The 70,966-nt window shown below is 46.2% G+C and overlaps 1 protein-coding gene, 1 long non-coding RNA gene and 1 pseudogene across 5 annotated transcripts; all 3 read right to left on the bottom strand.

Moving 5' to 3' along the window:
- Positions 1 to 2,443: 2,443 nt before the first annotated feature.
- On the bottom strand, positions 2,444 to 11,835 carry LOC125104518 (uncharacterized; annotated as a pseudogene).
- Positions 11,836 to 27,998: 16,163 nt separating this feature from the next.
- LOC125104700 (uncharacterized) lies at positions 27,999 to 29,339 on the bottom strand. Of its 2 annotated transcripts, none has more exons than XR_007128703.1 (3): positions 29,263 to 29,325; positions 28,573 to 29,142; positions 27,999 to 28,399 (listed from the first exon to the last, which is right to left on the bottom strand). It is a non-coding gene; the product is annotated as an uncharacterized LOC125104700 (long non-coding RNA). The 2 variants fall into 2 exon arrangements; XR_007128702.1 differs by having other exon boundaries at positions 28,006 to 28,399; positions 28,573 to 28,686; positions 29,263 to 29,339.
- Positions 29,340 to 29,361: 22 nt separating this feature from the next.
- LOC125104699 (uncharacterized) lies at positions 29,362 to 65,725 on the bottom strand. Of its 3 annotated transcripts, XM_047737459.1 has the most exons (6): positions 64,337 to 65,725; positions 63,632 to 63,705; positions 51,898 to 52,084; positions 46,915 to 47,015; positions 45,367 to 45,521; positions 29,362 to 31,268 (listed from the first exon to the last, which is right to left on the bottom strand). In XM_047737459.1, the coding sequence occupies exons 1-6, from the start codon at positions 64,389 to 64,391 to the stop codon at positions 31,208 to 31,210; spliced, it is 633 nt and encodes a 210-aa protein (XP_047593415.1). In that variant the 5' UTR covers positions 64,392 to 65,725; the 3' UTR covers positions 29,362 to 31,207. The 3 variants fall into 3 exon arrangements, 1 of the variants encoding a protein (XP_047593415.1); XR_007128700.1 differs by lacking the exons at positions 45,367 to 45,521; positions 46,915 to 47,015; positions 51,898 to 52,084; positions 63,632 to 63,705; positions 64,337 to 65,725 and adding exons at positions 37,563 to 37,651; positions 46,414 to 46,604; XR_007128701.1 differs by lacking the exons at positions 45,367 to 45,521; positions 46,915 to 47,015; positions 51,898 to 52,084; positions 63,632 to 63,705; positions 64,337 to 65,725 and adding an exon at positions 46,414 to 46,604.
- Positions 65,726 to 70,966: the final 5,241 nt, after the last annotated feature.

The following is a 70,966-nucleotide window of genomic DNA, read 5'->3' as shown; positions in this document are numbered from 1 at the left end:
GAGCATGTGAATAGTGATTGAGAGTTTCCTTTTAAGCCTTTTTTGTGTGGTTGACATTAAGCTATTTCTGTTTGTCTTTTATGGTTTGGTTGATTAAATCTTTTCTTCTCTCTCTCTCTTTAAAAAAAAAAAAAGAAAGAAAGAAAAGAGTCCATGGGCCAGAATATCCTTCCCAGAGGACATCTAGACATCTAGACCTCTTTAGGGAGCAGGAAGCCATGACTGTCCCGGGCTGCTCCTGAGATGGTCACACATTCTCACTGCCTTCCTAGGCTTCTTTTGCTGGGGAACTGCTCCTCCCTTGGCAAATGTGGACCAGTGGGGCTGTCAGTCACAGTACCCACTCCCCGCACCCACCAGATATGAGCCCCAATGGGTCTCCCATTCACTCTGACAGCTAGTGATTGTGTGTGGAGGACAGCTGTCCTCCACGTCACCTGTGAGGTCATGCTCTGTTTCAATCCAGTGTTGGCTCCCTGAGAGTTAGGCCGTGCAAACCTGTACAACCATCACCTGGGGACATAAATATGGACTCTGGAGCCAGACTGCCAGGGTTCAAATTCCAGTTCTGCCAAGTGGTATCTCCATGGCCTTAGGAAGACCACTTATCTGTGGTCCCTTTGTGATGGAGAGTAATTGAACTGTCCATAGGCTTTGTTGAAAAATAAAGATTAAGGTAACATTTGTGACCTACTGAAAACAGTGACAAGTTACTTACATATTGTATTGAAAAAGAAAACATCCTGCCATTCTAAGGCCTATGACCCAAGAGAAGCTGGCATCCTTTCCTGGGATTGATTTTCAGAAGTGGAAATGGAAGCTCGCTCTCTCTCTCTCTCTCTCTCTTTTTTTTTCCTATGGGGGTTTCTAAATCGGGGCTTCTAATGGCTATAGTCCTCACCACATCTCTGCTGAAAGAGAATGAGGGCAACACGCAAAGACCAGCCGAGACCAGCAAATGGGAGAGCTGAGAGTACCTGGCAGATTGCATGGCCTTTTCTGTGAGTCCTGCACTCTCTCCCTCTACTCTGTAGTCGCCCAGATACTCCTCCAGCTGCAGGAGCCAGCCAATGCCTCTCTTCATTTTTGTCTAAGTCATTCGGGCTTATTTTCTGTCTCTCGAGACTAGAACAGTCTTGGCTCTTCAGCTGCCTGGGATCGGGACCCTCAAATTCAAATGCCAGTAGGAACCAGTAGATCCAGTGCGGAAAATCACTTCCGATGGCTAATTGTGTATAGAGAAGTCTGTTCCACTATTAAAAAAAAAACAAAAAACAAAACACACACACACACACACAGCAGTGCAAGGTCAACGGCACCTGGCCCGGTGTGAGGGCTGTGGGGGGTGTCCAGAACTGTCAGACATGGGCTCTGTCTACACAGTTCGTTCTGCCTTGAGAGTCTTGGTGGACCGTATCTTCCGATTATTTGATCCTCCAGAAGAAGACATAAATCTATAATGCTTCCAAACTGTAAATCCTGGATTGGATTGAATTTCTGACAATATCATGTGACGAATGTGTCCCCAGGATTCCAGTTACTTCCCCTAGCTGGTCCCATGCCAGGGTTTCCCCCTGGGGTGGATGACCTGGGGAGTCTAGATAGAACCAGAGTCCTGGGACTCTAACATTCTGGATTCCCTTGCTCTAGCCACATATCAAAGCTGGCCTCTATACAGAGGGACTGCCCCCCCCCACACACACACACCAGTGTCCCAAGCTTCTTTCTTAGGCTTCTTCCCTGCAGGCTAGATTTGCATTTATGTTTGAGGGAGGGGGGGGAGTGCTGACAGAGGGGGCCTACAGCCCCAACTAAACCCACAGCACTTGGATGTTCCAGTTTTGCTTGGGTTTCCAGGGCCTACCGTGGGAACATTAATGGCCACCCAGGCAAATAACAGAGTGAGAAGCTTTTCTGGAAGTTTCTGAGGGCAGAGCTGTGGTGGCAGCTGTCCAAGTCTATGCTTCTGTCTAGCTAAATCCCCACCCCTTTTCTGAGGAAGCCTGGTGCTTCAGAGAGCAAGGGGAACCAGCTACCTGCCCGTGGGAACAGCAAGTAGGGGTCTGGGGCTCTCCTTGGAAAGCTCTCCTCCTGCTCCCTTCTAGAAAGTAGGAGAAGTCTCTTGTACGCTCTAGTTCTTAGTGCACATGGAAACAGTGGAGAGATCGGTCTCTGAGAAATACTCCAGGAGTTTTGGAGATAAGCGTTGTTTCTATGTGAATGAAAAGAGATCCTCCGATCCCTTTCTGAAATGAGATGAGCGATGAAGCAGAGGGGATCGGCAGTAAATGCCCCCTTCCCAATCTGGGGAGCAAGAAGACGGAGTCCAGAAGGGCTGTCTTGGGGACAGCCTACAGGGACTTCCCTTCAGGGCCCCGCAACAGCTCTAACCCAGGCACACACATTTGGACTCGATTCACCAGAGAAAGGCCAAATATCTGGGATGGTCTTTTTATCAAGCTAAAGAGTTTCTGGGGTTCTAAAGGAAATTTGCAAATGCCGAGCCCAGAAGAGGGAGCTTAAGGCTTTGTCTGGAAGCCTCTTAAGATTTTGCCCTAAATTAGAATCCACAAGGACTGCCTGGGCTGCAGCGTGGTTTCCTGCTCCCTTTTCCCAGCTTGATTTGTCTCAGTCCCTCGTGGACAGCCTGACCTCCGCGGCTGCTCGAAGAACACTGCTGCACTGAACTGGAGTAAGACGCACTGGAGACGAACGTATTCTCCATCTGTTCATTCAATAAGTGCTTCTGTGCCCAGGTGCTGTCAGAGTGGTTTTCTGGTGGTGGTGGTGGGGGGCTCCTGGAGCGATGCCACTCCGCACAGCCCTGGATTTGTGGTCCTGTTTAACTGGGGCAGGACTGCTGAATGCTGGCAAGCTAGAAAACTGAAGACAAGCCCAAGGGATACAACATCTTGTTGCTGCTGAGGACCCAGCTTCACGTGGGATGCAGGCACGAGTCAGGAAAGTCAAACCTATCTCCTGCCATGATTTTAAGGCTTCTGATGAGCTGGCCAGCGATCTAGAATCTCCATTCCTTGACATCGGCAATTCCGGCAATATTCCTCTGTTCTTCGTCACGGTCCTCCTTCCCCAGGGGCTCAGCCTGCTTTCTCCTTGAACTTCACACCTAATTCCCTCAGCACTGCCTTCTGCTCTCCCAGCTCTCCCTGCTTTTTGAGACTGTACCGACCCCTATTTCGGGTCCTTTTTTTTTTCTCCCCTTTAACTCCACCCAACATGAGTGAGAGGACAGCCGGATCATGGGAACAGTGCCCTGCAGCACGCTCAGTTCTATGCACCCATCTCCTGCCCCCACACATACCAGGGAACCTCACTCACAGATCCCTGGTTGCCAGCTTCAACTGAGTCCTCAGATTCTTTAAAATGACTGGTGACACGTGGAAGAAGGGACCTGGATGGGGATGAAAAGATGAGAGGTGGAGTGGTGGGAGTGGGTGAGCTCAGCCATACATTGGGGTGTGTATGTCGGGGGGAAATTGTGGCCAGCAATGACCGTGCTACAGAAGGGTCAGACAGTGACCTCTGAGGAAAGGCTGTTGGATGAACCGTCAGGTCACTGATGACCTTTGGGTAGCTGAGAGCCTCGGAGCGCAGGTGGGAGATGAAGCTGTAGACCCAAGAGGTTCCTGTAAGGGAATTGGGCTGGAAAGGGAGGGCAGTCCTTAACAGTGGGAATGCAAGCGCAGCTGAGAGTGTTAGAGAGCTATGTACCTGGATGGTGTGAGCTTGGGAATGTCACTGAACAACTCGAAGCCTCTGTTTCCTTCTCTCTAAATGGAGGAGGCATCACCTGCTTCTTTGGATGAGTCAGTGGCATGGAAATCTCTGTGCCCCTGATGCATAATATGTACCCAAATCCTTATCTTCCTCATAGTGGCAGGCTGGTGGGAAGAAGCCAGGGGAGAAGGGAAAATTAAAGATTCTGGAAGGGTAGTAATTGGCGGTGTGTGTCCTAGAGGTGGGAGACAGGAGAGGACGAAGGGAACCTCCTAAGGGAGGAGGGACTATTCTTCTGAGGCAGGAGGAAATGAAAGGATGCAGAAAGATGCAAATCCTATATGTTGAGGCGAAGGGGCCGGAAGGCCCAGACGTCCGCGTCAGAAAGGGTCTACTATGATCTGAGAATGACGTCGCCCTTCTCAGCCTTCAGTTCTCTGGGCTCCCTCTGCCATCGGACCAATTAACTATTTGAAGAAAGTTATGTCCATAAATTGTTTTTATAGACTGAACGTCAGTGGCTTCTCATGTGGTGTGGTTTCTACACTCCCATCCTCCTAAGGGATCCTGGCCAGGATGTTAAAGTGTGGACCCAGAGCTAAGCCTCAACATTTCAGATATGGCCTGCCCCATGACAAGCCCAGGGGGTTCCACCTCCCTCTCTAGACACTTGTGACTCTGCCAACACAGGCAAAGGTTTGGGTTTCCAGCTGCGAATTCAGCTCTTGGTTCACTCTGACCTTGCAGTCAACGGAAACCTTTACGTCAATTTCACATACAAGAGCGTCAAGGCGGGCTTCCCTCTTGTTCCTTTTTAAAATCTTTTTTCTTTTAATCACGAAGTACAAAACTCTCCTTTTATTCCTTTAAATTTTATCTTCACTGTGACCCATCCTTCTAGACTTTCAGATTCAGTTCCCCTGCCTCAGAGGAGGAAGTTACATTTCAGACCTGTCAGGTGACCGCCCCATCCACACAAAGAGTCTTTGTTGCTTCCAGCCAGGCGTCTCTGACTACCCTGGGGACAGCCCAGGGCTGCACAGAGAGCCTCCCAGGTTTGAATGCCTGCAAGGACGCGCAGGGAAGGTGGTTGCTGCACTGGGCCAGAGATGTATAGGATTTCTTTGGAGAAGCGGGCCCCACCCTGAGAATTAGAGACATGACTTTCAGAAAAGGTTCTGAGCAACATCTACTGTCCAGTCCAAAATCACTGCTGGGAAATGAAACTAAGTGCACAGAAGGTTGATACAGATGCGGACCCTTCCTGATAGAAAATGGGGGTAAGATTTCCAGATGGCACCTGTTGGTGCTCAATATACATCGAATGAATATAGAATGGAGGAGTCACCGAATGAAAGTAACACAAAGGTGGGTGATTTTGAAGCCCCCGTTGATCTAGGCCATTGTAAACTTGGTGCAGTGGGGAGGACGGTGGCCCCTGGGGTAGGGATAGATAGCAGCTGCCCAAGGCACAGGGTGTTCAGAGATCACAGCTGCCCTCAGATTTTTGATCTCCCAGGTCTTCTGTCCTGTTTTACTCTCCCCTGGGTATTTAACCCTGCCCTCTGTCCCTCCTCCGTTGTTTTTCCTGGGAGGAGCTTGTGTAAAGATGAATTCAAAACCAAACAGCCAGTTTGAAAGGAACAGCCCTTTTACTCCCCCGTAGTCCCAAGGAAGATTTAATTAAAACCAGTTCTCGGGAAACTCCACGTGATTCCGATATCACTGCTCCCATCAGCACAGTGGGCAAGGGAGAGGGGAAGCTGGGAAGAAACAAATGTGGTAGCTTTCCCCTTGGAGGGGGGTAAACTGAGGCAGAAGCTCAGCTAGGATGTGGGAGGTGATGGGAAAAAAATAGAAGGCTGCTGCTTCCAAGGCCCGTGTTCCGCCTGTGACTCCCCCAGCCCCAGCCCAGGTGACCTACCCTGACTCCTTAGCATTTCCTCCAGGAGCAGACATGGGAATTCAGAAACTAGCCTCCTCAAAGACACAAGGATGAACACAGGAAACAGGACCTCCAGCTTTGCTGGATCATTTTTTGCTTTGTTTTGATAATTGACATGAAATAAACAGCCTTTTGAAACAACAGCTTGTTAGACTTGTAAACTCCTTGGGGGCAAGGATGGTGTCTTTTTCATCTCTGTGACCCTCCACCGCCCTTAGATCAATCCCTTATACATAGTAGATGTGTAATAAATATTTCATAAAATAAGTGATAATAAGTGCTTTTTCTCCCCCAGAATACTCAGGCCCACATTCCACTGATATTTACTGAGCTCCCACCAAGTGCCAACCGACATTCTAAGAGCTTTGCAAATGTTAAGCGGTGAGTGGGGAGGCTGGGGTCCTTCCCTGAAGACTGTTCGTCGCATGGTTGTGCATGGACTTGTGCGTGTCCAATGGCCTGAAATGTGCATGGACTTGTGCATGTCCAAATCTCTAGTTCTCGGGAGCTGTAAGAGGAGCTCTGGGATCAAACCACCTTGCACAGAATCCCACAGCTCACTTATTCCTAAGTGGACCCTTCCCATCAAATGGTAGCAAAATCTACCAAGAAATACACCCCACTTCTATTTTTTTCCCTAAGAAAGCTGCTGCTTTCTGATCTCAGCTGAGACAGGGTCAAGTAGGGACAGGGCTCTTTGCCTGCTCTTCCGCTTCCTGGGGCTCTAATGCCATTGTAAGTCTGGCCAGCACTGATGAACTGAGATGGGATTGGAGGCCTTACTCCCTGAGAGCAGTGACCCCTGAATATCAAAGACTGGTAATGATGGGGAAGGTTTCCCCAGGTGGTCCTAGGTCATTCTCTTAGGGCCCCCAAGTCTCCATTTTCTCTTGCTTTTTAAAGAGAAAAAGCAGAACCTTCCAACATGGAGCTGGCATACAGAGTAAAAGGTGCCTTCCCAGCCTCCCTTGCTGGTTCCATCTTTAAGCCTGCACAGTGATGGAAATGGAAGCGGTGTGAGGGATGGGAGGGGGAGGGACCGTGGGGAAAGGAGTAGCAGAATGCAGATGCCCCTGCTGGGGATGGGGAGAAGGTGAGAGAGGGAGATACTGGGTTTGGACAACTTCATGAAGCCTGTGTCCAGATTTCATTCACACAAGAAAGAAACAGATTTCTGTCTTGTTGAAACCATTTAGGGCTGGATGGTGCAGCTGTCAAAAGGAGACTCTCATTCTCTGGCACCTGGCTAGGCCATGGGGCTGCTTGTCCCACCGATGGTCTAAAGGATTCTGTAAGTGGAACACTTGCCCCAAGAATTGTTTTCCAAGTCGTGGGCGGGGGATCCAGGTCACGAGACTGGTGGAGATCTGCTTGGACTGGGCATGGGGGTTCAGAATAGTTTCCGGAGGGATTCTCAAGGAAAGGGTCCCTGAGGAGAAAAATCTTGCTCTGGTCTACAGATTCTGCAGGACCAGAGCAAGTCTCTCAGCCTCCTTTCCAAGGGTGTTTCCAGAAGCACAGTAGAGACGGGTAAGAGGGAGGGAGGGGAATGGTTTCAATAAGTAACGAGAAAACACGCAGGGGGCTCGGGGGCCTACACAGGGTCAGTGGGTTTCTTTCTTGGTTCTCTCCACCCAAGCAACAGCAAGATGGCCACGAGCAGCCTTAGGACCCCTCGTTTAGGCTCAGCAAGCCCTGCAGAAACCCAGAACCGCCTTCCCAAGAGTCCTGAAAATGACTCCTCTTTGAGGGACGTAGGCCTGAGTCTGTCTCTGAATGCACTGCTGATGGGCAGGTGGATAGATGGGACCTGGCCAGGACCAGATCACGTGTCGGTCCTGAGACAGTGGTGGGGGGGTGCTCATCAGGGCCTCCTGCACAGTGAGCAGGCAAGGGCCAGCACCCCGAGAAAAATCGGGACAGTGCAGAGCAACCAAAACAAAGCGTTTAAGTCTGTTACATCCAGGGACACGTGGCTTTCATAAATCCTGCCTAGGAGGCAAACCTGGCTTACTAATTTCAGTGTTCTTCATTAGACAAACACATGGGAGAGACCCAGGAAGGGAGACTACAAGGGGAAGGGAAAGATGGAGCCTGTACAGATAGGAATTCTTGGTTCTCCAAGCTAAAAGCAAGAAGGGGTAAGAAAGGGAAGTACTAAGGGAGTGGCCATTAGCTGAACTGTGGGATGGGACCTCAGCACTAACTGTGTAGAGGCATGTCTTCTGAAATCGTAATTCGCTTATTTGAAATCACGACTCACTCTCTCCAAACACAAGAGCTGGATGCAGAGAGCTGGGGAAGGGGAACTAGGAGCCTGCACTGGGTGGGCCCAAGGGGAACCCCAGCTCCCTGCAGATCCAGCCCAGTAAGCTGTGCGGTAGATCTCACGGCACTCAGTGGGGTGAGAGCATGCTTTCAACCCCCGCCCCCCACCCCCAAAAAAGGACAAGAAGCCTCAGGGAAATGCCTTGGTGCTTGATGATGGTCTCAAGGAAGATACCAGACCTCACAGCTGGGAGTGTCCTGTCTGGGTCTGCAAGTTGCTCCAGTTCACATTTACAGATACAAGAACCAGAAAGGCCTTATCTGTCCCCTTCCCCGCAATGATTCCCAGAGATCCAACTAGTGAGCTCATGGGCTCATTGCACGCCCCCCCATTCCCCGTCACTGTCACCTTAAAGAGCAGGCGTTTGTGCGTGTACTGCGGAGGAGGAAGCTGAGACTGTGACCTGCAGTGTGGGGTCTCTTCATCACCAGGGCCACCCTTCCCCCAGTAAAAAATGCCCAAACCTGCCGTCACATCCCCGGCACTGTGTTGTTCCTTGCAGAAGAGTGGGAAACGGCCAGAGCAGCAGCACCAAGGTCCCTGCAAAATTCTGCAGCCCTGAGAGCAGGTCCTGTGGCCTCCGCTGTCTGCCTAGGGCCAGGGCAAGCCTCCGGTGCCCACTCCCGGAAAGAGCACCTCTTTTTCCCTTCCCCGTGCCACCGTGGGTGCCTGGACCCCTGTGGTTCAAAACTGGATTGGGAATTGTTTTTTGCACTCTGGTGCTAAGAACTGAGGATCAGGACCTTGAGTTTATAGCACAACCTTTTCTTACACCATTTCCTAAAATTTGTAAAGATTACAGTCAGCTCCCAGAAAAATCACGACTGGGAACTTCTCTAGTCCAACCTGGAGCAGACATGATGCTTTTCATGGAATAAACCAAAAATAATCCTCATTTTGAAAATTCAAGACCAGAAGTCTCTCCCCATTTAAACTTTACAGACTAATAGAATCTGGGCCGCAGGGTTAAACATAACAAATGACATACAGTAACAAATGTTAAAATAGTATAATGCAAAAGCATCAGAAGAAGCAGCAGAAATGTTCTGAGGCCTCGGTTTAATTAATCCAAGTTGAACATATGGCTTTAGTTACATGTGATTCCAGACCAGAGGCACGAAATCCAGCGTTCCTGTGAGAGCCAAAGGAAAAGTTGCCAATGCAGGCCATGGTGCAAGGGGGTGCTCCTCCCCACCCCCACCTCGAGGGTGCATGGAGCACCCACCTTCTCTCTTCACTCCTGCATCGACCCCAGTCCCTTAACCCTGTCCTTGCAAGACTGTGATCTTTTTCGAAGTGTGTTGTCTTACTCATTTTGGAGTCAGTGATGTGCTTGTGGAGAGAATGAATGAATGCTCAAACCTAAATGAATGGTGGGAGGCAGAAGGGAAGGACAGCTTTAACTAAGTAAACTTGCTGTTTCCTAGAAAATTCTTGACGTCCCTGGGCAGAGCTTGCTGAACAAAAGGTAATAAAGATTCTTGTGCTATTATTTAAGTTATTAGAAAAGGTGAGAGGATGAATCAAGGTCTTTCAACTGGAAGGAACAGAGACTGATTAGGTTCCCTCCAGCATTGTGGGGTTGATTTGAAGGCCACACACAGATAAGAAGGTAAGAGCCCTTGACCAAAGGAAAGGTCTAATGGCAACCCAGGACAAGCTCACTTCCTGGGAGGAACAGGAACAACAGAACCTACATGGAGCCTGACAGTGTCCTAGATGTAGGTCAGGAACCAAGAGGTCTTTCAAGATCAAACACAGCTTTCAAACACAGACACTTCAGCTCCTGGCCAGATGAGCACAGTCTCCATCCACCTTTGGCCTTGAGGCTCTGCCACTGCTCTTCTTGCTGCTTATTTAAGCTGCTGCTTCAGGACCCCAAATGCCTGCCTTATCTGGTTCCTTTACCACCAAGGGTTCCTTCTAGGATCTCCTTGTCAAGTTTGCCAAGACAGAGGATCTCATGAGTGTAGTTGGGCAGAGCTCCCACTGGCCCACCAACCAGTAAGTAGGCTGCTTGAACCAGGTGCCCAGCCCAATGTGGTGAGGTCCCAGGCATGGCTCTGGGCATGGGCAGAGGTTTTCTGTAGGGGCTGAGAGCAGAGCAGGTGTCTTGCAGGCCATTGCCCTCAGCCTCTGATCACAGACATGTTGTGATTAAACTGAGGCAGGAGGGGACCACATTACTTGGAGTAGTGTGTTGTTTGAACACTCTTGACAGTCCTAGTGTGTTTCTGACAATCACAGAGAGGTCTTTGACTCTGCAGAGTTGGTGAGCATGCATCCCAGGTTCCCTTGATGTCATGCATACCCTCCACTTGGGTCAGAAAATCAGCAATGGGTGTTGAGTATGAATTCCAACTGATGGTGGATTGGGGGGACGATAGAGGAGGAGGAACATGAAGCCTTGACAAGAGGTGATGAGTAAGTGCCTATGATTTAATTACTCCATTAATAAGAGAATCTGCAGGGTAACAAAGCTGGTTTAAAATAGGATAGGAGAACAGAGATGTTGTGCACTCAAAGGGATGCTGAAGGCTGCAAAGTTTGATACAAAACTGGTTCATGTCCTACAGGGCAACAAAACTATAACCTTTGGGGTTATTTTTTCTACCAGATAGAAATCATTTGCATCTCTACTGAACAGAAAAGTCATTTACATTTTAAATTTCTACACAGTGTCATCTAATTTTACAGAGTTATGCATGCCTGAACTCCAATTAATAGTAAATATTAAGTCAAAATTACCTTCCCCTGGAGAGCCAGAAGACCCCCAGGTGAGCTTAAGACATTGTTTTACTATGGAAAGGGCTTTGTTTGCCCTCCCTCCCCTGCTGCCAAGTTTTAAAAATTCTTCTTAACAGAGAAAAATCAACCACATTTTGCTTCAGTGTGTTAAAGAAGAGAAAACAATAGTACATGTGGGCAACCTAACGTCCAGGGAGTGGGGCAGGACGGTTCTCTACCTGGCTTGGCTGCTCACCAGCAGCGAGACTTCACTTCTGATCTCCCTGGACCTCAGTGTCCCCATCCATGAAATGGGGCTATGGAACGGCGCATCTGGCACCACGTCGGCCTAAAAGTCATTTTCAAAATAAAAAATTGCACCACTCCCCTCCTCCCCCGCCCCCTTACCATACTAATCCTGAGAGAGAAAGAGGAAGGGGAAACTGCACAGAAGCCGTTCACGCGCAAACCTTTGGGGCTGGGAGAGGAGCGTTCTGACTGCTCCAGGAAACCCCAGCCTCACCGTGAGCAGCCGGCCGGCTTCAGCCCAGGGAGGGACACGGGCTGACGGACCGCCGTTCCACCTCTGGGTCGGCAGGCAGGGGGTCGATGGCCCGCGGGTCCCGCCCGGCCGGTGCCGGCTCCTCCCCGCAGGGACGCGGCGCGTCTGTCCCCCGCCCCCGCGACCACCTGCCGCCTCGCGGGCGCCCCGCCAGACTCTCGCTGGGCGACTGTGTCAGTGAGCCACCCCTGTTTTGGTAAACACACACTCTGCAGTTTCAGGCAACACTTGCCGGTTACCATGGGCGTTTTCTCTTTTGACAGAAGCAGGGGCTCGGGGAATCCCTTGATTTGGAGCTGCGGGCTGTGGATGTGGGTGTCTCCGCTGCTTTACCCCAGAAGGATGGAGTCGGGGCGGGGGGAGGCTGTGCCGCCATTCTCACGGTCTTCGGTCTCCTGACCTTGGCTGAGCACCGGGTGTGTTCACCCAGGCTTGAGCCAGGAGGCATCCTTTTCCAGGTGCGAGGACTTCCAGGTAGTTGAGCGCCTTGCTCCTCGCCCTCCAAGGACCACCTGAACACAATCCTTTTGTCATCTCGAGAGTGGATGGAACCCTGGAGCCCTGGCTTCTGGGAGCCTCTGTCCCGGCCAACTCAGACCAGACTCCCTGAAGGCCCGGAAGGAACCATGCAGGCCTCCCATCGAGAGGAAGCTAGGAATCTGAAGACCAAGGAGATAACAAGGAGGTGCTTTGGACCTGCAGACAGTTTAGAGAAACTGCTGAGCACTTGTCCAACCACTGCTTCTTGGTGGAGGAGGGGAGCACTGAAGGCCTTTGGGGGCAGGATGATTCTTCTAGGCCTACTGAGGACAGGCTGGGCCCCAATGCAGGGGGTCTTGGCACCCTTAGCTCCCCATGCAGCAAATGCCCATAGCACCTCCCCATCTTTGGGAAAGCTCCAAATGCCACCACCTATATCCAAATACTCCTGAGATCCAGGTGTCTCTTTAGGTTGAAGCCACTGCTGGATCCTTTCCTAAAATACATAACCAAAAATATGAATTAGTTCCTTGAGATGTAGCTGTTGGGATGTGAAGAGTTTCATAGTCAACATTATGCGGGGTTGGGGAAATGGTAGGTTAAAAAGGGGGAACAGAATTTCCTTATGACGGGACTTCTCAGAACCTTTAATTCAGAAATGAGTGTTCTGAATGATCAAAATTCCCCAATCTAACGGACAATGGAATTCTTTCTCTTTGGGACTCACATTGAGGGGCCCACCTTGGATAACTCTTGGCTACACTGTAACCCCCAGAACACTCAGGGGTGATCTCTGTATCTTCCACCACGTGCAGCAGAGGGGCGAGCCCTCAGAAGGCCCTCATGTTTTTTTACTAAAGTGAACTCTGGCAAACCAGAGTGTGTGAAGCTAGCAGGAAGGAGGCCAGAGGACCCGGAAACCACAGTGAAGATGACCTCACAAAGAAACCAGTGTGGTGGGGCTCCTGGAGGGCTCATGGGGAAGCGCCCTGCTTCTGAGGGGGAGCAGGCTGACAGGCGCCTTGGTCTTGCATCGTTCGGGGAAGTGAAAATAGCTCCGGTGGTTGGGAGAGAAGCATGTGTGGATGAAATTATTCAAATTCTGACAGATGGATTGGAGGTCTCCTCTCCTGCTGGTCTGGCAGCCTCTGTGTAGAAAGCCTTGCCTGGGAGATGGCTCCTGGCAGCTCTGGGGAGAGGCTGAAAATGTAAGCCCAGGCAGATAGAATGGCAGGGAGGCACGGTAAAGCGACAGCCACCAGGTGCTCAGGAGGGAAGTTGGAGGCCAGAATGTTCCCGGAGCTGAGATAGGAGCAGGACCATCCTGTTGTGCAAAGAACAGAGCAGTGTGTTTGGGTCGGAAGGATCAGGTTTCTCAGAATGGAAGCGTGACCTGTGCACACTGAGCTTCAGGCTTTGCTCCAAGGTTAGGGGGACAAAAACCTGCTTCTTCCCCTCCAGGAGGATGCCACCCAAACACACTCAGTCCTCCCAGGGCCGGGGCAAGGGGCCAGGGCCAAGGGGATCAGCCGCTTCCTGTGAGGAACTGGGTGAGCAGCCTGGTGACTCTCAGGCTCCCTGCACCTCACCCACACCCTCCCCGGCTTGTAAATCAGGTTTTGCTCTTCAAGGGTGCTCCGTGCTAGTGAAACTTATCTCTGAGCAGTTAGTTATAAGCCGTCAGTTCTTAAAATTTTCCAGTTTAACTGGACTGGTCGGTGCCTGGGAGCCCAGTGTTCAAGATCCCAGCTGCAAAGGAAGAAAAGAAAAGGAAGGTGGTCCCCACTTCCCAGGGCTGCTGGTCTCTGTGGGTCCTGCCTCAGTCTTCGGGACAACCCAGAGTGGTTCCTCCCCACCCCCAAGCCTGGCTAGCTTTTTTGCTCACGGGTCACAGTCCAGCTTATTAAACTTGGATGACAGTAAACCAATGACTAACTGGATAATTAAAGCCACAAGTCAGGAGGCCTGGGTGGATCCCTCCTCCAGAATCTCCAGTGGCCTGTTCCACAGGCAGACGCTGCTCGCCACGCGTCCTCCCCACAACCAGGAAAGCTTCTGTGAATTTTAAAACCCTCTGCGCGACCTCCACTACTTCTTGCGATCACTTCTCCATTTATCCATTGCTTCATGCCCCCAGGCCACCGTCCCTGTCCCCCCCAAGGAAGGAGGAAATCGAACCCCACTCCCCCACACTGCTGCGTGGACAGGAACAAGACAAAAGATTTCCAACTAAAACCAAAGTTACTCAGCTGAGCTTCCTGCCCGGCTGGGCTGACGTGCTAGAGGACACAAGATCCCTCCCCCACCCGGTTCTTTCTCTTCCCTGCAGCTTCTCGGCTTCAGTCACTTGAGAGCCTCCCCCCCCCCCACTTTCCTAGGAGGGTGGAGGACACCTTCAAAGCAGGCAAGCCCGCAGGGAGAGCACCCTGGGTTGCTTCAAAGACCATCTCCAACAAGTCTGAAGTTCTTAGTGAATGCCTTGCCCCCGTTTCTGGAACATGAAGCCCTACTGAAGTTTCCAATGTCCCCAAAAGCATTTCTGTGCTTCCTCCTCTAATCTAGTGCCCCTGGACCTCCCCTTGAGGGGGGGGGGCGCTTACACCTCTCTAGTGCCTCTGCGTTACCCCCCACCCCCCCACCCCCACAGCTCTGGCTGTCCCTGCTCCCTCCTATCTCTCCACCAGTCTGTCCTTCATCCCTGTCCTCAGCAGCAGCCAGCTGCCACTAGGAGACTCAGGTGGAGGAAAGGCTGCAAGTGGGGGGATGGGGTGGGCGATCTGATTTTTGTGTGCTATTCCACAGTAGAGGTTTGTGGTTATTTTAATTAAAAATATATTAATGCTTCCTCCACGTGTCTGAGGACTTTTGATTCTGAGAAAGTAGAGACCATGTACAGCCCATGGCTCCATGCTGCTTGCCCTGCTTTGGTAGGCTGTTTCTTACCCCTGCTTATAAGGACCCTAATGGGAGTGGAAGAGTCATTTGGATTTCGTACTTGTTAGCAAGAACGTCTTTCACAAAACTCTAAAACTTGTGAGGGCAGGTACTTTCTGACATTGAATTTCATGGTCTTGCAATAGTGCCTAGACAATAGTTAAGTGTTCTCAGGCAATTTGTGTTTGTTGCATTACTATCACTACCTAAAAGAAGAAATTAAAGTCACTCTCTGTTCTCAAGATGCTCTGTGTGTTTAGGCTTGTTAAAAAAGAAGCAACAGGGAAAAAAAAAAGAAAAGAAAAGAAACAACAGAGGGGCCCCTGGGTGGCTCAGTTGGTTAAGCGTCCGACTTGATTTCGGCTCAAGTCACGATCTCAGCATTGTGAGATAGAGCCCTGGGTCTCAGCGTTGTGAGATAGAGCCCTGGTTGGGCTCTGTGCTGAGCAGGGAGTCTGCTTGAGATTCTCCTCTCCCTCTGCTCCTCCTCCTGCTCCCCCCAAAATAGATAAGCAAATCTTTAAAAAAAAAAAGGGGGGGGGGACGCAGACCCAAAATGGAGACACCTATGTTAAGCCCAGCCCCAAACTTAGCACCTAACCTTACTGCAGTTCCAGCCTTACCCAGGAGTGGATTTTAAACCAATCAGTCTGCAATTTCCTGATCAGCACTAGTGAGGACCTCTGCCAAGACCCCTGCCCTCACCCCTAAGGGAAAGTGACCTTGCCTGAATTGATCCTTTCTTTTCTTTCACTAATAACTTCTTTGTCCCGTCCCTTTCCTGCCTATAAAACCCTTCCAGGTCACACAACTCCTCAGAGTACCCCTGTATTTGTTACAGGGACGCTGCCCGATTCATGAATTGGTAACTAAAGCCGCTTAGATCTTTAAATTTCCTTAGCTGAACTTTGGTTCTTTAACAGGCTGCTTGTGTGTTGACAGATTGCACGCATATCCTCTCCATCTCAAATCACCAGGAACTGATGCTACCAAAATTCGTGTCTCATCTGTCCTCTTATCTGTGTCTAGCAGATGAACACAGAGCCAACCAGCAGACCTGCAGACTGATGAGGAAGGCATTGGGGTCCAAGAAATCTGACAGAGTTCCAAAGAGAGATGGGCGTCCTGTGAAACGGGCCCCAAACCTCAGTCCTGCCCTGGATGTCACCGTCTGCCTCAGGCCTCACTGAGGGGCCTTGAAGATGCTCAGCTGGGAGCCTCTGCTGGGGCTGGGTTTCCTGGCCCGCATGGCCGGAGGGCGGTGGAGGAAGTGCTGTGGGGAGCTGAGTGAGGCAGAAGGCCATGTGCAGGGCGCACACCCACGGGGTGGGGGTGGGGGGGCACTGCTGGGAGCTGGCTGAGGACAAAGGAAGCTGAGGTGTGGACCTCCCCTGCTGCAGAGGGGGCTTTCTTGTCCCCCTGATCTTCCAAACGCTCTCCAATTAAAAAATACCGACTGTGCCTAACTCTGAGGGCAGGCCCTCACTTGTGTGGGTGTCCTACTAGAGTTCTTTGCTCCCCAGGGAGAAACAGAAGCTACACACATCACCATTCCTTTCAGGATTGAATTATTGCTGTTTAAAAAGTCAAAGGGAAAAAGTAAGGTTGGTCATTGTATTAACAGAGAAATTTTCAATAAGAATAGTGTGATTTCTCACCAGTTGCTGGTGACCAGTTTTCCAGAAGGGACTGACACACTTGTGAGGCAGTTATTACAAGTAATGACAACCACCAATTTAGTGAAGGGTCCATGGCTTGTTTATTTTTAAATATTGAAACCCTTCGGGTTATACATGGATCACTTACTTGAAATAATACCAAATAGTGGCCTTATGGTGACAGAATTCGACCACTTCCGGACAATTCAGGAGCATTATATTTTATGTCACTCTTCTAGAGTGTAGAAATTACTCTGAAGTAAACTCTAAGAAAACCTTCCCTGGTGTTCCTTGAGTTTGCTGATCCCAAGAAGGGGATAGGGACAGGATCCCCTGGGATACAGTCTGAGCAATGAGGTAAAGCCCTGTCCCCCAGGCCATCTGGTGCCAACAATCCAGGGCCCCAGGCCTCGAGGCTGCCTGTTGGTCATAATGAGCCATCTGTCTGCCTGGCGGGGAGAAGCCCATGGGAGCAGGTGTCTTGGGGCATTGTGACATGACCACTGACCTTTGCCAAGGAGCATGTTTGGTTTTATCCAGAACAGCTCAGTCTGGTGGTGAGAATGTACCGTCTTCATCCATCTTCGTGTTGCCCCTGGATTGTTCTGGGACCTCCTCCTGCCCATTTCCCTCCCCGTGCAGAAGCATGGATGGGGTGGGGGGGCGACGGCAAGGGGGTGGGGGGAAGATGTCTTTATCTTGTTGCCCTTGCATGTGTCCTGACCAATCACAGGGCTTCTAGGGGATTTCTTTGTTTTTTAAATACATGTGCCATTTAAGTAAAAAGAGAGTCTAATATGCCATGTAGCTTTAGGAAGAGTCCTTTAGCTATTCCTTGTTTCCAAACAAAATGCTACCTCCAAGATTCCCCTATATAGAAATTCTAGAGCCATTGCTCAGCCTCTGTGATATATTGTCATGAGTAAGTTGTTTTTGATAGAGCACCAAAGTACCCAAATGATTTACCTCTTAAAAATAAGTTGATGGCTCAAGGTTGTCCATGTCATATGGTACTCCCCTGTGCCTTGGGTCTGTTTTCTGGCATGGGAACAGAGACAATGTTACACCTGCATACTGTCCAAGGAATGGGCTGTTATTGGGGTTTACTGGGAGCAAGGGCAGATGGAGGGGAAGGAGAGGTGGGGATGACAGACCCAAAGCCCTGTAGTGGGATGTTACACTGCCACAGAGAAAGGGGATTTCTAGAACGTTAGAAAGCCAGGGTCTTCTTTCCCTCCAACAATGGAAATTGCCAAGTAGGAGTTGGATTTAGCTCTGAAGACTTGAGAAGCTCTGGGTGTGTGTGTAGGGGGCGGGGGGGGTGGTGGGTGGCTCAGCTCATTTGGGAGCAGAGTATTAGAGCACACTTAGATCAGTCCCTGAAGCCAGGCTCTCTCCTCAGAGTCTCAACCTGTGGTTAAATGGTGGGATTTGCTTGGTCTGAGGAATTTTCTAAACTAAATGTCTCAGCATTTTGTAATTAGTAGAATTCAGGTAAAATGGAGAACTTTGACTTTTTCAAGAATCAGGAGCAAGGGGAGTCCAGCCCCATTGGCCAAGATGCACCCTCTCCACCCCTCCCCCACCCCACAAACACACCCGGGCAGCCCCCATCCTGCTTGGGTACCTTGGAGGCATGAGGGGCCACAGAGAAGCTCCCACATGGACCCCCCGCCTCCCCTATTCTCTCTGTCACCCAGAGGGTGTCTAGACACACATTTCCTGGATCAAATTCAGGCCTGAGAGCCATGATTTATTCCTGCCTCAGCCTCCACTCCTCCCACATCACCACACAGACACACAGAAACCTCCTGCCCATTTACTAAAGCCAAAGAATGTCAGGATTAATCCATAATTGAAACTTTTGAAAGAGCTAAAAGCAGCTTGAGCCTTAGCATTCCACAGCTCCTCATTGAAACAAGGATTTTTGTAACTCTAGGGCAGCTGGAGACACATGACTGATTTCAAAAGCTCGCATGAAGGATCCCAGCCTCAAGGATACAAGGCAGGCCTGCTGGGATGCTTGATGTCTTTGTCTCAGGACAGGTGTGTTGGGTGTTCGAGACTACAGCCCAATGGCGAGAAGGCCCCAGGCCCTCCGGAGCAAGGCAAAGAATGGTCACGGTCAGGGTGAAAGCACTGTGGACCCCTGGCAAGCCTGAGTTGCAGGCTCCAGCACCCACTTGGCCCTGAAACAGGCAGAGACCTTGAGCCCCAGCACACACGGCCACCCTCCCCCATGCACCACCCCCACCAGACGTTCTGCTATGTTGGCTGTTCTCTGGGATTTCACACTGACTTTCTCATGGGGGTTCATAGATAAGGGCTGCCAGCTCTGGCCTGGACTGTGTGGAATTGTGTGGAACGTGCTCAAAGGGGCTTTGGAGTCAGACAACATTGGAGCTGGGACATTTCAGACAGCATCTGGCCAGGCTTCCCAATGGTAACTGCTCTAGAATCACCGAGAACACTTCAGAATACAGGCTTCCGGGCTTCAGATCGCCACCCACTGCCCCTCCCCTGACATGACCCTGTGCAGTCATGAGCTGTCAGGCTTGGGAAATACTGATGTCATCTAATCCCTTCCCTTCCATTTCTGATGTAAGATCTGAGGTACAGTAACTTTTCCAAGGTCACACAGCTGGTTTGGGAGCACTGGGGTCCGAGTACAGGTCTCCTGAATATGATCCATGGCCTGTTCTATAATACATCACCTCCTGGACATGCCCACAGAGGGACCTGCACACTACCCCCAGAGATTTTGAATGTGGAAGAGGGTAAGAAGCATGGCCTTCGTGCCTTTAACCCCAGATAGTTTCCCCAATATTGGCTTCCGTTGTGGTTGATGACCCAGATGCCTCAGTCTCAAGTCATTTGAGCAGGAGTTTCTGCTTCTAGCTCTATAATTACCACAGTTTCACTTGTCCTTTGAGAGGTGAGGGAAAGAACTGTACATATGTATGTGGACTGCTCTGTGCCTCAGTTTACCTCTCTTTAAAATGGAGAGAATGACCCAGCACCCTTGCGTCTGCTTCTTTGGAGCCCTGCAGGACAGTTGAATGGCCACACAAAGGCATTTTGTGATCTCCACCAGGCAGAGGTAGAAGCTTTCTGTACCCACACCGAACTATTCTTAAAGTCAAGGCTGGTCTTGCCACATATTTAAAAATTCTGATGTCAAAATACCATTGTGGCTTCTCTGGCTACCCTGCATGCCCTCCAGGAAGGGCTGTCTGTCTTCTCTTCGTTTCTGGAGGGCTGTTGAAATATTTCCTGTGGGTAATTGTAGGAGGAGCCCCAGTTTTGAAGGACTGGACAAGATAAAAAATTCAATACTATGACTAGTAGCTAGTACAGAGTCCTTATCAAAGGCCAGGCATTCTGCCAAACATTTTACACACATTATCTCACTTAATCCTCAACTACAGCCCTTATGAATGAAGTGTGACGAGTATTCCCATTTCACAGAAGTGGAAAATGAGGCTTAGAAAGGTTAAAGAACTTGCCCAAGATCACCAACTTGCTGTATGAGGGAGCCGGGATTCAAACCCACATCCTACCGTCCCCAGGGGTGAAGCTCTGATAAAGGGGGCTGTTATCACAGAGCTCTGTCTTCATGAGCTTGACTGGTCATATCCTGCTGCCTGGTAGTTCCCAGTGTGACATTACAGCCTGCTGTAGCTCAGGCCAAGGACAGCCCGGGCACCGCCGTCCTGGCTCTCAGCTGAGAGGCTCACAGCTCCCATCAGATCAGGGACTGCCTGACCCAGCCTGACCAAATTAGAGCAAGTAATGGGTGTGACATAATTTGACATGTACATTGTTAATTGAACCCCATGGGAGATGATTTTAAATAGAGACAAATACCATACTGTGAACTATTTGGGTTATGAAGCCCTTATTCTCTGACAATTGTGGGGGGGTGGGGGAGGGGAGAATTGTGTCATGATAAACTGAAAACTCCTGAGCTTGTCCAGGGTCAGGAGAGCAGCAAGCTATCTGGACTGGGAAAAATCCTTCCTGGACGTTTCAGGGATCTATGCTCCCTTCCTAGCATTTTACCCCCAAAATGCTCCCAAGCCCACATTAGGAACCACTGCTTCCACCCATCCTCCCCACTACCCACAGAGACTTCCTAGCCAGGGAGACCCAGAACCCTAATTGCAAAGCCAGCCCTGGTCAGACCACAAAACAGGCACAGCGTGTCGTCCCCAGAGGCACCCACACCCCACTCTCCCTTCCTCGGGCTCAGGAAACCCGACCTACCCAGGGGCCTTGCCAAGGGCCTTACATTGATGCACCCTTTCTGGGCATCACCCTATGCCCAACTGCTAGTCCCTTTCCCTTGTCACTAGAGAGACTTACCTGTCTTATTTCCCAGGCCCTCATGCTTGTTTTCTGAGTTTTCTAAAGAGTCTGGGTACCCACATCTGCTAGGGCCGCCAATCCTATGACTTAGTACGTGCCTATCCTCTCAGGCATGACCTGCCAGCTATACGACACACAACTAGCACCTAAGACATATCTACGGTTGAATCAGTGAATGAAAGTAAGAGCAAAAGTTTGTCGGGAAATCCGATGCCTTACCTCAAACCAATAAGCCTACTACTGGCTTCCAGGCTAATAAAAAACACAGTTGAGAGCAAGAAAACTTTGCCTTTTCAAAAAGTCCTTTAAATTACACTCCTTTAACAACACTAGGTGGTGACAATGGCCAGGAGAGGTATAGGACACATGGTGGCCTCCCTACATGCTTTCCCCTTTTTTTCCTCCCTCCCAACAAGGTCCCATACTTCCCTAACCATGCTATTGGGAGGAAAAACCTTGTTAAAAGTCTCTGAGGGGACCATTTAGAGGGTTCCATTGTCCTAGCCATTCTAGCCACATGATTGGTTTGGGGACCCGGTCCAGATACAAGAAGACTTTGCCAAGAGTTTCAGGGACCTTGTGGTCTAATGTTAGGTGAAATTGATGTCTTCACGGACATCCAAAGACACTGGGACTTCACTGAGTTGTCCAGCTACAATATTGGTCCTTATCTGAAGCCTATCTGACCTCTGGACTTCTCAATTACATGAGACAATAAAGCCTATTTTTATTTAAGCCAAATAAATACATAACCCAATAATACATAACTCCTTGGTTACTTTTTATGCCTGAGCTCAGAGAGAAAGACTGTATTTTGTCATTTTAAGTCACCTTTGTCTTAAAGCTTACTTAACTTAAATATACCAAAAAACCAAACAAATAAAACCCCTAATTTTTCACTCTTAAAGCCTTCTCAAGATTGCTAGACTTTTGATGTTCGAGGTGAATGAAGAAATAACAGTGATTTCAATAAGCTAGAAGCCTATTTCTCTCTCCCATAAAAGAAGGCTGGGGTCTGGCTGGTATGGGAGCTACAATGTCATCAAGGTTCCAGGTTCTCTGTCTTTCTGTTCTGCCATTCTTAGCCTATGATTTCCATCTTCACATTCACCTCATGGTCTAGAGTGGCAGCTAGAGCACCAGCCATCACACCGATCTTCCTTTTCCAGGGAGGCACAGGGGGAAGGGAGAAGGGGAAAAAGTGAGTACATCTGTACAGTAGCACCTCTTAAAGTGCAGAAGACCCACCCGACAGCTTAAACTTCTACCTCAATGGCTATCCTAACTCTAAATGTGGCAGATGAATGTACCATGAAGCTGGACGCATTGCCACCCAAGTTAAAATCTGTTGTGTTACTAAGGAAAAAGGTGAGTGTAGATACCGTGTCAGCAAGGAGCAGTTTCTGTCCTCCCTTACTTAAACAAATCTGACTTTTGTGCTCAGTTCTGCAGCCTGGTGCCTGTTCCCCCAAGGAAATCCCCTGGTTCAAGCTGCAATAATTCTTTCCATAGATCCTCAGCAACCCCAGCTGGTTCCCTAGCCCACCCCCGCCCAGGACCCTCTGACCAGCATCTTCTGATTTATCCAGTTAATCATTCATTGAGCACCTACTGTCTACCATTAGACCACATTAGTCTTTCATTGGAATCTTAGCTCTAGTTGAATTCACAGCACACTTGGACTTCTCCATCAAGCCCCAGTCAGACCCCACTCACCCCTACGCTAATTTATTCACCAGTCTTGCACTAGAGCTGTGTTCTTTCTGACACAAGCCTGCTCTTCGGTCATTGGTCTATAATGTCTGCTGGCATTAGAGTTCTCAGTCGTATGGCTGAGGGCCTTGTGGGCCCAGAGCAGCAAGAGCTGTGGTCCACAGCAGCAGCTGAGTCAAAGCTGAGTCTCTCTGAAACTTCATGGACGATAGGGTATGATTTTGCTTGGGACAGGTGACTGGGTCAGGCCAAGGCAATGATTTTCAGTTCTCCCAAGGCCCTCTGGCTCCATATGGTACATTTTAGGCCCCAGAGACAGCACTGTGGGCCTCTGTTAACAATGAACAGCACAAACAAGGTGAAGCCAAGTAGTCATGATGAAATGAGTTATTGTCTTGTGAGACACAAAACATCTGCTCCTTCCTACCTCACCTGCACAAAAGTAGAAAAAAAATCAGAAAAATCAATGTCTGATATTGCTAACAGAACATGTTGTATTGAGTCCTCATATAAAGACTACCTTTCAGAAGCATCTAGTTCTTTCGCTTGAATTTTACCCATTTGATTTTAATTATAAACTGAAAGCTATTGTAACTCAAAATCTTACAGTCTATTATGTCTTTTCACATGGAAACATTAGGCAGATGTGAACAATTATCCCTCATTGGATTCTTTTTTTTTTTTTTTAAAGTTAAAGTCTTTGGGGGAACAGCTAAACTGTGTTTTGAATCATTGGTTTAAAACAACCTACAAGTGGATCCCAACTGAAAATGGGAGAAGGAGCCTGGGAGGCAGTGAAGGTTGGGGGGCAGAGAGGGCATGGGTCCACTGGCGCCCCAAGGAAGAGCCCCTGACCCCACCAGTGCCCCACTATCACCCAATCCCACCTTGCCATCGCCATGCTGCTCTGTACCCCCTGAAATACTGATTTGAGGCTGGATTGTATTGAAAAGCTCCTGACTACTCTCTTTCATTACTGAAAGCTTGTGACTGAGGCCCAGCTGATAAGCCTGTCTGTGAACCCATCCAATGTCCTGAAGCCATCAAAGACCCTTCCATTTTGTTCATTTTGACCACCTATTTGCCTACACCTTATGGAGGAAGAAAACACCAAACCAAATCAACATTGCTGCTGATATAAGAGTCTTGGAGGCAGAAAATCTAAAATTTGAACATCTGTGAGTATTCTAATAAGACCACAAAGGGTTTTGTTTTAAGTTGTTCGGAACCCTGTGGCAATCCCATGCAGCCTTCAGACTCCAAGCCTTTGTCCTCACTCCTAGGGAAAGCCCAGGGATGGTTGTATGGTGCGTGATTTCCTTGCCCTTCTGGGTATGAGAGCCCAGAGGCCCCCAGCAGAGAAGGGCCTGAACTCCTGGCCGATGTGCCAGGAAAGTTGGGTGGGCTGGGGCTGACCAAGCTCTTTGGTGTGGTGAATTCTCTGCAGTGTTTCCTCTGTGAGAAGGAGCACTTGAGAAGCCCTGAGCCAATAGGACTCCAACACAGCCACACCCTTAGCTGCCCCGAGGGGCATTCGCCAGGGCTGGGTGTGAGGCAGAGGGTGTTGGGAGGAGCCAGACCTGTAAAATCAGCTTGTGCCCAAGGCGCCAGAGAGGACTCACCTTGGGGGGTGGGCAGCAAAGGGAGACACCCCCTTGCTATGTACCACGTCCCTAAGGTCCAGGGGTTACTGAAGGAAGAAGAGTAGGATGAGACCAGGAGGAAGAACGTTGTGTTTCCTCCAAGCCAAGAGAAACGAAGACACATTCTGGTGAAGGAGTGAAAAGGAGACTATTAGAAAACTGGACCGCAAACCTGGTCAGCCCTTGGAAGGTGGTTTCCATTTTTGGAAACACTGCTGATGGAAAGTCTCACACCTCAACCATACTTTCTTTTATGGCTGTGAGGCCTTCTAAAACTTTCCTGCCCAGGAGCCCTGCACCGTGGGAGTGTGGGCAGTGCCTGTCCCAGGCCACAGAGCAGGAGTGGCAGATGCCAAGCGGCTCCTAGGGGCTATGGTTAGTCCTCGCCAGACAACATAGGGGCTGCTGAAGGGCCTGGCCACCTCAGACCTGCCATCCTTGTAACTTGTGAGGAAGGGCTGCATCACGAGCCCTTGAAGTAAGTGCCTGGGGGGCGCCTCTGAAGCTTATCTGAAGCACTTCCACAAGGAACTCCCGGCTACCTTGCCTGCTGTGGCCTGGGTGTCCCCTTGTCCACGCGGGGCTCTGCTGTTGTCATTTTCCAGGACACGGAGCACACTCATCTGCTGGGCTCAACAGCCCTCAAGGTGCCAGAAAAGCTCATCCAGGACCCATTCTGGAAGCTGGGTGGCTTTTCTGAAGCCTTCCGTTCCCCTCCCACAGACTTCTCCGGGCTTCAGCAGGCTCTGCACCTGCCCTCATTCTCCCCAGCCCCTGGGAGCCTCCTCCCTGGGCGGAGCAAGGACTGCATGAATCATGGGAAAGGAGTACTTCGTGACGTCAAGGCCATTGCAGATGCTCCCTGCCCTGCCTGACTACCGAGTTCATACCTTCCAGGCCCACTGTGAGAAGGGCAAGGAAGCCAGCCAAGGGCCCAGGACATCTGCTTCCACCCATTTTCCCAGATGGGTCTCGAAAAAAAATGTGCCTGGTCTGGGTATGTGATGGAATGTCCTAACCGTGATGTGGTCTATTGTAGCCAGCAACCCTGGTTTGGGAACCCATCCCAGGCAAACCTGCGTGCAGACAGACTGTGCCTGCGTGGCCTGCAACTGATGGGTTTCTAAAGGTCAGCAACAGTGCTTCTGAGCACCTCTTGGGTAGAATAAACTTCATGGCTCATGGTGTCCAAGCTTAGCCACAGGCCCCCCGTGCTGTGACTTTCTGGCTGATGGACCAGCTCACCCCTGCCTCTTTGCTGCTGCCTATGGCTCCAAGGGAGAGCCATTCTTCAGAGATCATGCCCCCAGCACCGTGGAGGGGCCATGGGGAGGGCTTCTGTGACAGCTGTTCATTCAAGACCCAGTCAGTGCCTGAGAGGGTGTGTGACAACGGCTTTGAAGCCACTGAGATGTTCCGGAGGCACAGGTGGACAGTGAGGGCAGGACCCTCAAGAGATGGGCAAGGATGTGCAGAATATGGTGGGGGCTGTGGTGACCGCCATGGATGTACCACTAGGTTTGGTGAAGGATGCAGCCCTGCTGGTCTGGCTGGGCGCTGAGTAGGAGCTCCAGCACGGCCTCTGCTGCTGGAAGTTCAGGGGCAAGCTTTCCTGCGGACAGAGCTTCTGTGACAAGCGCTCTCGTGACCTCCAGTCTGTCTCTTCTGGAGACAAAAATCATCCCCTCTGAGTCTGCTTCAACTTCAGTTAAAACCCACTGACTTGGGGCACCTGGGTGGCTCAGTGGGTTAAAGCCTCTGCCTTCAGCTCAGGTCGTGGTCTCAGGGTCTTGGGATCGGGTCCTGCATCGGGCTCTTTGCTCAGTGGGGAGCCTGCTTCCCCTTCTCTCTCTGCCTCTCTGCCTTCTTGTGATCTCTCTCTGTCAAATAAATAAATAAAAATCTTTAAAAAAAAAAATCTTAAAAAACAAACACACCCCACTGACTTGAGGGTGCCTGGGTGACTCAGTCAGCTAAGCATCTGCCCTAGACTCAGGTCATGATCACTGGGTTCTGGGATCAAGCCCTGTGTCAAGCTCCTGCTCAGACTCCCTGGGGAGCCTGCTTTTCCCTCTACCCTTCTCCCCTGCTCATGATCTCTCTCTCTCTCTGACTCTGTCTCTCTCAAATAAATAAATACAATCTTTAAAATAACAACAAAAAACAACAACAAAAAAAAACCAATGAGTGACTTTGAAGCTCAGTTCCCTCTTTGAGTCCTTCACAATTACTTAGGTTCTCAGAGTTAGAATTCTCATTGAGGTAGGCCCTCCTTCTAGTCACCTCTTGTGCTGTGTGTCCTCTCTGCTCATCCTGGGGCCACTTTCCCATGGTGGGGGGTAGGGGGAGCAGATGACAAGCCAGGGTGCACCTAGTGGTAGGCTTGAAGCCATGAATTCCTCAGGGCAGGGAAGTGAACAGTTCTAGCAAAGGGGAATGAACGTGAATCTGTTGCATTTATATCCAGTAAAAATAATATATACTGGTATCACAGACAGAAGCTACTGGCTGTGAAGACTTCTCCCAGTCCATCCCCAGCACAAGGATAAGGTGGCCGCGGCAGCAAGTCTGACCCACAAAGCTGAGCCACGTCTCGAACCACCATGGTTCTAGTCACTTCTGCCTTCTAAGCCTCTCTTTTCCTTGCCTTCTCCCTTCATGCCTCACAGTTACTTGGGGAAGTGAGCGTCCTAGGCACTTCCTGCTTGGAATAGCCTGAAGGAAACCTACGGGGGTCCTCCAGAGTTAGAGCCCAATTCCTGGCTTCAGCCCATTTCAGTAAGAGACCACCCAATGTACCACGCAGGTCACTGGAGTGGATGGAGACTGAGGGATAGGGTCCTCAGTCCTGAGAAGTCATCACGCAGGTGACTGATACCTCCGCACCTGGGGAGAACACGGAAGGAAACAGGCCCTTACTGGCAGTGTGTCCTGCTTGTGGATGCTTCTGTTTGCCTGACCACTCCGTGGTCCCAAAGGCCACACCTTATCCCCAAGCAGAGTACCTGCTTCTCTCCCCCTCCAACCCTGGCAAGCCCACCATCTGCTTAGGAGTATAGCGTTATAATTTTTATTGCTTATTTTGAAGTGTGTTAATTCTTGGTTCCCAGATCATGAGAAATCTTCCAGGGAAACATAGCACAGAATGGACCATTAGTTGTCTTTTTATTTTTTTAAGTATATACAAATATTTCAACAGATCATTAAGAAAAATTTGTAACTCTCTGGTCCTTGCAAGAGACATCAAATGAGTTTTTGTTTCTCAAGAGCTGGGATGTCTTTATCTAGCATGACTGGAAGAGACTGTTGTGCTGAAATCCTGTCACCATGGTGGATTTTATCTTCAACGAGTGAAAATGACAAATTAAAAGCAACATAGTTCTCTACTGCTCTAGCAGGTGGGCGGAGTTCCAGGGAGACGTGCAGAGGTCATTCTTAGTGTGGCAGTCAGTGTGAGCCCTGGAATGTGTTGGTTCTTCTCACTGCTCCCTTCCTGCCTCCTGTGGACCAGGGACTGAGGCTGAATTCTAGCACTGTTTGTTATCAAATTCACCATTGTAAAGGAATTTTCCTGTTGGGAGAAAAATAAAAAAAAAAACCAACAAGCCAACCTGACACCTTATAAGTTTATTATATTACAGGTTTAACCAAGAAGGCTTGACTCTGGATTCAGAAACTTTGTTAACTGGGCACCTGGGTGGTTCAGTTGAGTGCCGCACTCTTGATTTCAGCTCAGGTCATGATCTAGGGGTTATGATCTCAGGATAATGGGGTCAATCTCCTCCCCCCCAACCCCAGGTTGAGCCCCAGGTCAGGCTCTGCACTCAGCAGGGAGTCTGCTTTTCTCCCTCTCCCTTTGCCTCTCCCTTGCTCACACATTCTCTCTCAAATAAATAAATCCTTTAAAAAAAAGTTAAGTTAATCTAGTCGTCCATTTTATTGAAACTGTCCATATATTTTTAAACCAAATGACTGTGATAGTACATGATTTAGGGCTAGAAGTGTTCATCGTCTTGACAACCAATGATACCGGTGAATGGTCTGAGGTCTAAGAGGCTCTACTACTCTATTGAGAGACAAGGGAAGAAATCCCAGAGGTGGGCGTTGGCATATGTCCTCTCTGCTTTTTAATTTCCAACAAAAGACAGTGACCTCACAGTTACAAACATTTCCCCTATATTATGTGGGTCAGACAGAGCTTCATTCTTCAGGGAAAATAGGCAGCATAAACTAAAAAGAGGTGCATTTTGCTGATAAGGCATCCAGTCCTGGGCATCACGGACTGTAGTGAAGACAGGATCACTGCAGAAAAATGAGAGAGTGGGAATGACTCTACCGTCCCCCATCCGGGCCCCCACATGATCCACCAGTACTCAGCCCACCAGTTCCCCTGATGTGTTTATCAGAGGACGTGTCTTTTTGGAGCCAGAGGAGATACACGAAGGAAGGCAGACACTGAAACAGACAAGGCTTACCTTGGAAAGGTCATTGGAAGGAGAATTTACCCAGGGATGACATTCACCTCTGTCTTTGAGTAGAAGATTGTCGGGGCCTGGCAGCCTGGGCTTCCTTCCAGGACTGCAGCACCCCTACAGGCAGTTGAGCAATGTGACCCTGGCAGCGCGGAGCCCTGGACAGGCCTCTGAGGCTGGGGAGCTTGACTGATACTTCACCGGGGAGAAATGGCACTGTCCCCGGAGACACCATGCTTGCCTTGACTTTAAGAGCCTCCCTTTGTTTTCTCCTCAGGCATCCCACCGGCTGATCTCCTCTCCCCTTCCTGCTATAGCATTTTGCTTAGAGGACCCTGAGCCAGGAAGCTGGGGGGAGGGTGAGAGAGGGGGGCCGTCTATAATTTTACACAAGCGATATAATGTGTGATGTTGGATAAGTCGCTTAACTTCTCTGTGCCTCGGCTGCCACAACTGTAAAAATGCATATTATGATCACACTGACCTGCTAGGACTGTTAGAGAGCAGTCACCAAAATCCTCTCAAAGAACACTCCCTGGTTCCCCGTCAGAGCTCCATGCAGGCTAGCCATGGCTATGAGAAGCAGGGGAGCAATCTCTTCCACTGTGTCTCCTCCCTGGATTTCCACTTCAATAAAACAGACAGTGGCCTCTCCAAACCGAGCAAAGATGGTCAGAAAGTGAAAGGTCTCACCTGTGCTTGGAAATCGTCCGTTCTGGTGGTATCCCCGAGGTATCAGAGGAGGTTTGCGTGTGTGTGTGTGTGTGTGTGTGTGTGTGTGTGTGTGTGTCTGTGTGTGAGGGTCTCTGAGTTACACAAAGTCTCTGCCCACGTGGTAAAGTTTTACCGCAATGGCAAAAGGCAGAATCGGGTCTGTTGGACTGGTAGGGCTCAGGCTTCAGGAACACGTGGATAAAATGTAACTAACGTTATCTTGGTTCAAATTCCTTTTTTGTGACTGACTGCTGTCTCAGTGAACCTTTGCAGGGTTTCTGTTAGTTTTTCTCTCAGTTACAGCAGAGAGGAAAATAAGCGCATCCAGATCTTCTCACGTGGAGATAAACTGATGCCAAATTAGGTCTGTGGAGGCCTCGTTTTGGCTTCTCTGGTCACCGCGCTGAACATATTTTCATGCATGTTGAAGACAGTCCATAAGCTCTTGGCAGAGAGAATTAAGTTTCAAAGCTGCCCTTTTCTAACAAGCCTCCCCTTTCTCATGCACGAAACCTTGCTGAAAGGGGGCTGCCCCCCCCATTTATGGAGAAGAAGGGCAAACTCCATCTGCAATTTGCCCTGAGATCCCTGCACCTCCACGACACCCCTAAACTCGGATTTGGCTCCATCCTGAAGCCCCAGTGTGCTGCCCAGGTCAAAACATCGCCCTCCTTTTCCGGAGAGAAGCATTTTTATTTCAAAAACATATAGTATGAGCTTTGGAAAAGTAGTTTACAAATTTCTTTGCCTCTGGGGAAGGCATGTCCATTCACATCCAAAATTTTCCCTCAAATGCCTCCTGTGCTGCACTGACTGAGCTAAACTCAGGAACAACACAACCGAAGAGGAAACAAAGAAGTTTCACCCTCCATCTGTTAGAGTGAAAATACAAGCCCCAGTGATGTGGGGCAGGCCTGGATTCTTACTGGGATCCTTAGACTGGTTCCTGGGAAAAAAATCCAGTAGATTTCTGGGGTAGTACCTAACCACCACCGAGTGTAGACTCGACCCACATGTGCTCTGAGCAAAGCCTCCTTCGCGTAAGGGAGCGAGCACTGTCGTAAAAGATGCTGAGGTGCTAAGGATCAATATTCACTGGCAACCAGCATTTTGGAGCATGGTTACCATGGCAACATTGTCAGCCCCAAATGACTGTCATGAGGTGAAAAAAGCCTCTTAAAATAAATGAAACCAAAAAAAGTATATTTATAAACCTCTTACTAAACACCTATCTGTTCACAAAGTAGGATGTGTTCTTTAAGCAATAGATACTCAAAGATGGGGGGAAATTTCATGACACAAACATTTTCTTAAGTTAAACGAATATTTATTCACCCCCTCCACAAAATGGCTTGTCAAAATAACTAATAAGGATTTTTTTAAAATGGGAAGAATTCTAAGGAATTATGGGCTTGTACACTTAGATATTACACAATTGTGACATTAAAGTTCTGCACTAAACGACCGATAGCTTATTTGAGATTTGTAAAATGGTGGTTGACCGGGGGGTTTTCTTATGTCTCAGTTGTATAAATTATTTCTGGCAGGATCAATAAGCACAGTGTCAAAAGGTCTGTTAAGCAACAGGGGAAAGACATTGGCTATGCAGAGGAAAACCCCTGGACATAGTTTTTGCCTTGCTCTTGTGAAGCTCCATCCCTCGCTTGCCTTTTCTTACTGACAGAACCACAATTTTATTTAGAGCAGTAATGTGCCCAACCCCAAAGACTCAATTTCAGAGCCTCCCTTGAAGGTAGAGGTGGCCATACGACACAGTTCTGGCCAGTAACATACAGGCAGAAGCCCCCAAGGAGGCTATTGTTGGGAGAAGATTCTCCATGGTCTCAGATTTCTGTTTACCTCTCAAGCAGGGGCCCTGACGGTCTTTTGTTTCCCGATATCTTCTCAAGCATGTCTGAAAGGCTTACAACCTTGGGAAACAGATATATAGTCTCTCCGGGACAAAGGGAAGGCTTGTTTGGAACCTGGGAAGACAGAAATAATGTTTCACTCCAGAGTGAAGGACAGGACTGCCTACTGCTATTATATAAGATTTGGGGTCCCTAAGCACAGGGCTCCTCTTCCATAAGGCAACCCACTATGTGTGCAAGCATTCCTGGGGGTCTATCTGGATTTCCAGATGAAGATAGGAAAAAGCTCTTGGCTCCGTTGCCCTTCTCCTTTTTTCCTGCCTTGAGATGCAGCCACCAATTTGGGATCATGTGGTCATGAAGCATGAAGATGAAGGTGTACATCTTAAGATGTCAGGCAGAGGGGGCGCCTGGGTGGCTCAGTGGGTTAAGTGTCTACCTTCAGCTCAGGTCATTATCTAGATGTCCTAGGATCAAGCCTTGCATTGCCCTCCCTACTCAGTGGGGAGTCTGCCTCTCCCTCTCCCTCTGCCCCCTCCCCCTGCTCACATTTGCTCTCTCTAAATAAATAAAATCTAAAATAAATAAATAAATAAATAAGGCAGAGCAGAAAGACAAAGAAACTGGGTCCCTGATAGTGAGTTACTGAGCTAGCCCTGAGTTGTAATTTCAGACTTTTTGTTAAAATGAGATAAATGAGCTCTACTCATCCGGGTCAATGTTAATTTTCTTTCCCCATGCAAGCACATCCCTGGAGCTTGTGTCAAACGTAGTGACATAGTAATTACTTAATGGCAATTGTGTCCAACATGTACACCTTAAGGCTCTAGCACGTTACTACCTTCCTTTCTTCTTGGTCTTGATTCTACCTCTCTGCGAATTAACATTATTGTATATTATGTCTTATAAGCTAACTCAAATCCTTTTGGGAAAGCCATGTGTAAAATCAATCTAACAAATACAAAGTACTTGTAACAAAGTACAATTTTGTCCTTGGCCAAATTTATCCCTAAGCTTTTACGAGTTATCCCTTAAGTTGTTAGTCAAGAAGGCAATAAAAACAATAGGACTTTTTCTTCAAGCTTCTATCGCAAGGTCTGTCTTGTCACCAGTGTGTATCCAGCAACCGGTACTGCCGCTGGCTCATAGTAGGCCCTCAAGTATTTTTTGACCAAGTCTTCATGAATGTTCTTCTTGTCAAATATGTTGGCCCAAAGAAAATAACGATTGAACGAGTATTTCATCACATTGGATCATGTGACTACATGTAGTCACAAATCATGCAACTACAATAAGTGTTTTGAGAAAAGACCACAGCTCAACTTCAAAGAAACTGTCCATCAGTATATGAAGGGATAAGCTGAATGTTGTACCTACAACAGAATATCATTCAGCCATAAAGAGGAAGGAAATTCCGATACATGCCGCAACATGTATGAATGAACCTTGAAATCATTGTGCTAAATGCAATACAATAAAATTGCATTATTTTTGTCTAAAGAAATAAATATTATTACATTTATACAGGGTCCTACCTAGAGCAGGCAAATTCAGAGAGACAGAAAGTAGAATGATGATTGCCATGGACTGGGGGATGGAGGAATGGGAAGTTACTGTTGATTAGGGTACAGTTTCTGTTTGGGATGATGAAAAGTTCTGGAAATAGATAGTGGTGATGATTGCACAACACTGTGAACATAATTAATGCCACTGAATCGTACATTTAAACATAGTTATCATGGTAATTTTTATGTTGTATATATTTTACCAAATAAAAAAAATCAGCGGAACAGATTCAATAAAAAAGGTGGGGTTTGTTTGTTTTAGGAAGAGCAAATAGAACAGACTTTAAATTTTTGTGGGTTTTGTTTTGTTCGTCTTTGCCTTCTCTAAGCCCTGCCCTCCTATGCTATGAAGCCAACTGAGATGCCCCCACAACATTGCCGAAGCCTTTCGAGCTGTGGGCTTGAGCGGTCATGTGCCTCAGGAGATCCTACGTCATTTGGAAAGATTTCCAGTTCTGCATTTTTATTCCAATTCTTTAACTCTCAGGAGCATGCATCATCAGAGCTCCCCTACCCGCACCTTCCAGGCGTATGTCGGGGCAGAATTTGTTTGTGAAAATATTATTTTAGGATTCCTTCCACTCCTATCATCTGCTTATTTTCCTTCCTGCATATTTCAAAATATAGCACAGAGATTTCTGATTCAGCAGTTAAAATAGTCTGCGCATTCGTTATCACTTCCTTGTGACCCACTTTATGCACAATTACTCATGCTGGTATTGAAAGTTCAGGTTTCAAAAAAATTCCTGGGACTCAAGCATGCATCTTTGGGCATCATAAAAAAACAAAAATTTTTAAAAGGAGGGGATAAGATATTGACTGAGTATCTGTTGGTAATCCTCAGAGGACCCCAAGCAAATCAGTCCTGCGATTTCCCAACTCTTTGACTCTCCTGCTCTCACATTACACCCTCTTCATTTATTCCCCACCCTAAACCCCACTTTTTCCACCTCCTTCAACTCTCCTTTCCTTCCTTGCCAGTACACCTCTGCCTCAAATTCCCCACTTCCATCTGCTGTGTGTCCCTGCGCTAAAGCCACAGGTAACTCAAGGGCAGTGTGACAGAATCCCTGCTCTGAAGGGGCGTAAATGCCAGTGCTGTGTGTCACTTGAGCGTGCTACAGCGCCGTCAAATGCAGAGTTCTGGGCACCCCCCCGCTCCCCCAAGAATCTGATTTAGTTGGTCTGCACTTTTCACAGCTCCCCAGAGGATTCTAACTGGGATCTTAGGAACACATCCCACTGTGATGAGTTGGAAGGCAGTAGAAATCCCTTCGGGGCTATTCTGATGTAAAACAGAGAAAGGACAAACAGAATTGGTCAGAGAAAGCGAGGGAAGGCTTTCAAAGAAGAACAGCAACTAGACAGGTGGGAGGCACAATAGGCACTGTCCCTGCTAGCACCACACTCCCCGCACCCCCAGCCGTAAGTTGAGTGCAAGACCTGAGATCCGATTCCTCCCACCCAGGGCCTTTGGTACATTTGGGGAGGACAGGAGACTCTGGGACAAGAGGATACACTCATCTCTGAGAGTGTCCAGGTGGATGACGCCTTTTAGTGGGGTACATTCCCTGTCCCTGAGCCCCAGCTCCAAAGCAGCTGGCTAGCAGAGAGCCCTGGACAAAGTCCTTCATCTCTCCAGCTTCAGGTGAGGGATGGTGTTATCTGCCTTGCAGGCTTGGTGCAAGACTTAAATGAACCAATGTGTATAAAAGTCTTGGTACACAATTAAAACTCAATACACCATAGCTAATGCTAGTCTTATTATTCTAGATTTTTCTTTAGGAGAAATTCCTAGAAGTGGGATTACTGGAGTAAGGAGAGTGTTACTAAGAGGAATACATAGAAACCATGAGTGCAAAGTTCTGAGTTTCATAAGTGTCTCAGTTTGACTGCTAAAGATAAGGATGTTCATTCACATTGATGACACTAGGTGCTTGGGAGGATACAGACCAACACAGCAACAATAGTCCTCTCTGGATGGGAGGGGCAAAGTGTGTTGCCTGTGTTCTCTTCGTCCATTGCCAAATGCCAGCCACTATCTTCCTCACTTTCCTCCTCCTCCTCCCTCTCTTCTCTCTTCCTCCTGTCACACACACACACACACACTCCAGTTTCTTCCAAAATCTGGGTGAATCTCTTTAAAGTAACACTCTCTATCTTACGACCCAACAATTGCACTACTGGGTATTTACCCTAAAGATACAAATGTAGTGATCTGAAGGGGCACGTGCACCCGAATATTTATGGCAGCAATGTCCACAATAGCCAAACTATGGAAAGAACCTAGGTGTCCATCAACAGATGAGTGAATAAAGAAGATGTGGTGTATATATACAATGGAATACTATATAGCCATCAAAAGAAATGAAATCTTGCCATTTGTGATGACGTAGATGGAACTAGAGGGTATTATGCTTAGCGAAATAAGTCAGCCAGAGAAAGACAACTATCATATGATCTCCCTGATATGAGGAAGTATGGATGCAATGTGGGGGGGTTGGGGGGTAGGAAAAGAATAAATGAAACGAGATGGGAATGGGAGGGAGACAAACCATAAGAGACTCTTAATGTCACAAAACAAACTGAGGGTGGTGGGAGGGGAGGGAGGTAGGGAGAGGGTGGTGGGGTTATGGACATTGGGGAGGGTATGTGCTATGGTGAGTGCTGTGGAGTGTGTAAACCTGGTGATTCACAGACCTGTACCCCTGGGCTAATAATACATTATATGTTTATAAAAAAATTTTTAAAATTAAAAATAAATTAACGCTCCCTACCCACTACTCCATCCAGGGGACTCCTATCAAAATGTAAATATATTACCTGGGAAAAGTACCACATTGAACCTGCTAGCACACCCCTTCCCCAGGTTATTGATCCAATCAGCTGGCTGCTAACACCTGACCCAGAATAAGGACAGATGGGAGGTGGTCTACCATCCCAGAAGGGCAAGGCCAGAATAAGAATGGTGGCAGAGAAGGTCCTGAGAGCTAGAAGGCACATCCAAAATCATCAGATGCTCAAGATAAGGAAACCAAAATCCAAAGCAGTGGGCAGGTTTCCAGAGGAGGCCTTGAAAGGGAGCCGCCGCCCTGCTATCTGAGGTATCTGGAGGCAGAGGAATGAGCCATAGGACCTTTGGCTATCCCCTGCTCAGTTCAGTAAAAGACCAATGATGACACGAAGGCGAACATCCTGAGAATGGAGATCGCTTATTTGCGCATGCCTCCACTTCTTGGCATATATGTGATACCAGCAGGTTACAGTTTGTACAGGTAAAAGCAATCCTAAGCTCTCAGAGTAGATGCGCCACAAGGGTTTGGAATGATTCCTTAACACAAACATTTTCTGTATTAAAACTTCCCTTTCTCAACTATCTTATTCTGTAGCTCTATCACTTTTGACTATAGGGTTGATTTTAGGAAACCCAAACCCTCTAACATTCCTAGGAATACACTAAAATCTACTTTTTTAGAGAAATGCTTTGAGAGACTGGTATTTCTGAAGGACAACTTTGTTGTTTTGGCTTTTCCCAAATTCTCTTAATCCAATTTGGGGCAGATACACTTTCTCTCTAGAGCTTACAGCAGTTCCCTGTCCAACCCAGAATGTAAACTTCACATCAGAAACCAAATTAAAAAACAAACAAACAAAAACCAAAGAGATTTCCAAGGTCTGGGTGGAAGAGAAGATGCCCAGATTGTCAACAAGGACAGACAAAGGCTGACACTATCTTGCATTTGTGATAACAAAAGCTAAAGGGAGATGGGAGGCTGACAGGAAGGGGCTGGCCAGGCTGTAAGGCCCTGTTATGTCCACTTCCCCTAAGCTTGCCTAAGCTTGCCGTCAACCCAAACTGCTCTGACCAGCTTCGGCATGTTCTATTACTGCCAATGAACCCATCAGGAAGGACAAGTTCTATCCCTTCTTCAAAGAGGAGGGGGTCCAGAAGAGAAAAATCCCATCAAGCGTTGGCTCTTCAGGCCTGTGAGGTTTCCACAGAGAAACCCAGAAATTCAAATCAAAGACACTGTAGCAGTGCAAGAGGAATTCCTAAAGAGTGACTTTTTAAAAATAATTTTTTAAAAATGATTCAACTTTTATTAATCAGCATCTTGCATCTAGAAGAAACAAAATACATAAGACAGTAGAGCCAGGAGAGCTCCCTGGGCAACCACAATAAAATAGGTGCGAACAGGTTTCAAGAAGCCATCTGAACGGATGGAGGCAACACCCTCTGAGAGAGGGCCCGGACCCAGGGTGCTCTGGATCTGGGCCAAGGGCAGCGCTCCGAAGGCTGGTATCTGAGAAGCTTGAACATCAAGTCCTGTGCCCCCAAAGGTAATGATGGGGGAAACCTTACATCTACCTTGAGGATGCGTCTGTAGGTCTCATTATGGGATGAGCTCTCAAAGGGTGGATTTCCCACCAGCGGCTTCCTATACACCACAGATCAACCTTCTCATAGTATATTCTCCCTTTAATCATTTCTGGGGGCAAGTAGTCCAGAGACCCACACATTGTTCTTCTCCTGAGAGATGGGGTGTTCACAGACCAGCCAAAGTCTGCAATCTTCACCTCACCCCAGAACCCCAGCAGTAGGTTCTCCAGCTTCCCTACAGCTAAGGAAGGCCTGACACACACAGGAGAGTGGTTGCCCCAGTGACCACATAAGCCAACAGAAGTCGAAGCACCCCAGGGTCTCCAAGCCGTACTCGGCAACCCTCATCCCTCTCATTTTCTGTCATTTTCCACAGAACAGACCCTCCAGGAGAAAGCTGCTGTCTGATCTGGGAGCCCGAGGCCCATACTTCAGAGGAGGCTCCCACGTCTGGGGTCTCACTGGGCTCTGCGGGTTTGTCCTTCTGTTCCCTAGGTAAGGACCTCCTCTGGTTGTGGAGGGAAGTCTTCCTCTTGCACCTTTTAATAATTCTGGAGAGAAAGGAAAGCAAGCCCCCAGGCAGGCAGGCAGGCAGGCAAACCTGGACAGAGAATAGAGAACAGATAAGACTGGGACAGGGAGGGACAGGCCACCACAGGGGGAGGCCTGAGGGGGGAACTCACAGCAGGGATGGTGGGGGGTGTGGTAGTGAGTGGTGGGTGGCCTTTCTTTCTGCTTATCAGAAGAGATGACAAGTGGGTGTCTACAGAGCTGGGGATAGCTAGAGCTTCCCTTTCTGTGGTGAAAGGGATGTTGCATCTGGTCTGTCCTGGGTCCTCTTTTCTACTCACTTTCCCTCAGGACATCTCACATACTTCTACAGTTCCAATTTGCATCAGTGCTGGGGTTTCCCAAATGTCTTCACTGCGGTCCAGACTCACACACCCACCCTCCGGCCAGTCATCCCCATGAGGATGTCTTATACACCCTTCAAACCCAGTCTGTCTTGACAACTCTTTGCCTTTCCAACTAGTTACACCCCCCATTTGGGTCTTCTCATCTCCGTCAATGCAGGGGTGGGGGCAGTCCACATATACCAACTCACTCAAATAGGTAACTTTGCCCACCCTCCCAACCCCATCTTGCCAATTACCAACTCCTACCAACTTAACTCCTAAGAGACCCTGACCACCACCTGGGAGCTCAGGCTACTGTCACCTCTCACAGCATTACTGTGGCAGCCTCTTTCCTTTCTCTACTCTTGTCTTCTTCAAATCCAGCCAGGGTGATTTTCCTCACAAACAAATTTGACTTATATCAAGTCTCTTTCTAGATCCTCATTCCCATTTAACACATTCAAGGCTTAAGTCTGGCATTAGGGGCTCACAATTCTATTTAGAAACAAAGCTTTTTACAAAGTTCCATTCTGAACTATTTCAAGCCCACAAAAAGGAAGATGGAATATAGCAGCACACATGTATCCATCCCCTAACTTTAGACACAAGACCTTACCAGAACAGCCAAAGCTTCCTGAGGACTCCCACGTCCCCCCTCCTCACCCACAGAAGTCACTGCTATCCTGCATTTGTCATTATTCCTATTATTTCTTTGTAATTTTACTTAACATGGCTTCTTTATTTCCTTATAACTTATTCTTTCTTGTGAACCTCTTTTGCTGGGTAAATTTTGGGTTTTGGTATGGTCCAGGAAATGCTATGAAGAGCTCATTTAAATATGGGGTCCCGTCAGGCACATTCTCAGGTTCTTGGGTTTGTCTCTTCTTCCCCTCATTGCTCTCCAACCTGTGTCCGGGTGAGTGAGAGTGGTGTTGTCTTTTGTGACCTTATGATTGGAGGTCATAGAAGATGAGGTGTTCAAAACCATAACATGTCTTCCAGATCCTCACTGGTTTCTGCTACAGGGTGGCTGGGAACTTCTCTTCTGGTCTCTCAGCTTAGTTAGGGCTCAGTCATCCTGCTCAGCTTCCCCTAGCATTCTGAATCCGAGGGCTCTCTGCTAGTCTCTCCTGCCTGTGACCTGAGTGACCCACACAACCTTTGCTACGGGCTTACCTGTTCCTTCACCATTGAAGACTCCAGTCAACTCTCGGACTCTCAACTCAACAATCTCCCATGACGTAGGAGAAACTCTGAGTCCTGTCTATGTCACAAGGAAACTGAAGAGAGGTCAGAGGAGCCAAATGCCAGCCCTTTCTCTGCCTAATCACATTTCTTGATCTGCTTTACTTTGATGGGCCTGGTCAGTCCAAGAGGCATTTTCCTTTCAGATTCCAAATATGAAGTGGGGCTTATCCCCCAGGTCTGGCATTCACATCAACTTACCCGACAAGCAGACAAGTTTGTCCTGCATCTGTACCCTTCTTACTTTCGTGGTAGGTCACCTCCAGAGATGATCACTGTCAATTCATCTCTCCCTGTATGTGCATTCTTCCCCTCCCATTAAGAAGTAGAAGCTACTTCCTCTTCCTGACTCAGGATGGGCCTTGTGACTTGCTTTGGTCAACCAAATGCAATGGAAGTGATGTTCTGGTACTTCTGAGCCTAGATCTTAAAGGCACTAGCAGCTTCCTCTTCTTCTTAATTGGAAGCCATCAACCATGTAAGAGGTCCAACTACTCTGAGACTGTCATGCTGTGAGGAAGTCCCAGCTACTCAAATGGCAAGAAAAGAGAGAAGGATGAATAGAGAAAAGAGAGGAGAGGGAGAGAGAAATGCCCAGCCAGTTGCAAATATTCAATTTATCCCAGTTGAGGCACCAAACATGGGAGTTAGGAAGTTTTCTTGAATGTTCCAACCCCAACAGATAGTCTATGACCAGAAGAACCACCCAGCTGAACTCAGCTCACATTGTGGAATTATGAGAAAGGATAAAATATTATAGTTTTTAGCCACTAAGTTTTGGGGCTGAACTCTTCTGCTGCACTAGGTAAATGAAACACCTCACCATTGCCTGCCTTATACTCTGTGCTCCAACAACTCAGACCAGCCTGTGGCTCTCTGCACCTATGATGCTGGGTCTCACTTCCATGCCTTTATTCAAGCTGTATTCTCTTTGCCCACATTTCTCCTCTGCCTGACTAACTTTTATTCCACTTTTGTCTCATTTTATTTTTTTCCTAAGCAAATCACTATCATTGCATTAATGACATCACATTGTAATTGTTTCTTTACGAATCTGCCTCCCAAAGTAGGCTTGAGCTATTTAAGGGTGGGTTCTAGGTCTTATTCAGCTTTGAGGCATCACTTTATATGGAAATGCAACTAAGTCCCTTAAACTGCTTCAGTTCGGTTTCCCTGTGTCAGGGAGTACATGCAACTGTCTACAACAAAAACCCAACCTCACTGAGTTAGCCAAATGTTTTATTTTTTTCACATAACAAGTTTGAAAGCAGGCCTTCGAGGACAGAAACATTGGTTTTGCAACGTCAGAAAGTCCCAGTTTCCTTCTATCTTCTTGCCCTACCAACCTTAGAATAGAGCTGTCCTCCCCATGGTGGCCTTGAGGTCACAATACAGCTCCTCCACTACCTGCCTCATATCCACATTCCAAGCACAGAGAACAAAAGAACAAAGAGGAAGGAGCTATGCTCAAATCAGGAAAGCAACACTTTTACAGAAATCCTCAGAAGACTTCGATTCAAAAGTCACTGGCCAGAACCACATCACACGGCTATCCAAAGCTGCAGGGCAAAAATGAAAAAAATGTTTGCAGAATGATAAATATCTACAGCAATTGCCCAGAGAGACCGAACTTTGAACAAGAAGCAGTGACCTCTTGGGGTTGTCTCTGTAGGAAACATGGAAAAAATGGATGTTGGGTAACTGCTGATAATGTCGGCCTTGTTCCCCCTGTCTCAAAACAGGATTGGTGCCTACCTCACAGAGTGGATGAAATTAAGACAGAATGTGGGCACAATACTGTTCTTAGTACCAAGGGCCCAGTAAGCACTCAATAAAAATCATTCTCCTTCTCGGGTTTGCAGATGTGGCACTTAACTCAAACATCCAACAGTTTTCCCTGAAGGAGCAGAAAATTAGTTGACTCAAGGCAGTTGTCCTGCTCTCTGAAATTCTTCTGCAGTGAATTTGCTTCTGATGATTAACGAGTCTTTTCTCAATTGTCTATTCAACTGTTCATAAATCCAAATGGCATTATCATTATGACTCTTCACTTAGAACGTGTGCCCCAGAAAAAACAAAGCTCGGAGAGATACAAAAGGCAAATGAACTCTTTTCATTCCTTTGTGGCAACAGAACTGCATATTTCACTTCTGATTCATGGAAAAATATCCAGCACACAGGAGTCAGCTAGATCGGTGAGAAGCCTCAGACCAGGGGGATCAAGAATACAGTTTCCAATGTCTTCATTACTGAAATCCAGGAAGCTGACCTGGAAAATGTTAGCAATAGAAAGATTTCTTTTTGCCAAAAACTTGCTCTGTGAATCTGCAAGCCTCCTACCGCCACAGGTTGTGTTGGTTTAAGCAAATTATTTAAAACTTCTGTATTGGTGGGGTGCCTGGCTGGCTCAGTTGGTTAAGCATCTGCTTTCCACTTAGATCATGATCTCAGAGTCCTGGGATAGAGACCCACATTGGGCTCCCTGCTTGTTGGGGAGTCTGCTTCTCCCTCTACCCTTTCCCCGCTGCTTGTGCTCTCTCTCTCGCTCGCTCGCTCTCTCTCAAATAAATGAAATATTAAAAAAAAACAAACTTCTGTATCAGTTAGGACTTTTTTCATTTGCAAGGGAAAAACACAAAAGGGCTTATTACAAAGTGAATTTATTGGCCTGACTAAAACCTCCAACAGCAGAGTTTCAGGCATGACTGGATCCAGGTGCTCAGGAATCTCTCCATCTCTTGGGTTCTCCTCTGTGGTAACAAAACAGGTCCCTTCCAGCTCCTAAACTACTACTTACCAGTATGACAATCCCCCAGAAAGACAATGCTTCTTGGGCAATGGTTCCAGAAAAAGCTCTGGAATTTGTCCAACTTGGGTCACATACCCAACCCCAGAACAGATCACTGTGATAAAGAGAATATGGTTCTCTGATTGGCTAGTCTGGATCGCATGCCTAAGGGAGATGGGGGCGGGGTCACCTCATTCAAACCTTTTGGATTGAGAGTGAGAGAGAGAAAGGTGATCCGTTAAAGCATAGCTGGGGTATTCCTGCCAACAGAACGTTGTGCGGAGGCCAAAAGCTCCGAATATCCTAAACAGATACAGATTCATTTAGCTATTATTGGACATGAATAGCATAATAATACTAGTGACACTCTTTACCATCTGTCAAAATCTTGCTAGTTTTTCAGGCTCATTTCAAATGTCACCACAAATAAATCTTCTCTAATTTTCCATCAGCACATTGTTTCTTTTTCTCTCATGGTTGGGATCATATCTTGCCCCAGATTATGTTGAGTTGCACACCCGTTTGTCTCCACTCCTGTTTGGAAGAAACGTCAGGCAGAGCCAGAGTGGGGCATACCTCCCATTCATCCCCCAGAACCGGAGGATGAGGGCTTCTGTCCTGATGTGACCAGGCCTCAGAATGAAAAGAATGCAGGATGGAAAGAAGGGGAGAAATCACATGGCTCCCTCCAGGAAGAAAATGCATCCATGAAGTAAGATAGGATCATAGAAGTCAGGCTGGCTCTTTCTTAAGTCCTACTAGAATAGTCTTTCTTTCATGCGGGTGGTAAAACCTGGAGTGAAGCTGAAAACAGACTCAACCCCTAAGATGACAGACTCTGAAATTTCCTGTCCTGAATGAATTGGAGAGAGAAGGAGAGGGAGAGAGAGAGCGAGCGAGAGAGAGAGTTGTGAAGTGCCGTTCTCCCTTCAATAAACAAAAATGCAAATACTCCAGATGCCTTTTACACTCTCCCCAGGGCTAGCAGATTATTAATAAGTTCAGAATCTTGCCACGCTGCTCCTATTTTTACAAGCCGTCTGTTTCCTCTCCTGTCGCTGGTGGCTTCATTCCAGGGACACTCCCTTTGGGGGAAGAAGGAGCTGACATACCAAGATCTTTCTAGTGTCACCCTTGCTTACAGGCACCTGCAGATTCCTGTTGAATGTTTCCTGTTCCACTCAACAGGTCTTAATTATGTGAACTAATATTTGCTCACTGTTAAACCATGTTTACCCTCATAAAAGGCCAATTCCAAAGGACTGGAATTAGGCAAGCCCAGAAAAATCTCAATCCTTATGCAAACGTGCTGTTGTTTCCCGCCACCTACCACTTCATTATTGGAGTCATTCAGGGCACTCCGCTTTTTGGACATCTGTCTCTGGATCTTATTTAGAGCAAAAACCCACAAGTTTTTTCTTTTCAATTTCTACCAACCCCGGAACTAAGTTATTCTCCTATAGATACCTGAGCGATCTTTCTTCCTTCCTTCCTTCCTGTGTGTGTGAGAGAGAGAGTAAGCCTAAGGCTGGGGGGGGGGGTTAGGCAGAGGGAGAAACACAAGCAGGGAGTCCAATGAGGGACTGGATCCAGGACCCTGGGATCATGACCTGAGCTGAAGGCAGATGCTTCACCAACTAAGCCACCCAGGTGCCCTACAGATAACTGATCTTTCTGTGAAGAAATATCCTCTGTTGGCTCCTTAGGAAAAATTAACTGTTAATGACCCTAATAGGGCTGCAATGGTGCCTCCCTTTCTGTGTTTTCTTAGTCCTATTTCTGAACCGAAAAGTAAAGGCTTTCTCAAAAAATCTGAGATGTATTCTTTCTCAATTTTTGTCAAGCATATCACATGGTTGGTCCACTGTCAAGTTTCTCCCTAATAATTCTGACATGTTTGGTTATGGGCAATGAGTGTGTTTGGGGACAAAGAGCCTTATGGTATGTTGGGCGGGGGAGGGGGGAAATCTTTAGAACTCAGAAGATATAAAAACAGAAGCTAGTTATGTATTATAAGACTATTATAATACATATTATATACGTATAATACGTATTATAATGGCAAACACAAGAGTTCCTTATGTATTGTTTTTGTTGGCTGTTAGACTCCAATGTCTTCATTCTGAGCTCAGAGATGCAAGGTCCCTCCACTCCCCCCAAACACACAAACCAGGCTGCTCACCTCTTCGGGAAGGGGGCAGGAATCAAGTCACACATCTATCAACCAATCAGAAATGAGCCATTTTATCCACAAAGTAGGCTGAAGGAAGAGCATGTGTAAGTACCTTGGTCCACAACAGAGCCTGGGGTACAAATGACCAGCACTCTGGACCACACCAGAAGCTCTTAGTGCAATAGATTTTTAACAAGGCAAAATGCATGCCCTTCCTCTTCTCTAAACTAGTTCCGTGACAGTGGTGGAATGAAGGTCTTCAGCTTTCAATACACATCACTCTGATATAAATAACAGCCTCTGGTGCCCTCAAACTTGACTTCCTCAAAGCTCAGGTCTTCACTTCCCCCAGTGTGTGGCCAAATGCACCTGTTCCTCCAAAAAAGACATGCTGAATACTCCTCAGTGATTATCCGCAGATATTTCTGTACCTTGTGGATCAGATTCTCTAGGGCATTTCTTCAAAGACACCAACCTACAAATCCAGATATGTGACACTTGAAATCAAAGAAAATCTGCCATACACTGTGTTCTTTAATCATTCCCTCCCTGTAGGTATAAACAGTTTAGCTATAAAACCTGCCTGTGCTGACAAGCCCGTGTACACCATGCACACGCATACACGCACACACAGACACACGCGCCATGTGTTACAAACAGTAGAAAATGCCGTGCTTTTAGGACAGGCACCAGCCAACTCCTTAAATTGTGAAACTCAGAATGCAAGCAAAAAAACTTGTGATTTGAGGCCACTTTTGATTACATGTCTGGAGCTTGGCCAGCAGAGCAATTTCCAAGCAAACCAGCTCAGACAGTTGACAGCTGCACGTTCAGCTCACCAGCCTAAAACCAAGCTCCCTGTCGAGCAAAGGGGGATGTTGCTCCTCTTTCTCCTAGCTCAAGCTTCAGGCCTACCACATGTTAACCAAGTCACAGGTAACTGGCCTTCCCAAAAATGTGTAAGGAGGAAAGAAAGAGGAGGGACAAGCAGAACACAACTGCCTCCCGCTGGGCCACGGGAGAGGCAGCCCACAACCAGACAATCTCATGCTGAGCAGTGAATTTGGCCAGTCTATGGGCATGACAGGCTGGTGCTCATTTCAGACAAAGCGGGGAGGACAGACTGAGTTCAAACACCGTTCTCCCATGATGTGACGCCCATACCAATCATCCAGCCAGCCAAGAAAGTAGTTCTTGTCAAGAGGGCAGCTTGGCTGGGGTAGTCCTGTCTCTAACCAGAAGCTGACCCTGCAGAGTGGCAGCTGGGCCTCTGTCTCTACCGGTGGTGGGCTCAGAGCACATAATCCATTTGGAGGCATCTACGGAAAGAAGCCAGGCATAAGAAGAGCACATGTTTTACAATTCCATTCGTACGAAATCCAAATACAGGCACAACTAATTGGGAGGGGTTAAACATCACGATAGTGATTACTTTTGGGGTGGCAGGAAGAGATCTGATAACATTCCATTTCTTGACCTGAGGGGTGGATACAAGGAGAGTTCACCTTGTGTTAATTCCTTCAGCAGTACACTTAGGACTGTGTACCTCTGTAATTTTATGCTTCAAGAAAAAAGTTAAAAAAAAAAAAACCCAAATGGTCAACAGGCCTGTGAAACAATGTATAACTTAACCAGTAAACCAGAAAAACACGATTTTAATTGATGTTGCTTTTTCTGATCGTGATGTGGCCAATTATTCAAAAAGCTGATTACATCCAGTGTTGATGAGTGCCACATTAGCCACATAAATTAAACAGAATTTTCAGAGAGAACGTTTGTACTATTTACCAAAAAACTGAAATGTGCATGCCCTTTGGTCCAGAAATTCCATTTCTCGAAATACATCCTTCAGAAATATTTATACATAAGCACACAAATTTTTGTACAAGAATGTGTGTTGTGGTACTGTTTGTAATGGTGAAAAACAGCAAAGCACCTACATGTCCTACGGTAGGTTAAGAAACTGTGATGCAGCTCTACAGCCTGGAAGGAAATATAATCATTAAAAAAAACAGGGACGCCTAAACACACTAACACAAAAAGATCTCCAGGGAATATTGTTAAGGTTAAAAAAAGTAAGTCACAGAATAGAACATGTTAAATGATTTCATTTATGTATAAATGACTTGAGTATAAATAAAAAGACTTAAGCGTGAAAACGAAACTAAAATCTGATGTGGTTCATTTATCTAAGTATCTTATGAAACCTACCACCAAAATGAACTTCTCTCCTGAGACAGAATGCACTGCAAAAGAATTTTCTGGAACTGTCTCTGCATCCTGAGACAGACTCAAAAAGGACGGCACCACAACAGGAAAGAACTGGTTTTTGTCCCCCAGCCTCCTAGAAGAGCCTCAGCGTCTCAGAAATGCCAGCTCCCACACAGGCCTGAGCAACAGCCCATGGAGTCACTCCAGACCTTTGTGCTTCCAAAGCACTTTTTCAATAACTAACTAATCCGCCTAACAGGCGGGGCAGGCGTGGCTCCCACAGACTGGGCACTCCCTGCTGCCAGCTGCCCTCCTCTGGAATGCAAAGGCATCCTCTAGAAATGGGTGTTCCTCAGCCATGTCCTACCTCAGCCCCCAAACTCCGTGATGTGAGGAGAGCCTTCAAGGCACCACCCGGGACAGGACAACCTCTTCTTCTGACAGTATGTTCTGTAGAAGAGTTATACCATTCTCCACTCTCCTGGCCCCACATCTACCTACCTCCTCCCTCATCTGAGGAAGAATAGTGCCACAGGCCGCGGGAGGAATAGATAGCATCTTGATACTGTCCGTTTCAACTCTGCCATTTCTGTTCAAGGATCCTATGAACAATAGGAAAATGCATAGATCCTTTCAATTTTTTATTGTACAGAGAAGTTAATAGCAGTAACAGTCTCTGTTACAATATTTTCAAATGGTCGCAGTTTCCAAGACTTTGGAATTTAAGGAGCCATTAAAATTTCAAAAAATTTTAAGAAGACTAACAGACAGGATTTTTTTTTTTTTTTTTTTTTTTTTTTTTTTTTGGTTAAGTAAGCACCAGGCCCACCTGGGGCTTGAACTCAGGACCCCGAGCTCAAGAGTCTTATGCTTTACTGACAGCCAGTCAAACACCCCTGGATTGTTCATTTGTATTTTGCCAAATATAGGCATTTAAAAAACAACCTACAGTCACAATCAATTCATAAGTTCATAAATGAGTAGACACCAAACCAGTTCATGAGTAGACACCAAACCAATGTGGTCATGACAATCTCAGGCTCTAAAACAGCACTTTAAATTTAATACACTTAGATTTATGAATAATACACACATATTACACATAGACTTGCGAACATTTCCTCACAGACTGGCACCAGTTGCTTTGGAAAGAACAAGCAGATACTAAATCACAAATTTCTAAGCCTGGCTATGTCTGTGAAAGACAGGAAGGCATTAAAAAAAAATCTGGGGATGCCAGGGTGGCTCAGGTGGTTGGGTGACCGACTCTGGGTTTTGGCTCAGGTCATGATCTTCCAGTTGTAGGATTGAACCCCATGTCAGGTTATGCACTCAGTGGGAAGTTTGCTTCAGATTCTCTCTTTGTCTCCCTCCCCCTCTCTCTTCTCTAACTCTCAAATAAATAAAATCTTAAAAAAAGACAAATCAGATTCCAGGTTCCCAACTCATATTTACTATATCAGCCCTCTCAGCCTCTTTAATAGTAAGGCCCTGGTATGTGTATTAAAAAATTTTTTTCTTACTGTGGTCAAATATACACACTATAAAATTTATGATTTTATCCACTTTGAAGTGTAAAATTTGGTGGTCATAAGTACATTCACAGCACGGAGCCACCACCATCATCATCACTATACACTTCTGGAACTCTTTCATCATTCCAAATAGAAGCTCTGTACCCATTAAACAATAACTCCCCACCCTCTCCCCCCACTCCTGGTGACCGCTATGCTACTTTCTAAGTACCTCATAAAAATAGAATCACCAATATTTGCCATTTTGTGTTTGGCTTACTTCACTTAGCATAATGTGTTCAAGGTTCTCACATGTCACAACATGTATTGGATTTTATTCCTTTTATGGCTAGATAATATTACATTGTATGTATATATACCACATTTTGTTTACCCATTCATCTGTTGGTGGACAGATGGGTTTTTTCTACCTTTGGTTATTGTGAATAGGCTGCTGTGAACACTGGTGTACAAATACCAGTTTCAGTACCTGCTTTCAATTCTTTGGAGTGAAATTGCTAGATCATATGGTAATTCTATATTTAATCTTTGAGGAAACACCAAACTGTTTACCACAACAGCTGTACCATTTTACGTTCCCAGCAGCAGTTCACAAGAGTTCCAATTTCTCCACATCTTCATGAACACTGGTCATTTTCTATTTGGTACAGGGTAAGGATGGTTGGTTTTTGGTTTTTGGAATAGCCAACCTAAGGGGCGTGAAGCGGTATGGGTGTGAAGCAGTATCTCATAGTGGTTTTGCGTTGCATTTCCTTGACAACCAACAATATTGAGCATCTTTTCATGTGCTTATTGTCTATATGTGTATCTCCTTTGGACAAATGTCTATTTAAGTTCCTTGTCCACTTTTTATTTTATATTTTTGGGAGATTTTATTTATTTATTTGGACAGAGAGATACACAGTGAGAGAGGGAACACAAGCAGGGGGAGTGGGAGGGAGAAGTAGGCCTCCCGCTGAGCAGGGAAACTGATGTGGGACTTGATCCCAGGACCCTGAGATCATGACCTGAGCTGAAGGCAGATGCTTAACGACTGAGCCACTTCAAGCACTCCTTTTGTCCACTTTTTAATTAAGCTGTTTTGGTTTTTAGTTTTTCAGATATAGGAGTTCTTAATATATTCTGAATACTTATCCCTTAATAGACATATGATTTGCAAATATTTTCTCCCACTTAGTGGACCATCTTCTCACTCTCTTGATAATGTCTGTGTATGCACTAAAGGTTTTAATTTTGTGGAATCCCACTTGTTTTACTTTTTCTTTTCTTCCCTGTACTTTTGATGTCATGTGTAAGAAATCATTATCAAATCCAATGTTGTGAATACTTTCTATGTTTTCTTCTGTTTTATAGTTTAGCTCTTAAGTCTTTGGTCCATTTTTAGTTAATTTTTATAGACAGTATAAGGTAAGTGTCCAATTTCATTCTTTTGCATGTGGATGTCCAGTTCCTCTAGCATCATTGTCAAAAAGATTGTCCTTTCCCCCACTGAATGATCTTGGTACCCTTATCAAAAATCATCTGACCCTATATGCAAGGATTTGCTTCTAGAATCTCTATTCTATTCCACCGGTCTATATTTTCTGCCTTTTTTTTTTTTTTTCTAAGGCTTTATTTATTTAACAGAGAGAGAGATCACAAGTAGGCAGAGAGGCAGGTAGAGAGAGAGGAGGAAGCAGGCTCCCTGCTGAGCAGAGAGCCCGATGTGGGGCTCGATTCCAGGACCCTGAGACCACGACCTGAGATGAAGGGAGAGGCTTAACCCACTGAACTACCCAGGCGCCCCTACATTGTCTGTCTTTATGCCAATACTGTGCTACTTTGTTTACTGGAGCTTCACAGTAAGCTTTGGAATCAGGAAGCATAAGACCTCCAACTTCGTTCTTTTTTAACAAGATTGTTTTGACTATTGAGGGTCCTTCAAGAGTCCATATGAATTTTAAAATGAGTTTTTCTATTTTGGAAAAAAAAAAGTGGGACTTTGATAGAGATTGCATTGACTATGTAGAGCAATTTGTGTAGTATTCATCTTAACATTAGGTCCTCCAATACAAGAAGAGCACAGGATCTCTTTTCATTTATCTGTGTCGTCTTTAATTTATTTTAGCAATGATTTGTAATTTTCAGTGTATGAGTCTTTAGCCTCCTGGGTTAGAAATCTATTCCCAAGTATTTTATCCTTCCATGGCAAATGGAATTATTTTCTTAATTTCCACTTCAGAGTTTTCTTTTCTTTCTTTTTTTAAGATTTTATTTCTTAAAATAATCTCTACACCCAAAGTGAGGCTCAAATTCACAAATCTGAGATCAGGAGTCTTGTGCTCTACCGACTGAACCAGCCAGGCGCCCCCCACTTCAGAGTTTTCATTGCTACCGTACAGAAATGTAATTGATTTTGGTATGCCATTTTGTATCCTGCAACTGCTGAATTTGTTGATTAGCTTGAGCTGTTTTTGTGTCTCTGTGTGTGCAATCTTTAGGGTTTTCTGCATATAAAAATCACATCATCTGTGACCAGAGATCATTTTACTTCTTCCTTTCCAATTGGAATGCCTTCTATTTCTTTCTATTGGCTCATTGTGCTGGCTAGACCTTCCAGTGTTATGCTGAATAGAAGTGAACATCTTTGTCTTACTCCTGATCTTAAGAGAAAAGCTTTCAGTCTTTTACTACTGAATCTGATGTTAGCTGTGGGTTTTTTATATATGGCCTTTATTATGTTGAGGAAGTTTCCTTTAATCCTGAGTTTACTGAATGTTGAATTTTATCAAATGCTTTTTCTGCATCAGTTGAGATGATCATGTGTTTTTTTTTTTCCCCTTTCATTCTATTAGTGTGATGTATTACATTGATTTTTCATATGCTGATCTACTTTTGCATTCTGGGAATAAGTCCCATTTGGTAAATGTATATAATCCTTTTAATATGTGGCTGAATTTGATTTGCTAATATTTTGTTGAGGATTTTGAATCTATATTCATAACAGATCTTGCTCTGTAGTTGTCTTGTGGTGTATTTTTATGGCATTGGTATTAGGGGAATGTTGGTCTATAGAATGAATTAGGAATGTTCTCTCCTCTTCAATTTTTGGGAAGAATTTGAGAAGAATTCATGTTAATTATTATTTAAGTTTTAGATAGAATGCTCCACTAAATCCATCCGATCCTAGAATGTGTGTTTCTAAGCCAATTTCTCTCCTCTCTCCCTTCTTCCCACGATATACAGCTGCATTTGGAACCAAACGCCCAAAACACCTCATTTGAACACCTTGGGGTATTACTCTTGATAAACTAGCAACATTAGGCTTTAAAAGGAGAGAAATGTAACCAAGAAACATCACCAAGCTTCCTGGCTCCAGAAGGGTCCTGCAGGAGGACAACAGGACCCGGGGAGAGCAAGCTTTGGAGAAGGAGGAGGACATCCGCTGTCTGGGGAGGAACCAGGGTGCACTGGGGTGCAGCTTCCAACTTCACCTGCTTCCGTCCAGCCAGCTACTCCCCACAGGCACACCAGGCATGTAGCCACTAGAGAGCTGGGCAAGTCCTTAGTCTGAAAGAAGGGGGGAAAGCGGAGGCGTTGTGTGCGAAATGTGACTCATGGGAGTCAGACGGCCAGGGGTCAGGTCCCTCTCGCAGCTCTAATGGGCCCAGCAGATGGTGCCAACAGGAAAAAGGAAGCTTCTTGACACAAGCTGATTCCTGTCCGCTTACTCTCCTAAAACATTTTCTTGGTCTCTTCGTGCACAAAGATCACAAACCTTGGAAAGTGTCCTAAAATTTGTAATTAGACAAAAAAGCAACTTTCTGTAGGTTCCTCTGCCTTTTAAACTCCGTCTCTCCCCCTCCACACCACCCCTATTTTTCCTCAGGCATTGGTCTCCGTTTCCAGTAAAAACTGGCCTGGCCACTTGTACAGAAAGAGGAATTAATTTAATATTTGAATACTCAACTGACTGGTTCTCCTTGGGAACAAGGAGCCAAGCAAACATCCGACAGAGAACAAGGGAAGGAACAAAATGGCAGGAAGCCCAAATGCGAAGTTCCTCCGTCATCCCGCAGCACCTTGGACGTGCCACCATGTCCTCTCTCCTGGTGAGTCACCGCTGCCCACGCCCAGCGCAGTGTAGAAACATTCGACTGAAACCCGAATGAGATCGGAAGAACAAGTTGAGCAGGTAAAACATTTCCCTGCTGTCATTTTCATAAACTGCTCAACCCTGTTCCAAGATAGAAGGAAGCCAGAAGGAGGGTTTTTGGCAACACAAGGTTTTACATAATCGCACAGAAGCTCAGGATCTGCAGTGAGAGTTTGAAGACTGCGAGTCCCGCGAACATTCCCATTTATAAACGTGAAAGTCCATACAAGCTCTGAGCAGAGTTTGTTTTCTATTAAGGAGAGGGGCATCTCTGCAGAGCTCTAGACCTGGAACAGATGATAAAAGACACTTGGGCGTCTGAGTTTCCCCTTCAAAATCCAAGCTATAGGTACATAAACACTTACACTGTTCCTGTGCCTACTTCCCCCGCCCCTTCCACCTCCGACCCCGGCAACGGAGAAGAGGAAGTGAGGATAGCATCCCAGCAAATCAGAACTGGCTCAGACTGAAGACCTTAAGAAGATTGTACCATTAGCAAGAAAGGCTGTCATTAAAAACCCAAACTGTAACCCCAACGTTCAAATATTCTAAGCCATGGTTAGAGCAGGAGCATGATTTGTGAAGATAGAGAAGGACTGGTGAAAACCCTTAGGGCTCTGCAAAGGTGTGAACTTACCCACAAGGCTGCTGCAGCCCAAGCTTTACCCTTGATGAATGCAGAAGTTCCTCTCCCTCTTCATATAAATAGAAAGTGTCCCAAATAGGCTTGTAGGAGGTCTCCGCATCATTACCATGGTGGTTATTCTCAATAAATACTTCTTAGGCATTCACTTGGTCAGCGCTGACCTAACCAGACCTATTTCAACTTCCCTGAACCACCATTTGGATGGGGAACATATCCAAGAGCGTTGCTTCATCCCTGTTCTGGAATTACAACCTTTGAAATGTCTATATAGGTAGGTGCTGCTTTTGACACAAGCTTTCATAGTAAGTAGGCATTAAAATAGAGGCTTATAATTAGCTGTCCGGGGAGGCAAATAGGTGGTAGAGCAGAACTCAGCAGGAGAAAAGTCAAGGCAGGTATTGGAGAAACACCACATGGGAGAGGATTTATTAACAATGTGTGGAAGTGTGGGCAATCCCACTAAAGTGGGGGAAGGGAAGGGAAGGGAGTCCTATCACTGCAGACCCTTCTAGTTATAATTTCCATACGTATGAGTACATGGTTCTGAAAGTGCACCTGCAGTTTATCTCACACCACTCAATCTTGGAAACCTGCTGTGGGCTGGAGGACAAGACCCATGATTCTGAGAGATCACAGCTCCAGTGGGGCAGCGTGATGTCTAATCCAGTCTGCGTCTCTAGCCCTGAGGCCAGACCCTGGCCCTCCGGGCCTGCTCTCGAATTGTGCTCCTTGAATCACACCCTTCCAGACCTCCCCACTTGTCGCTTCTTCATCTTTTGACATCTCAGTCTAAGATCAGCTGTCAACTTTAAGCCCTATGTATTTAAATGTCAAGCGCTCTGCCACTGTACCTAGGACGAGCCTCCATCCTGGAGTAGATGCTTAGGACTTCTGCCTTGTCCTTGTCTGCGTGTGACTTACCGCAAATGGGCTTCTGGTTGCCTGATTTTCCAATGCTTCCTGCCTTCTCTGACAACTCAGGTGACAGGCAGTATCAAGACTCAGGCCCCAGGCCCTGCCCCTGTTCACCCTTTGCAAGTTTTTTCCTCCCTTTGTATCACTTTTTTGTTACTCTTCTTCCTATATTTGGAGACTGTCTCTCACCAGCTTACTCTCACTTGGGTGGACCTAATGGACTATTTTCTCAGCTTGTGAAAACAGAAGTTACAGTGGAGTTGAGTTGTGGTTAAGCTTCAAGCTTTTTGCCACCCCATGACAATCTACAGTGATCTAGGGGATGAGTATAGATGTGTCCCCAGAGCAGCTAACAATGGCACCAAGAAAATAATACGTTCTCCGGCAGTGTTTCTTCTCCCCCTCCCCAACCCGCCACCAAATACATCAGGTTGTGTTTACCCCAGGGTTGGAGTGGGGTTTTCAGGGTACAAATATGATGGGGTGATGTTCAGCAAAACACTTTCAAGCAGACTGACAGTTCTAACCAGTATCCCTTACACCCCATTTCTGCAGAGTGAGACAGACCTTACACGAATTTTAATAGCTGCGTTCTTCATACTGCGTCCTATAATAATAGGATTTTGAGTTAGATTGAGTGCAGTATTTTATTCCCTGCAGAACCCAGGAGCATAAGGAGGCTTCCATATGATCCCCAGATTTCAAGCAAGTGGCAGTTTGCCTGGCTCTATTCTCTTTTGTAAAATGAGTAAATAAACTAGTAAGTATAGAATACTCAAAAATAAAACTCAAGCGGAGCTAAAACCTGCTCAGAAGATTTTTAACATGCAGACAAACAAATCAAAGTGATTTGTGTATTTTTCAACCCAGCCCAGGACTGGATGGGCAGGAAGGGAATAGGAACATTTGACTCAGAAAGCCTCCTTTTTTTTTTCTTTTTCTTTTCTTTTCTTTTCTTTCTTTTTTTTTTTTTTTAAGGGCCGGGAGGGGCAGAGGGAGCCCTTGTGAGAGACTCTTAAGCAGGCTCCAAGCCCAGTGAAAAGCCCGTGGCTGGGGCTCTATCTCACAACCACAAGATCATGACCTGAGCTGAAATTAAGAGTCAGATGCTTAACCAATGGAGCCACCCATGCACCCTAAGAACCTTTGACAATGACATTGCTCCGCAGGAGGAGCCCTCCAGAAGTCACCTTCTACAGATGTTCCCTAGTGCTACTCATTTCCTTTATTTTGTCTTCAAGACTCCCACCCTGAGGAGAGCTCTCAAGGGGTTTTATATAATGCACCCCAGAGCAATCACTGCATTCATCATTGACCCCATCTCCTAAAAAAGCCATATTTCTAATAGTGCAGGGGCAAGAGAGAACCACCCTCTCCTGTCATCCCCAAAAGCAGTGCTGGAAAAAATACAACGAACCAGGCATGACATTACTGAGCTGAGATGGGCGCACCCACAGGTGAGGGGGACTTCAGAGCCGGGTGTGGGAAGTGATGAGCAGAGCTCCCAGAGTGTAGGGAAACATAAGTCACAGAACTGTTGTACTTCGGAAACTCCCAGGCTGTAACCAAAGAGCTGATAATTATGTCAATGAACATTCTACCTTCTTTTTATTGCACTCCTCTGTTCACTTACAGAACTAAAACTTCTAGGATTTCTTCCCAGAAGCAGTAGGTTTCCAAAAAATGTGGAGAGTTTCACCAGAAAGAGAACACTGGGCTGCAGAAAAGCATTTTATTTTCATAATATTTTTATTTATAGGTGTTCGTTCATCATCTTTAGGGGAGATAGGTTATTTGGTTCATTATTTTCATAAAATTAAAATGCGACATATAAGAGGGAGATTAAAGCAAAACTATAAATTGTGGTCCAAGTAGCTGTGAGGACGGTGAACTTCAGCACACTAGGAAAGTCTCCTTGATTCCCTTTAGCCAACCATTATCAAGAACACTATGTGCCAAACCGACGCCCTACTGGATACAAGAAGGGGATACAAGAAGGCCGCATAATAAATAGTCTATGCCCTCAAGGCATTTTTTAGTTTAACTGGAGAAAGCAATGCTATATAGACGTAAATATAAATATCAACAATTCCAGAGGCACCTGGCTGGTTCAGTCGGTTAAGCATCCGACTCTTGACTTCAGCTCAGGTCATGATCTCAGGATCATGGGATTGAGCCCCACATCAGCCTCCACACCGGATGTGAAGTCTGCTTAAGATTCTCTCTCTCCCTCTCCCTCTGCTCATCCATCCCCCTTCTCTTAAAAAAAAAAAATCGACAGTTCTAGGACATGAGTAGTGTAATGGTTAAGAACACAGACCTAGAACCAGACTGCCTTGGTTTGAATCCCAGTTCTGCCACCGAAGGCCAGGATGAGAGTGAGGCACTCACCTGGGGCACAGAATTTAAGAGGAGACCCCCCCAAAACCAAACCAAACCAAAAAAACCCTCTGTAATGAAGATAATATTTTAATACACTATTTTAAAAATTCATGATGCACAAAATAGCAGAAGTGTAAATACAGACAATCTCTAAAAATGCTATGCTAAGGGGCGCCTGGGTGGCTCAGTGGGTTAAAGCCTCTGTCTTTGGCTCAGGTCATGGTCCCAGGGTCCAGGTATCGAGCCCCGCATCGGGCTCTCTGCTCAGCGGGAAGCCGGCTTCCTCCTCTCTCTCTCTTCCTGCCTCTCCACCTACTTGAGATCTCTGTCTGTCAAATAAACAAATAAAATCTTTTTTAAAAATGCTATGCTGAGTCATACTGGAGCTCAAGGCAAAAGAAAAAATGTGTAACCCATATACATGTTTCAGTGTATTTTATAATGGTTCATTTTGTCCCAGGACATCAGTATAGTTGAGAAAATATTGAAAATCAAAAAGCAGATGTACTAAAACTCACATTATTTTAAGTTTAAACATTTTATTCTTGCCCCAAACAGTATTTGTTAAAAATTTTTACTTTCCTGACTTTCAAGGAAGCAAACTCCTCACTTACTAGTTTTGAAAGCCCAGGTGAGTTTCTTCACCTCTCTGTGTCTTAGTTCCCTCTTCTGTAAAAAGAGTAAATGGTGCCTCCTCACAGGGGTGCTGTGAAGAGTAAATGAGTTATTATGTGGTAAGCATGCAGAACGCCCTGCCTGTGTAGCAAATATTCAAGGTAAGCCTTTGTTCTACTGTATCTTCATTATGTAGGCGGTGTAAGTTCTAGAAGAACAGAGACAGGAGATGGGCTCCAGCTGAGATGGCTCCTCACTCATATCCTTATATCCAGAAGCGCATGCTCCGTGGGAGCTAGGACCCCATGGCTTGTTCACTACTCTATACCCAGCTCTGTAGCAGCTCAGGTTCCCTAACAGGCTCTTGATACATACAGTTATTGGATAAATGATAATCAGAAAGTACTTATGGGTTTATGAATATCCGTCCTTCCCTCTTCCAGGGATTTACCAATTTTACCAGAAGCTAGCCTTCCTCTGTGTGGAGTGAACTAGACCTCCAAATTCCCCCAAATGTGGATTCTTTGCTTCTTGGAATCAGTGTCTACAATGAATTTTTAATTAGCACCTGCTTATTTTATTTTAGTTTTCATAAGTTTTTTGAGTATAGCTAATATATAATATTACATTATTTTCAGAGGTACAGCACAGTGCTTTAGCTTGTCTATACATTATGCTATTTCACCACGGGTGTAGCCACAGTCCATCACCATCCAATGTTATTACAGTACCATCGACTGTGTTCCCCATGCTGTGTGTGCTCTTTGCTTCTATGACTTATCCATTTTGTAACTGGAAGCCTGTATCTCCCTCTCCATTTTACCCATTTTGCCCACCCTCCCACTTGCTCCCCTCGGGCAGCCATCAGTTTCTTCTCTGTCTGTATAGGTCTGATTCTGCTTTTCATTGACTTACCCATTTTGTTTTGATTTTCTTTTTAGATTCCACATATGAGCAAAATCATGTGGAATTTGTCAGTCTCAATCTGACTTATTTCACTTAGCGTAATACCTTCTAGGTCCATCCATGTTGTCACAAATGGCAAGATCTCGTCCTTTTTATGGCTGTGTGATATTTCATGAAATCTACATTTTCCTTATCCATTCATCTACGGCTGGACACTTGGGTTGTTTCCATATCTTGGCTCTTGTAAATAATGCTGCATTAAACATAGGGGTGCACACATCTTTTCAAATTAGTGTTTTCATTTTCTTTGGGTAAATACCCAGTGGTAGAATTATTGGATCATATGATATTTCTGTTTTTAATTTTTAGCATATACTTATTTTAAATGTGTCAGTGAATTACTAGGCTCTCATACCAGCAGAGACAGTTCACTTAAGCCACCTTACTACCCAGACTGGAAAACCTATAGTAAGTGGATTCTATTCCAAGAAGCAGGAACATGGGACTCAATAGGAAACTTGATTATGGATTACACACTGTTTCATTTGTAACATAAATATTTGCTTCCAGCTGGAGTGGAAGTCCCATATTAATTAGAGCTAGAATTGCTGACTTGGCTTACAGAATATAGACAAGAAACACTCCTCATTCCTGATGCTAAAAAGTTGGGATGGGAAGGGAGGGAGTGACATTATTCATACCAGAAAAGCTCTGAATGAGACTGAATCTCTTATGAAATTTTAGAAATCACAGAAGGTAGTGACACCAGATACAAATCCAATTAGCCCTTCTCTTCAACAGCTGATAGTATTCTAGCACTTCTACATTATTTTTCCCCTTATTAATTTTAAGTGTTGACAAGCCTTTTTTTTTAATCTATGAATTTGTTTTTATTCCCCTCCCACACCATGTAGTGACCCCTCTCTCTTCTCCTATTTGAGCAAAGAACAGGTTCTGTACTTCCTTGTCTCAAAGGAGGTTTGTGGCAGAGCAGAAAGTACATGGTACCTGTGAGATGTTTCCCTTCTTGCCTTTTATTTTCAAAAACTTAAGTCATTGATTAATATAATGGGGTTGGGGGTCCTGTAAGGGAAACATGAAGAAAGTGGCATGTTCATCAGACTAAAACATTCTGGCAGATGAGAGAGAAAGACAGAGGTCCATGCATTCCTCAAACATCAGGGACCAGATCGCTCCATACCAGTGCCCCAAGGAGGCGACCAAATCCTCAATGGCTTAGCTTCATGGCACCCCTCAGGAGACAGAACCCTAGGCAGCAGACTCGCCAAAGATCCCCATGCTTCAAGCGCCTCAGGGGAGAAAACAGAACCAACATAACTGAAGGGACTGCACTGGCTGGAACGAGGGGTATCTCTGCAGTCACTGGTACAATTCAGTGACTGATGGCCCGAGGGCCTTCCCCCATATCTGGTCTCTCTGAGACCCTGGGCTTCCAAACGACCCTCGGGGTGCAGGGGCTCTAGACAAAGTCAGCTCTGCCTGGGGATACATTTCCTTCTTGCTGCTTAGGAAAATGTGAAGTTGAAATTCAGTTGATTTAAGTACATGAAAAAACTCAGTATCTCTTGCCACCTAGATTTGTGGCCTGGGATTCCCACCTGCAAACCCATACTTGACGAATTTTCTCTCTACATTGAGTTAGGCGTGTCCACTCTGAGAATATACTCCAAACCCTTGATTCTAGGTTTGTCTTAAAATCTCTACATAAAGCTGCTTTCATGTGAAGGGGTATAGCAGGCTTACTTCCAGACCATTCTAAACAGAGACCAACTAGGAACAGAGGGAGCATCTCTTAGGATTTGAAGACAGGAACATCAGATGGCCTAGTCCAACTCTTGGTAACAGGCAACAGAAGCAAACCCTGTCTAACTTTATCTAAGCTGGAATGGAGTGGAAAGATGTTGAATAGTTCACAGGATGGACAGAAGGGCTAGAGAACAAGGTTCAGGAAATGCACTGGAGGTCAAGAGAGAATGCGCAGTACAGACCACAGCCAAGGTCATGCCACAGGACAGTGTGCACGCCAACGGCTGTCCACTGCATGACACTGTCACCACAAGTGGCTTCTGGACTATCTTTGAATCTTTGCTTCACTCCTTTGATATTCAAATTCCCAGAGAGAAGGGTCTGACCGGCTGGGCCTAGGTCTTGTGTCTTACCCTGGATGTCTAAGCTAGGAAGAGGGGATCACCCTTGACACAAGGTAGACCACTGCATCTCCCCAATACTACCTGCACTGGGGAACTCCCTCCAGAGCAGAAAATAATGTGAATGAGTGCCCACCATGTTCCCAACCACTTACGGAAAACAAAAGCGTGTTAGAGTTCTGAAAGCTCCAGCCTTAAATTAACTACCTTTTAGAAATGTATTCTCTTTATTTCCTGGAATCAAGCCCTATGAAAGCTTTATGTAGGCTCATAATTTCACTCCCAGATCAATTTGTAACTCATGACCCTGATTCCTGCCATGCACTTAGCCCTGCTCATTGGCCCTGGATTTCTTCTTCTGTTGAATTTAGATTAGTGTAGCAGTCCCCCAGGCTCAGGGACTGAAATGCTTGGCAGACACCTAAGTTTAGAACAGTCTTTTCACTTTACCTCTCACCTCTTACCTCCACCCTGAAGCACATGGGTGGTGTTGCATTCCTGGTGAAGCTGAAGAGGGAAGATAAACTTAAGTACTATAGATTTAGAAAGTGTTTTTATGTCCTTACATATAGAAGAACTAAATTCTCAGAAAAATAGAAACATGGTCTGTTTTTTAAGCTCTTCAGAAGCAGGAAAACAATATCCTTGATATACCCAATGATAAGACCCAAGCTGTGTTTGAAGATTCAGTAGAAAACAGAGAACACTTTAGAAAAACAGGAAAAAAGATGCTCACAGACTATCAAATCCATTCACGTGCCCAGGAGGAGGATGTATAAAGGATTGTGACAATGGCTGGGGACATTTCATTCCCACATCTGTGATGGCTCTGCTGCTTCTCCAGCTTTGGGCAATGGACACAGTGAGCAGACAGAGCTGGTGTCATAGGTCAAGCCAGGAAAAGAGCCCTCTCTTCCATCTGACAGCATTGGAGGAAAAAAACTTGGGATCTGTGTCTGACAAAACAATCTCCTTTTTTCCTAGAGGTTCCTCAGGATCTGAGACAGGACAGAGGAGACAAATGTTCTGAAAAGGGAAAAACTAGGGGCGCCTGGGTGGCTCAGTGGGTTAAGCCGCTGCCTTCGGCTCAGGTCATGATCTCGGAGTCCTGGGATCGAGCCCCGCATCGGGCTCTCTGCTCTCTCGGGGAGCCTGCTTCCTCCTCTCTCTCTGCCTGCCTCTCTGCCTGCTTGTGATCTCTCTGTCAAAAAAAAAAAAAAAAAAAAAAAATGAAAAGGGAAAAACTAGATGAGGTCTAAGGGGACATTCAAACCTTTGTTGTGCCACAATGAGTGTTATGAAGTCCTAGAAAGTATTTATAAGCCACAAATGATCAGTACGCAGCAAGTGCTTCTTAGCTGATTTCCTTTAAAAAAGAAAAAGTTTGGGGGCACCTGGGTGGCTCGGTCGTTTAAGCATCCAACTCTTGGTTTCAGCTCAGGCCATGATCTCAGGGTCATGAGATCAAGCCCTGAAGTAAGGTCCATGCTGGGTGTGAAGCCTGCTTGGGAGTCTCTCCCTCCCTCTGCCCCTCCCCCAGCCCGCTTATGCTCTCGCACACTCTGTCTCAAGAAAGAAAGAAAGAAAGAATCTTTAAAAAAATAAAGAAAGAGAAAAGAAGTTTGGAAATTGTAATTAAAGACAAAATCTTTCCAATGCTTCTTATTTGAATTTTCCTTAACTCTGTCACTTTGTTCAGTTCATATTCACAGTTCTCGTGTTGTTGGCTTGGCCAGAGGAAGGGCAAAGATCCCCCTAGGCTGTGCCTCCCTGCCCTGTCCCCAACCAGTATGTAAGTGACTGTGTCAGTGAGCAGGACCTTGGGAGCCACAGCACCAGTGGCCCCGAGGTCAGCCACTGGTGTGGAAGAAGCAGGTTCTGGCGGCTATACCTGGGGTTTTGAAAAGCTACTTTGTACCCAACCCTGAGGTGCTGTGTGAAGCCTGGACAAGAAAAGGCATGCTTCTGCTGAGTTCTGTGGATGTGTGGGGTGAGCCTGCTCTGGGCTGACTCCAGGTGAGGCTCCGAAATGGGAAACCTGAGGCAAAAATAAGAAGCCTCAAAGAGAAAGGAGCAAATTTGAAAATTCTAAGGGCTTCCCTAAGCCTCAGGAGCCAATGTCTGCCTATCCCCCTCCCCAAGCCCAGTTCCCTTCCCTTATGGCTGAGCACTCTGCAAAAAAAGAAGCTTCCACCTCATGCAGCAGCAAGAATCTTAAACCAGCGGAAGAAAGTGAAATGACATAATTGTCTCATTTTTCATCAGAGGTGAAGCTTATGTATATAGCATTTATAAGTATTACAAAAAATATAAAATATTGATATTCTTCACAACGTTTTCATAAATATGATTGACAAGGGCTGAAGATCACAGAATGAGGCTTTTCTGTGACTCACATTTATTTCTTTCCGTTTCTTAGCTGTCACACTCATCCATAATCAAAGGCCTTCCAGCCTATTATTACTTCAGGAACACCAACATTTCTCAGAGGACCTCCCTACCCCAAGGAGTTTTTACTCTATCTCCAAAGAAGATCCAACATTCTCAAAGAGTGAGTCTGTTTATCGGGTGAGTTAAGGCATAAATTACTCAGCCTGCCATCCTCCCATCTCAGATCTGCACGGCTCTGCAGAGCTTTGCCCTATTACACCAGGTAGCATCTGAAGGCAAGCCCTAGGCTCATCAGAAATTCCCAGGATGAGTTTTTACAAGCCATGGAAGTTTTACATCACTTCCGTGGCTTTTGGTATAAGTTACAAACCCTTGATCATGATGTTTTAGCTCTCAGAAAGAAGTGAAAAGTGGCTCAGGTTCCAAAATGGAAATGTCATCTATGAGTTTGGCAAAATCTAGGTGCATCCCATTTTAATTTAGAAAGATGCTGCCAAACTCCACCAAGGCGCCTTTCGGTGCTCAGCGGATGTACGTCGTGCCTCATTGAGAGGGGGAAGGGCACCAAGATCTATGACCCTCTCAATTCCTCTGTTTTCTACTTCCTAACTTACAGTCTCACTCTCCTCCAGCCTTCCAGCTGCAGGCGTGTGGGACCTTCCTCCTCACGTCGAGCCCTACCATGGTCTTCCTGATACTGCCCCCATCATCCTGAAACCTCAAGCCACCAACAAGCCCATTCTCTTTGCTCCTCAGTTTCCCCCTTGCCGCCAGTTCCCCCATTCCTCTTCTCCCTAAGGAACCGAACAACATGCTCTATCCTGGCGAACACTCCATTTCCTCCTCGTCTTCTCACGGCCGGTCTCCTTGAGGGCACTGGCCTCTCTCTTCGCCATTTGCAGCTCCCCCGAGTGTGCTTAACACCGGCCTTTTGTCCCTCTTTGGATACTTACATCTATTCTCATGGTTTCACGTGTCACTTATAAGCCGATTATTCCAAAGACCTATCTTTAGCCATGAACTCTCTTCTGTATTCCAAACCGTTTCTAAGTGCTTGATGGCTCTGTCTGGCTGGGGGTACCAGAAGCAGCTAAGAAAACATGACTCAATCCAAACTCACCAACTCAAACTGACACCCCCAACCCCACCTTCACCCCCAGCAAATGTCTGTGTCTCATCAAGCTAAGAGTTAATTTTCAAATATCAGAAATCCATAAGCAAGGAAAGATTATGGTTACCGTAAATAACCACAAAAATGCAGAGTAGTAAGGGGGGAGGAATCTGTGACACCCATAAAACAAACAGGCAAACACAGTCGAGAATAACCTAAAGGATTATTGAATAGAGAAATCCCAAAGAAGTACAAAAATATACTGAAATAGTGAACTGAAGTGATGTCTTAGAGATAACTGGTGAAGACCAGACACGTCTAACAATTAAGAAGTCATTAGCTGATCATACTTGCTTGGATTTAATTTGCTTTGGCCGACCATTTGCAATGGTAGAGATCAAAAGACATCATTACCTGGACTGTGGGATTACTGCTGGCAAAGTGGATTTGCCTGTTGGGTCTGCCCCACACAGCAGGAAAGTTTGCTTCTAGAAGAAAAGGACATATGATTTACAGCTTTCCATTTTCTATTTCCGGGAAGAACCGACACCACAATAAGCAAGCCCTCAAAGTACCAGGGGGAAAAGCCAGGAGAAGACACATGTCAAAAATCGGCACTGATTCCATGAGCTAAACAAAGTTGCACACATCACAAATTACAGTCACTTGCTACTAGTGACTCTGAGATATAAGAGAACTGGATTCCAATCAATATTCAGCAGTTCCCAGCTCTAATTTGCATATTATTCAGTGACCCTTGGCAAATGACTTACATTTTCTGAGCTGATTTCCAGATCTAAAAAAGGACCGTCTCCCAGTAAAAAATCACTCGACAAAATCAAGCTCAAGAGTGATAGTTAAGTGCTCGAAATTCCTAGTCCTGCCAACTGACTTGTAGAACGCTCAAATAGAACTTTACAGTTGCCAAAAGAGGGAATAATGTTAGCTTATATTTCTAGGAAATGTCAGATGAGGCAATTTGGAAAATCCACCTGCTGTGCCGAAGCCTGAGTCTAAAACAATACACGGTCCATTTTTCTCTGGAAGTTGAGTTCTACTGAATTAATCTTGTTACAAGACGAACGCCTGAAAGTAAATATGATGATTCACTCCTCCTACCATGTTTTCCTTTCGTGGTGCTAGCAGCGGTTCCCTGCTCTCTCTCCAGCAGCATTCTAGTAAGGAGCCAAACGTCTGAAAGCGAAGTGTGATCAACAGATGCTCGTTTCCATAATTGGCACTTTTCCAATAGCCAACCCCAAATTTAATTAGCCACTTATCTGAAGCAGAAAGGGCTTTCTAAAGCATTCTAGTAATCTGTGCTTGTCCTTGCCACTGGTGCCTGCCCTGGCTCCGTGTGCCTCCTCACCCAGGAGTCTTTGGAGCAGGCGTAGCAAATGCAGGATGTGTGCTGATTCCTACTGTAAATAAACAATTCTCTCAAAGTGTGCGTGAGATTTCTCTATCAGGGAGAAAGAATGATAATCTGTTGAACTGAAGCCCACACACAGCACATGGGAAGGACGCTGGAAATGAAATCTGTACGAGTAGCTCAATATAGCAGGTCAGCATGTTAGTGGAGTGAAGTCACAGCTCTTCCACCGGGACCCACCCAGCGTCAGACTCCATCTATAGCCGGATCCCAAATGTTCCGGTGGCTGCATTCATTTAATACTGCCTGGGAAATACTGTCACTCCACCCTTCACTCTGCTGACCTTGTATTCAATGAATTCTGTCATAGCTCCAAACCCCTTGGAACAAAGCAACTGTCTACATTCAGTCCTCTTGACAACTGACTGCTGTAAGATGGGGTTTCCAGGAACTCGTGTGGTCACATGGCTCCACTATCACCTCAGGGGGTCCTGTTGGCTCAGGGGGCTGGTGTCAAGCTGAAACAGAAGGCATGCATGCCCGTGAGGCGATGGCAGATGGGGTGGGAGGTTAGGCACCGCACTACCTGCTGTGGCTGGCTGTGTTCCTCTTGCCTACCCAGCATCCTTTGCCCTGTCTGCTGGGAGCAAAACTCCTCTTGGTGGTGGTGAACCCACCCCTGTGGTTCAGTCAGCTGACCCTTCCCCATGCACCCCAATTTCTCTGAGACCCCAGCAACTGGGAGAGAGTTGGACCAGTGACCCACGTCAAGCCAGAGACTTCTTTGAAATCTGGGTTCTCAGAAAAGGCTTTCTCCTGAGTCCCTGAGCTTAAAGAGTGTGAATCCTGCTGACCACATGGAGAGAATTTGTCTACCAGGTAGAGGTAGGGGCTCTTCCATTCCACATCTTTTGAGCCCTGGATCCAGCCCTGCCTGGAGCCAAGCAAGATTAGCCTGGATTTCACTTCCATGAGCTAATCTAATCAAGTCCTACTTTTACTTACACTGCATAGGATGTGGTTCTTTTCCCTGAAAGCTTCCCTGCTAATGAACACCTAACCTCATCCCCCTTCTCAGCTTCTCCCTAACTTATTTAGAGGATTATCTTCCTTCTTTTTGTGGTCTTTGTCTAAAGTTTTCCATATTCTCCCCTCCAGCCCTCAGGTCAAAATCTAACTTTTTTTTTTTTTTTTTTTTTTTTTTTTTTTTTTTAAGAGAGAGGGAACACAAGCAGGGGGAGCGGGAAAGGGAGAGAGAGAACAGGCTTCCTGCAGAGCAGGGAGCCTGATGTGGGGCTCGATCCCAAGACCCGAAGGCAGATGGTTAATGACTAAGCCACCCAGCTGCCCCCAAAAACTAACTCTTAAAGGGATCCTTCCTATATTAACCCATAGCTTCCAAAGACCTAGAGTCTTCAATGTCTGCATATGTGGATATCTTTCCTCCCATAATCATGTCTTACCTATTCCATAAGACCTATTCTTCCTGTAACACTGCTCTTTAAACAAGAAGTTTTAATTATTGGGGGAAAAAAAAAGAGGATCCTCATTTTAAAATGTCCTACCTATAAAAAATGGGCTCCCAGGGGAAAATGCAGTGAGGCTGCAAGGTGTATGTATGTGTTTTTTAATAAATGCTAAGCTTGAAAGCTTATTATATGCCAGGCAATATGCTAAGTACCTTATAAACATTTTTCATTGATTCTTACAACAACCTTACATGCCATGTACTTTTATCTCCTGTTCTGAAGAAGTGTTATTAAGACTTCAAGAGGTTAAATCATCTGCTCAAGGTCACACAGCTGGTAAGCCAAAGCAACTGCACAGACTGCGTTCAAAGGCCCTACTTATCATCCTTGACCCCCACCTACACACTAGGGACCAGGGGTTTGCTCTCTTGGAAGGATCCCCAGTGAGGCTCCCTTTGCTGTTCCTCTGCACAAGGAACTCAGAACTAGCAGCTCAGTTAGCTGGGTTAGCTCAGTTAGCTGCCCTGGGTTAGGGCACTGCTCTGCTACTCTGACCTACCCAGCCCTGGACTCCCTCCAACCCTACAGCCACATCCCAGGTGGTCCCAGGGGCTGCCTGCATTGAATACTGCCTGAGCAGCCTTCAGTGTTTCATTTTGTTAATAGTATTAATACCCATTTTTACACTTACATCAAATACCGCTTGGCTCTTTTGCTTCCTGGTCCACAGCAATTCGAAAAGAATAAAAACTTCGAAGTAACGGGGAGATGGAAGCTGACCCCAGGGAGTGGTGATCGATAACTGGTAGAGTTAGAAGGAGGCTAGACAACAGCTAAAGGAAGATATGGGAGCCCTAGAGGAGTCCAGAGCTCACCCCACCCCTGGCTCTTCATTGGCTGATTCACAGCCCTCCAAGTAAGGAGTTTTCCTTCTGGGGACTCTGCAGGGTGGTATCTTGACATGAATTGGGTCCTCCAGGCTCCTCCATAGAGTTGGCAAGTGTCAGTCTACAAAAAAGCTTACATGAGGATGAAGTAAGTATACTTTGAATGAATATGCAATCATCAAACTGTCTTTACAAGTATCTAAATTCTCCTTGGCTCTTCCATAGATGGTAGTGTTGAGGCAGGAGTCACACGTAATAAATCTAACTTCATAATGTGTCATATGAGTGCTTGATTCCCCACATGTCTTTATTACATAGATAATGAATTCTATTTCTTTCTGTGATGAGCGAGTTGTACACCCTGATTTTAAGCACAAGTCCAAGTTGTACATGTTTGGGATTAAATATCATTCCACAGAAATCGTTCCCTGAAATTTAAATGTTTTACTCAGAGAAGGGCACCTCAGTCCCTTCATCAGCACTCCATACTTTCATTTGCCTACAAATCCGAGTAGACTATAATGTGAGTGAGAAGAGTAGGGAGAGCATCTTAGAAATAGGTACACAGAATGGGGCAGGCAGTGAAAAAAGTGAAGAGAGAGGAAAAATCTATATCAAAAGGAAGCATACCCAGGGTGTCTGGGTGGCTCAGTGGGTTAAGACTCTGCCTTCAGCTGGGGTCATGATCTCAGGGTCCTGGGATCAAGCCCCACATTGGGCTCTCTGCTCAATGGGGAGCCTGCTTCCTCCTCTCTCTCCCTCTCTCTGCCTGCCTCTCTGCCTACTTGTGATCTCTGTCTGTCAAATAAATAAATAAAATCTTTAAAAAAAAAAAAGTAAGCGTACCCCAAAAAATAGCTAAAATTAAAAATTATTATCTCGGGGGTTCGTGGGTGGCTTTGTTGGTTGAGCACGCAACTCTTGGTTTTGGCTCAGGTCATAATCTCTAGTGATAGGATGGAGCCCCAAATTGGGCTCCAAGCCACAGCATGGAATCTACTTGGGTTTCTCTCCTTCCACCTGCTGCCCCTTCCTCTGCCCTCTTGTGCTCTCTCTATATATATTCCTCTAAAATTAAAAAAAAATTAAAAAATTATCTCAGGAGATAAGGAAATCTCCCCACCCAGTATCGCCTCCTTCAACCCCACCTCTACTCCACAGCTGTGAGAGATTTGTATGTGCATGTATCAAACTTTGCAGAACTCTGGGAGCCAGCCTCCAAGGTGACCCTGAAAATTCTTGTGTGGTGTTGTCCCCTTCCACAGTGAATAGGTCTGACTTGTGTCATCAATAGACCATTGTGTGAAATGTGACTTCCGAGGCTAGATCATAAAAGACATTGCAGCTTCCATCCTGCTCAGTTGACCTGAGGGAGGCCAGTTGTCATGTGTGAAGACACAAGCAAGCCTCTGGAGAAGTCCACATGGTGAAGAACTGAGCCTCCCTGCCAACAGCCGGCACCAACTTGCCAACCAGGAGAATGAGCCACTCAATGATCCTCCAGCCTCAAACAAGCCTTCAAAATGTCTGTGGCCATGACCAACACCTTGACTACAATCTCATGAAAAGCTCTGAAAGACCCCAGAACCACCAGGAGCTTGTCCCAAATTCTTGGCCTACAGATAATGAGATAATAAGTGTTTGTCATTGTTTTAAGCCATTGAATTTTCGGGTAATTTGTTACACAGCAATAGACAACTGGCACAAAAGATGATTTAACTCTATACTCTATGCTCACATAACTCTGATTTTAAAAATCCTAATCTTCTGTATGATACTATTTTCTGGCATCCTCAACTGACATCAAAATGTAAGATCATGGACAAAATGATGGCTCATAAGTTCAGCTTGTATAGACAAGAACCAAACTTTTTCAGGCCTGGCACTTCAGTACTTAAATCTCAAGAGAACAATAAAGCAAGGACACTCGGATTCAGTCCTTAGTTCTATATTTAATGTTTGGTTCAGCTTCAGTCTAGCCAAGAATGCACCTATAAAAGGGGGTATCGGTATTGGTGGGGGGCAGGGAGCAGGTAGGGACCCACCCATGATCATATGGCCACATTTGGAGGGGAAAAATCAGGGTTTAAAAGTGTAAAAGTAGTACATTCATTAAATCAAAACATAAGTAGAAAACACTTCCTTGAAGTCCAGGCGCTAATAGAACTACAGCTCACATTTTTTTACTTCTTCCCATCGTTTTGCCTATCCAGCCTTGTTCATGTGTACAGCACTAGGAGTTCTTGACAATGAGAAAAGAGGAATCAATGTCCAAGCCCAGCCTTAGCAATCTGTGCCAAAGCTTTGCTTGACTACATTTTTTTCTTTTAAGATTCATTCTCAAGGGTACAGAAATGAGTTATAAAAATGTATGTGTGCATAAATATGTATAAAGTGCACTTTAATAAAATACTTAACAAGCATTTTTCAGCACTTCCTGTGTACCCCACACCAGAGCAGCTGTTTCCGGGAATCCTGAAGAAGATAGTTTCCGCCCACAGAGTCTAAATCTTACTTCATGCCACTACGAGGCTAACATCAGAATTCATTTGTTTCATTGTGAGCAAGTGGCCATATTGCTAATCGTTTGCTAAAACGGATAATTTTCTAAAAATGTAGATCTTCCATTATTCTACAATGCATAGAGATTGTGATTAGAATCACTATATATATTTATTTTTTAAAGTTATTTCTAGTTTTCACCTCACTGTTGGAGACAGGAAATACCAAGCTGGCTTAAATATGATCAGGTCAGATGCTTCTGTCTTCAGTTAATAATGAGAAAAACAATGGTTAGATAATATTAAGATTAAGATAATATTAAGACAATATTAACCCCACTTTACAGATGGGGAAAATGTAGTTCAAAATGGTTAAGTAACTTGGGGGGCACCTAGCTGGATCAGTCAGTAGAGCATGTGATTCTTGATATCAGGGTGGTGAGTTCAAGCCCCACGTTGGGTGTAGAGCTTACTTAAATATATATATAATTTTTTTTTAAGGGTTAAATAATTTGCCTGAAATCCCCAGCTTGTAAATCTTGAAGCCTGGATTGGAAGCTCAGTCTATAACTCCAAAACCTTTGTTCTTCTCATAGCACCACCCAACCTATTAAGCAGGGCTCTTATTTTCCATCTGATCCCCAGGCCTCCTATTACTTACACCAGCATAGCTTTACAGGTCTTTTTCCTCCCACAAGAAAACTGAAGTATCTCATGAGGAGCCATGAGGTGAGGTCTGTGGGAGGGGCTGGGGATAGAGGGGAGATGGACGGTCACAACCACCATACCTCAGCCTTCTCCACACAGATGGAAGCCAAACACCTTGCCCGGAACTTTAGTTGTTAAAAATTCATAGATTTTTGAAACTAAAAGGAAAAGGTTTTACTCACAAGAGTTAAAATATTCACAGAACAGAGTAGATAGAGTAACTTAATCTTATTACTTCATCTCTTTCATCTTATCTGGTTGCTTATTTCCTGGGCTAACAATTTTTCTATGCTTACAGACTCACGATTTGATCTCTTTCCATTAGAAACTATTTGTTCCTTGGTGTTCAGGACCTTACCTTCCTTCTCTGTGGTTGGAGTGAGGGACTTAAACTTTCCCACTCTGAAACAGGGTCATTAACTCTTCAGTTTCCCCTGACAGTTACATGGTACAGCTGTCATGGCACTCGTGTACCAGACATTGTTCTTGGAGCTCTGAGGTGCTTTCCCTCTCGAATGCAACTTCCTGTCTGGCAGTTACTGAGGTGAGAACTCCAGCTTGGTGTCTCTCCTTCACACACAACTCCTCTAATCAGTGACTTGTTTCAACAGGGGTTTCTGAACACCTACTAATCTCTAGGCTAGTGACTGCCAGAGTAGTTACCCACTACTCTCCTAGTATAGCTGTGGGTCCAGGGAGTAAATGAAGACAATAACTAGTGCTTATCTCGATAGCTAGCACTCATACAGTGCTCAAAGTGGGCCGGGCACAGTTCAAAGCTCTTTACTTATGCTAACCCATGTAATCCAACA

The sequence above is a fragment of the Lutra lutra genome, chromosome 7 (assembly GCF_902655055.1).
Source record: "Lutra lutra chromosome 7, mLutLut1.2, whole genome shotgun sequence".
NCBI classification, from domain to species: Eukaryota; Metazoa; Chordata; class Mammalia; order Carnivora; family Mustelidae; genus Lutra; species Lutra lutra.
Note: the sequence above shows the minus strand (reverse complement) of the source record. Positions and strands in the feature narration are given on the sequence as shown.

Excerpts from the sequence above, each read along its gene's own strand:
- LOC125104699 (XM_047737459.1), bottom strand. The coding sequence starts at position 64,391 with ATGCTGCTGGAGAGAGAGCAGGGAACCGCTGCTAGCACCACGAAAGGA. Across the intron at positions 52,085-63,631 it reads GCAGTAATCCCACAGTCCAG|TCGAATGTTTCTACACTGCG; the intron begins GTAATGATGTCT and ends TTCGGGTTTCAG. Across the intron at positions 45,522-46,914 it reads TTCCTCAGATGAGGGAGGAG|ATGCCTCCAAATGGATTATG; the intron begins GTAGGTAGATGT and ends TTCTTTCCGTAG.